Genomic DNA, 72089 nt, shown 5'->3' on the forward strand with positions numbered 1-72089 from the left:
TCCCATATCAACCAGAATTTTCAACACAGGAAGAAAAGAAAAGGATGTGCATAATCTCCAGACTGCCATCTACCCATATTTCAAGTTTGGCATTAAAATATTTTCACTACTTTTTGAGTTATCACTGGATCCAGGTTATGTGTAGAATTTGCCATATTTTCAGGCTATTTGTTACCATAGCAACCAGAATTTTCAACATAGGAAGAAAAGAAAAGGATGTGCATAATTTCCATACTGCCATCTATCCATATTTCAAGTTTCATAAAAATATTTTCAGTACTTTTTTGGTTAACACTGGATCCAGATTATGTGTAAAATTTGCCATATTTTCAGTCTATTTGTTGCCATAGCAACCAGAATTTTCAACATAGGAAGAAAAGAAAAAGACGTGCATAATCTCCATACTGCCATCTATCCATATATCAAGTTTCACAAAAATATTTTCAGTACTTTTTGCGTTATTGCGGGATCCAGTTTTGTGGATGGGCTGACGGACGGACAGACGGACGGACGGAGGGTAAACCTAAAGTCCCCTCCGGTAAACCGGTAGGGGACTAACAAGCACACAGAAAAGTTTCATGTAAAATATGACATCATCTTAATCATAAACTTTCTACCCTGTTACTAACAAAGTACAAGAAATCTCTGCATATTTTGGGAAGTTTTAGGGATTCTGTTTTCTCTATTTCTGGTAAATTCTGTCTAGTATGAAGGCAATTTCCATTGACATAATTTATTTGTTTTGCTGGATTTATAGGGACTCCACTGAGGTTTTTTGGCATGATGGGACTGAAAATATTTTTTCCAGATAAATGTACCATTTGATGAAGGTTTAGACCACTAATCTTTGTGAAAAATTTCAGATCATTCGCGCACTTCTTTTTAATATCCAGAATAATTATTCAAATTGTAAAAAAATTACCCAAAATGAAAAGCGCTTAAACGTTTTTCACTCAAATTAGGTTCAGAAAAGCATAAAAATACAATTTTCAATGTACACGCATTTCAAAGTATATTTCTTAACTATCTTTGCATATATTTCTGTTTAAAGAGCCTCAACTCATTTATGTAAGAAATTTGAATGTTATGTTTTTAGGCTTTTAAACCTCAGTGGAGTCCCCTTAAAGTGAAACTGTGATTCTAGCTTTACTGGTAGAGGAAAACCATGTATGACTCACCAAAGGACATAATCCTTGTCCAACAAATCATCAAAATCTATCAAGTGATATTTTTCTGTTTTTAGGTCTTGTAGCCATTTTGTTTGGCAAACCAAAATATTTGAGTGTTTGTTTTTTTCATTTAGTGGCCTTTAAAAAGGTGCCAATCAAATCAATATGAGCAAATTTGATAAAAGACTACCTATGAATGATACAGAAAAAGTTAGGTGATCATCTTTCAATTATTCCAGTAGAAGGTATTAAAAGGTTTTACTATTTTAGCTCTAGAGGCAACTAAAAGGGGCCAATCAAATAAATATCAGCAAATTTGATAAAGACTACATACAAAGTTTAGTGATCATCCATCAATTATTTCAGTAGAGGACGGTTGACCCCTAGAAGGGGCCAAATGAAATGATATGAGCAAATTGAAGTGTGACTGTCACAAGGGTGCTACAGACCAAATCTGAAGTAAATTTGCTGGCAGTTTCAGAGAAGCTGAATGATGACGCATGACAACGGACTACGGAGCATACCCCTTTGATACTAATAGCTCATCTTGAACCTTCGGTGCTATAGTGAGCTTACAAAAAAAACCTTACTGCATGGATGACATCAAAGAGAAAGTATTGTTACTTATTGTTTTTCAAGTCACACAAGTATCCAAATGTACTCTCGGATAAATAACGGTAGATATACAAATGACAAAGAAGTGATTCCCATATATTGTCACTTTACTACTTTGTAGCTTCTGTGCAGCTGGCAACACAAAAATTGTGAACAGGCCAAAATACCTTTTTATTTAAGGCCAAAACTCAGCCAAAAATCTTTCAACCTGAAAACAACTTTAAAATGTGCTAAAGTTAATGAGCTTTCAAGCAATCCTGTGAAGTTTCTTTGAAATTGGTTTAGATGAAATAAGAAGAGTAGTCTAGAAAAATGTATTAAACATGTTACTGATTAGTTTTGATGAGACTGCACCAGTTGTTTTAAAAGTGTTGTACAGATAAGTTTGGTGACACATCCGATATATGAAAGAAATTCAAATTTTATGTCTTTGGACCTCCTTTGAAGTTGCTTAAAGGTGGAAAGGTTATATTAAGGTGTTTGTAATTTTTGATATAGGAGCCATCTTGCTCTACGGAACTGAACCATATGTGCAATTTGAATAGAAATCAGACCAAATGTGGCAAAATGAATAGTTGTTTTGGCTTGTAGCTGTACATACCATATACATTCGGCAACATATGAATTTACAGTAAAGAAAAGGCTGTATCTAGGGTAAAACAAACTTACTTCTATGACTCAATTCATGTTCTTTAAGTCTCCGACCTGTTTTGGCAGAATAAGGGCATTCAGAACACTGGTATTTTCTCTCATTCATGTGTGTAAGTTTTATATGTCTTTTTAATCCACTCTTTGATACCAGGAATACACCACATACCTGACATTTATGTGAAACCTTGCAAGAACTTTGATGATCTTTAAAGTCTTCCAAAGTTAAGTCACTGTAACCTGTAATAGAAATACATTACTTAACGTTTATGAATAACATGTATTTGTTTTCAGTGACAAAACATTTATCAACAAGAGCCAAGGTCAAGGTCATATTTAAATTAATCATCATGTTAGTTTTGTCATAAATGCTCTTTTGTCTAAGAATGAATCAAATCTATATATAAATTTCAAATATATGACAATTTAAGCAAATTCCAATAATTTGACATTGACAGTCAATGCCAAATAAAGGTAATGGTATATCAGAATAATTTAACATCTTTGTCATATGTATTCTTTTGTTGAAGTATGCATACAATCTGTAAATAAACAACAAAATCATTTCAATTAAAGCAATTCAATAACTTGACCTTGACAGATCAATGTCAAAAAAGGTCAAGGTCATCTCAGAATATTTCAACATGTCAGTTTTGTATATTCTTTTGTTCCAGTCAGAATCAAATCTATAGAGTTTACATTACAGTCAAATTGGCCTTGCTCTTTCCTAGTTACAAGGAAACTCGGGACTTGATTCTACAATAAAATTAAGCAACCAGCTTTTTTGCCTGCTCTATAACAAAAAGACGCCACCCAGGTTTCAGACAATGATCATAAATGTAATAAGAAGTATATATGATAATCTATAAACTATTTTTCAGATTGTCGTTTGTTAGTTCTAAGTATGATGTTTTACTTTGTGTTATTTTGATGGTGTTCAGTTCATCATTTTGTGATACCAGCATTACCCTCTACCACTGCATTAACTGAAAATTTCACATCTTAAGCTGACTATGGTAAAATATTGAATTTAGTATTATCAGCAGATGCAAGAATCTAAGTTTTAAACATGAAGAATGGAAAGTAACAGAAAAAAGGTTAAATTTAATTTGCAATTGATCTTCAAGGTCATGTACCATAAAAAGTTTAAATTTCATTTAAAAGAATCTTCAGGTCTCAAAAAGAGAAATATACATTTACCAGCGTCACAATACAAATGTGCTTGACAAGGTCATTCTACTACTATTTGTAACAAACTTTTCATCACAGAACCTACATTTAAACCAAGTGTTGCCATGTTCTTTCCCAATATGTGACCATCTAGCGTCCAATGAACAATTTTGACTCCACAACTATAATTTGATCGATATTTATCTTAGGTTTCAAACAGAGAAAATAAAAATTACCCATTTTACAGTTGAAGCAATACTTGACAAGGTCAGTATGTACTGTTCTATAATGCTTCTTTCTAGTATCATTTGTAGCAAACTTCTCATCACAGAACCTACATTGAAACTGAGGGTTGCCGTGCTTCTTTCCAATATGTGACAATCTAGCTTCTGATGTGTACAGAATTATTCCACATATATCACACATATACTGGTTTTTTCCTGATACATGTCCAACAGAAAACTTATGCCTTAATAACACTAATTCAGAGTAACCCACATAAGAACATTTGTCACATTCCAGGACCTTATTCACATGTTTTTCAATATGTGCCTCAAAATAATCTTTTGCAGTAGATTTGAAATTGCCACATAATAAACATTTGAATAATTCTTCTGTTATATCAACATTACGATCTTTTCTTGCAAATGATTTGACAGTTTCTTTACTGTACTTATCCTGATGCTCTTCTAGTTGAATGTGAACCCATGGCTTTTTTTCCAAACGCTGATCGCTTTTATTGTCTTTTTTTGTCTTTTCTTTCTTTTGAATTTCATATTTTGCATTATCCCCTTGCTTTCTTCTTTTCTTACAATTTTTGGCAATTGAATTACCAATTTTTCTTTTCCTCTTTTCCATATCTTTATTGGAAATTTTACTATCAGTCAAGCAATCACCTTCAATTCCCAGTATGTAACTTTCATCTTCATCTGTTTCAGATCTGTCATCACATTCATTAATATTTTCAACTTTGTCAATTTTATCAGGAAAAAAATCAGGATCTTCTGCTTTCCTTTTATCAATTCTTTTAGTTTTACAATCATTTTTAAAATCCTCGCCTTCTGTCACTCCTATGTCCTTGGTAGAAATAGTCTTTCTTCCTACATATGTCTGTTTGTCCTCTATTGTAATCACATTTGTAGATACATTATCTTTACTGTTTTTCGCATGGTCATCTATCCACTCCAAGCTTGCATAATCAGGCCTGTAACCCCGTGACTGAACTCTTGAGCTCCTTCTTCTGTTTCCTAATTCGGCATTATCTTCAGTAGGGCCTTCAGTTATCTTGATCATTTTCTTTTCACCTTCAAGATAATTCATTATATCTTCAATGTCTGATTCCTCACTAACGCTTTCTTCTCCCTCACTAACACATTCTTCTTCCTCACTAACATATTCTTCTTCCTCACTAACACATTCTTCTTCCTCACTAACACATTCCTCTTTCACACTTTGACATGCTGTTGACACTTCTCTGCATGGTTCACTAAAAAAAGATATACGCCAAGAGTTTTACACAAAATTTACAAAGGAATTCGGAATTTCATCAACATTTATACCTATAACATTTCTTGCAAATACGAATTTACAGAAGCAGCTTCAACAGTATTAACTTTCATTTGGTTTAATGCTGCAGCACCATAATGATACTGTCATATGGCAACTTTCCAGCTATACTGGTAAAAAAAGACCTCAGGTGCCCCCTATACATGTACATTATTTCAGTCACAAACGGGCACCTAAGTAGAACCACTGATGTTCCATAAGCTAGCTGGATAGTTTCCTCACTTGAAGAATCCTAGAAGCTTTTTAGCATATTTCAATAAATACACGTTCTTTTATTTGTAGTTAAAACACATTAAGTAATATCATTATCTTAATAAGAGCATGGATAATGTAACAGGAAAATTTTATTTGAAAAATACAGGTGAAATAGTTATATGTCTTGAATATTGAGCAAAGAATTTTGAATGTTCAAAAAGGGATATGATTCATTCAAAATCCATACCAGAATTTTGAGTCTTGTAAAAAGCGTTCTGTTTACTATTGTTGGGAAAACATGAATAAAGTTAAAAAAACTATAATTCAGTAAAATTCAATTATAATTTCAAATAATATTTGAAGTTTCAAGCAAATATCTTTATTGGTTGATGAGATATGATGTTGTACAAGAAGTTGCATGAAAAACTTAAATCAATACCATTTATGATGCCCATGCCAGGAATGTAGAGGATAACCTAACATTTCTTCAAAAATCGAAGACCTTTAAAGTGCAGTCTTGTTCTGACCCTATGTTGTTTGCTTCACAAGTTCATTTTTGGATATAATATTCCTTAATAATTACATGACAAGTGAAATTAAACAAACTGTTCATAACAGTAACAATCATTCCATACCTGTTAATCTTGTCTGACTGATCTGGCATTATTTCTTGCTTCACTAGTGCCTCATTTAAAGTGTCAGGAATCTCATTCATAGAAGCATCTTCAACAACCAACTTATTCCTGAAGGCCTCAGTTACAGCAGCCTCATTCACAGGGGCAGGATTCTCACGAGCATAAGCATGTTCAACAAGGACTTTATTCTTAAATGCCTCAGTCACAAGAGCCTTATTCACAGAAACATCTTTAACAAGATACTTATTCCTGAAGGTGTTATTCACAGAAGCGCCATTTACAGGGGCATCTTCAATAATATAGTTGCATGTCTTTCTACAGTCCTCGGTTACAGAAGCCTTATCCACAGATGCATCTTTCACAACGTTCTTATTCCTGTCGGTCTCAGTAACAGGAGTCTCATTCCCAGAAGCACCTTCCACACGGATATTATTGCTGGAGGTGTTACTTACAGAAGCGTCATTCACAGGGGCATTTTCCACTAAATACTTACATGTACTCCTGAGGGCCTCAGTCATGGGAGCCTTATTATTCATAGACAAAGAGGTCTCATTAACAAAAGCCTCATCAACAGGAGCACTTTCAACATGATTTTTATGCATCGAAATCTCATTCACAGGTGCTTCAGCAACATCTGCTTCATTCTTCACAGCATCCATCACTTGGGTCTCATTTATGGGAGCCTGGTGAATCGCTTTAAAGGCATCACAAAGATTCTGTATGTATTCAGCTCTGTCATGCCTGAAGATTGTATTATAAATTGATAGTAAAATGTAAAAAATCAAATTTCTTCATGTAACTATGTAGTTAACAATTTTTTTCGTCACCAAGGCCACTTTTGAATCAGTACTTAGTGATACACCTGTACACGAAAACATAATTCAAGATTTTGAAGCACAGTACAGAGCGGATGGGTTCTGGGGCAAGGTGACTCTAGCCGTTAAATCAGAAGCAATGGAATGTTTATTATATTGATGCACTTTATAAAATACATGCTTAAATTGTTCAAATGTGACAGTTATTCTTATTTTAAAATTCTAATTACTAGTATTATTGAATATTTTTAAAAAAAACTGTTAGCAAGTTTCTGAATAATCAGTCTGCAAACAATTTCAAAAAGGCAAAATGGGAATAACAAAGATATTTTGCCAAAAAGAATGTTCCAGAATTGCATACAATTTTTAAACATTATCATGAACACAATGTTTTTCAGTAATCTGCTAACATTCAAAAATTAAACATAAGTTGTTTTGATACCATGCATTCATCAGCACATTTGCAAATTGACTGTTAGAATTAACTTGGAGTGAACATTTCATTTTTCTCCAGCGCGTCCATACATCAGTTTGAAGTGTAATTATCCTATAACTCTCAAGTTTTGGTATGTTTCTTCTCTTCCAATATCTGGAAATATGACCACCATACCTAATATGTTGATCAAGCTTATGTAAGCTGCAAAGAAAAAAATACATTTTTTTAGTATTTTGCTTTAAAATACTGTCTATTATAGAACCCAGCAAATACAAAAGTAGTACAGTATGAGACAGCATTTATTTCAGCCATGACATGGGTCCCAACTCCTTTAAAACCTCTCACAGATTTGGCAGACCTTCTACCACATGGCACATCACTATATATTAAACACTTGACTTCACAGCAAGGACAAGTGAAGCACCTTTCATTGCTATTAATATATATAAACTTCCTCCAGTTTGTCAAGTTAATCCTCAGATTTAGATTCTAAGGGACATAATTATATTTTATTTCACTCATTTCATATTTTTTTTCTCCTAGCTCTATGATGGGTACCATTGTTAGAGATATAATAAACTGATGAAGTTTTTTCTCCCCCTTTAAGTAAACATTCTGTTATTATCCAAAAATTAAGGGAATGGTCACTTCCCCTATCTGTGAAAAATGTCTTGATTAAAAACATGAAAGCCCAATTAGCTGCAGGCCTACCTTTTGATCAAAAGCCTAGCAAGGTCCTCATCTGATTTACAATATTTCTTAGATTTGATTTTCATCCACCTCCCTGTCATTGACCCTAGATTCACAAATTTTCTTTGCACTTTTGGCATAAAAAGACTTTTTCCTTGTCCTGGATATTTACCATCATCTTCTGAAGACTGGACAGATACCATCTGTGGGAAATAAAATATATCTAATTAATTGCAAATTACAGCAATATCCAGTTATCACCGATAACATTTGTGCAAAGATAATCTACAATCTAAAACAATTGTCTATCTTAGCTCTAGGCATAGCAGCTTCTAAGAAGATATTTAAAGATTTCATTATTTTTTAAACTTGAATTTTGGGAAAGGAAGACTATGTAAAATAAGTGACCCCAGGGGTGGGGCAAATCGACCACAAGGGGCATGACTTATATTAGTTCTAGCTTCCATAACTTTATATGTCACTTTTATTTTGAAGTTGTGCGACAGAACAGGTCTAGCAGTACTATAAAACCTGTTCGCTGAAGTATCTTTAGCTAGACTTATACGTTTTCAGTAGTGCAAGCATCAGAGCATGTCTACGTCACCACATTATTGTGAGATAGAATTAAGATAGATGTTTGTCAATAATAAAAGTTACAGAGAGTTGAGATGCGCAGACAAGAACTCATATACACGCATATTTTGTGACTTAATATCAAGTTATTGTGGTTTCTATATATACAGTTCTCAAAATATGCAAAGGGGTCCGACACACTTGGGTGTGTTCATATATAGTGTAATTAAGTTACACAAGCAATTTGACAAAAAAATATATGGACAAATATGTCTCTATATAAAATATTTGTCCATATATTTTTTGTCAAATTGCTTGTGTAAGTTAACTTAATTACACTATATATGAACACACCCAAGTGTGTCGGACCCCTTTGAAAATATGCGGTGTCACTGTGGTTTCGTTGATTATTGGCATTTCCATTCATTCCAGGTTTTATGATGAAAAACGAGTTATATACATACCACTTTATCCATCCAAGTTTACAGTTATTGATATAGACCTTGCTTTTCATGTATTAGAAATTAATATCGTCAAAAAATGGTTCTATACATAAAAATTCGAACTTGATTTCATTACTGGCAAATGGCGTCACAATTAATAAGGGGAGTAACTCAGATTGGTATGATTATGTGAGTGTTCATTGTGAATTTCCCTGGATATTTTTCATTATTATTTCTTAATTTTTATACAGTAGTGCTCATTGATTACTATTATTTATATACACACATGTGTACAAGTAAAATGGTTTCCTGCGGTGAACATTTTAATGATATAAAGATATTTCATTTAACTATTTTCAATATGATTTTTTTTTTTTTTGGGGGGGGGGGGGGATAAAAAAAAAACGTTTGTATCAGAAATATAGTTGACAATAATCGATCAATATAGAAGAAGGTCTTTGAAAATTGGTGACCGTTGAAGACCGGAGAAGTTAGAACATGAAACAATTAAATCTTTTTAAGAAAATGATTAAATAGGCCTTCAAATTTATGAATAATTCCGAGCAAAAAATAAATAAAGTAAACACACAAGTTTACGCAGAAAATATCTCTATTTATTATGGCAGATGCCACTACGAATATTTTAATTTTGTAGATTTTCAGTATAAACAATTTATGTTTGTAAAATTTGAGATAGATATTAAAGAAACATTGATAATTTTCAAACACATAAGTCACGTTTTTCCACCTTAAACGGTAAAATAATTATAGAAAATTAGAAATATCACGTAATAGTTTTTTTTTGTTCCCAAATAGGTATAATTCGGATTAATTCCCTACAGATAAATCCGTAACGTACCGGCAAACGGTATTTAGCTGGGTTTTCGAAAAGGTCAATTAACCAATCATATACGGTTTACAGATCACATGCTCCTCCATGTACCGAAACAGGTCACGTGCTCCTCCATGCCTCAAAAGTTAAACGCGTACCAATACCCTGCGGTCTCCAGACCGCAGGGAATAATCCACAAAAAATTCAGAGACATTTTCCAAGCTAGAAAGATATGAATAAAATATTCATATTGATATTTCTTGGCCAACCATCACGTCTTTAATGTTTCACAAAAGTCAAGAGGCTATATAGTGTTTGCTGCAACATTTGCATATTTTGATGCTGAATACCTTGAACAAACAATCTCCAATCTCAGTCTGACGGTTCAAACTTTAAGAAAGTTTAACATAAATATTTAGCAAGAGATAACCATAAAATGTTTTAATTTCCCTGTAGATCTACTTGCTCACTAAAGCCATGGAACGCCGTAGCATAGTTTTATATTAAACACGAGTCACTTTCCTCCACAAAATAGTATAATTTTATATTTTTCCTTTGTAGGAGACTCTATTTTGGTAAAAATATATATTTTTGTGTGTAAAGCTGATTACTAACGTTTACTTTTTGCATTTCTCAAAATCTTATTGACGATGTCTATGATAGGTGTATAACAGTTTGCAAATACAAAATGTACTACAAAAGTCAAATTAAATATTTCAAATGAGAACATTTACATAAAAGCATTAATATTTTTATTGATTGATACTGTTATTTCACCAATTGCCTCTTATAGTTTGCAAAATGATACGATGAAGTCATGGTATGATATTTACTATTTTTATGATAATACTTGCCATACTTGATAAAATTAATTTCATATTACTATGGCATGCAGTGATAATTTATAATTTTTTACGATGACATACATTTATGACGATTTATATATAATTTTACTGCCACTGATTATTTTGGAAAAAAAACAAAACCAAAAAACACTTGTATTATATGTTTGTATATATGTACTCACAGGCATTTGCCTTTTGTTCAATACAATTATTCATATGTTAACTACTTGCTATGTACATTGCTTTACTCTTTACATTTAGAGGGAATAGATTGCGTGTGTAAGTCAAGTTACAACTGGTACATTATTTAAGGAATATTATGACATCTGTGCGGAACCACCAGCATAAACTAGTGGTTATTTTTTTTAATAATATCTGTCATATTTTGCGGTTCGGATCGGAATATCCGTCCCGAAGTGACCCGCCCATTGGGCGGTAACGAGGCCTGCCGAGGGACGAATATTCCGATCCGAACCGCAAACATATGTCAGATATTCTTTCTTGCATATTCTACCATATTCCATTATATTTCAAATTCTTTATATTTATTTTCAATGAAAATTTATATCATTTCAACCGTAACTACTTTCATTCAACAGCGTATGAATTACAAAATTATTCATAACGGTAAAATGACGTCATCTTTATCGTGCCATTGTACAGCACGCGACCCATCTGGAACCCCCCATGCCAGATGAAATTTCCGGCATGGGTAAAACTAACGGAAACGCCAGTCCGATGTGCAAGAAAGCATCATTCTGCATTAGAAAGTCATCAAATTGTGTACAGCTCTCCTCTGGTAGAGGTAACATCATAAATTATTATGAAGACTGTTTGATCCATCATGTTCATGATGTTGCAGCCTGGCTCACCGCAAAATTGACTGTAACATGGTCATTAATAAATGTATTATCTTCATACTTTGACAAGACCTTCTGAAAGATTGGAGTGACCTTGGCCATTTAAGGACCTGGACTGTCAAGGTCAAATTACTGTATTTTGTACAAAATTGTCATAATTTCCATGCAGGGATTTGATTTCAACTTTGATAAAACAAGACTTTCTACCAAACAAACGATATTGAATAATTCAGATATGACCTTGACCTTTAATTGACCTTGAACAGCTCTATACAATGAAAATCACAACACAAGTTTCTAGACAACAAGCAGCTTTCATGTAATGGGATAACAAAGAAAGTGAATAATAAAAAACTAACAAGGGATAGAAATTTAAGTAACAACAGAAAACAAGAGCCACCGCCGGGCGGGGGCAACGCTCGACTTTTTACTTTTTCTAAACGCAAACATAGAAAGGTTTGAACATATATTAACGTTTCCTTTTTATAAATTTAGTTTGTCTGTCTTGTCACATTAGTTTTCTTTATATATTTTGTATATATATGAATAGAAACATTAAGCATATTTCTAAAAATAGCAACAGTACGCAATTTCTTAAAATAGCAACATGACGCAATTTCTCAATATAGAAAAAATGACGCAATTTTCTAAAAATACAAAAAATGACATAATTTCTAAAAATAAAAAGTGATGCAATTTCTAAAAATAGCAACAATGATGCAATTTCTAAAAATAGAAAAATTGACGCAATTTCTAAAAATAGAAAAAATGAAGCAATTTCTAAAAAAGAAAAAAATGACGCAATTTCTAGATATACTAAAATAGAAATTATGACGCAATATCTAAAAATAGAAATTATGACGCAATTTCTAAAAGTAGAAAAAATGACGCAATTTCTAAAAATAGCACCAATGACGCAATTTCTAAAAAATAGAAATTATGACGCAATTTCTAAAAATAGAAATTATGACGCAATTTCTAAAAAATGACGCAATTTCTAAAAATAGCACCAATGACGCAATTTCTAAAAAATAGAAAAAATGACGCAATTTCTAAAAATAGAAATTATGACGCAATTTCTAAAAAATAGAAAAAATGACGCAATTTCTAAAAATAGCACCAATGACGCAATTTCTAAAAAATAGAAAAAATGACGCAATTTCTAAAAATAGCACCAATGACGCAATTTCTAAAAATAGAAATTATGACGCAATTTCTAAAAATAGAAAAAATGACACAATTTCTAAAAATAGAAAAAATGACGCAATTTCTAAAATAGAAATTATGACGCAATTTCTAAAAATAGAAATTATGACGCAATTTCTAAAAATAGAAAAAATGACACAATCTCTAAAATTAGAAACAATGACGCATTTTCTAAAAATAGCAACAATGACGCAAATTCTAAAAATAGCACCAATGATGCAATTTTGTAAAAACAGAAATTATGACGCAATTTCTAAAAAATAGCAAAAATGATGCAATCTCTAAAAATACTAAAAAATAGAAATTATGACGCAATTTCTAAAAATAGAAAAAATGACGCAATATCTAAAAATAGCACCAATGACGCAATTTCTAAAAATAGAAATTACGACGCAATTTATAAAAATAGAAATTATGACACAGTTTCTAAAAATAGCACCAATGATGCAATTTCTAAAAATAGAAATTATGACGCAATTTCTAAAAATAGAAAAAATGATGCAATCTCTAAAAATACTAAAAATAGAAATTATGACGCAATTTCTAAAAATAGAAAAAATGACGCAATATCTAAAAATAGCACCAATGACGCAATTTCTAAAAATAGAAATTATGACACAATTTCTAAAAATAGAAAAATGATGCAATCTCTAAAAATACTAAAAATAGAAATTATGACGCAATATCTAAAAATAGAAAAAAATGATGCAATTTCTAAAAATAGAAATTATGATGCAATTTCTAAAAATAGAAAAAATGATGCAATCTCTAAAAATAGAAACAATGACGCATTTCTATAAAAAAAACCCAAAAAACAATGACCCAATTTCTCTAAATAGAAACAATGACGCAATTCTATAAATAGAAACAATGACGCAATTCTATAAATAGAAACAATGACACAATTTTAGTTATTGTTGTTGTTGTTGTAAATATATATATATAGACACACACACACCAATAAATATTTAAATATGGTCATTTACTGCACAAATCTGAGAAAATTCAGTAATTTAACCTTCAAGGTCAAGGTCATTTAAGAGCCCAAGCAAAGTTGGGTTTGATAAACAACAAGGTCTGGTCCTTAAGAATGTTCTCTAATAATATGAAGTTGATCCCTTCAATAATAGCAAAGTTACAGTCAGTGACCGCCAAAACAATGAAAATTTCAAATAATTTGACCTTCAAAGACAATGTCATTAATGTGTGAAGGTCAAGGTCTTCCGGTATATCTTTAACAGTAATCTTTGAAGATTATTATGTTCAAGTTTCAGGACAATCCATTCAAAAATAACAAACTTACAGCCAATAAAAGCCAAAAAAATGAAAATTTCAATAATTTGACTTCAAAGTCAAGGTCATTTATGAGTGAAGGTCAAGGTCTGGCTGGTTATTTTTAAGGGATATCCTTAAAGATTATTATGTTCAAGTTTGAAGACAATCCATTCAAAAATAACAAAGTTACAGCCAATAACAGCATGAACAAGCAAAAATTGGACTTTTAACCTTGAAGGTCAAGGTCATTTATGGATGAAGGTCAAGGTTAGTGTGGTCTACTGAAAGGTCTTGTCCCAAGGGTTGTTGTGGCCAAGTATGAAGACAATACACAAAGAAATAAAAAAGTTATGATCCAGGTACAAGTTTTCGGACGGCAACGGCAACGGCAATGGCAACGCCGACCTGACTGTAGCAATACCTCTATTTTTTTTTCAAAAAAAAAAGTCGAGCTAAAAATGATTTTTTTTTATCTTTTATTTTACATGAAAATATTTCTGTACATTTTCACATGGAGCTGTATTATTTATATTGTATGTATATCTCTGATCTTAAAACATCATGCTCAATAATCACCTTGTCATTCTGGCAAACATATTATCCCTAATTTATGTTCAAAACTTATTCATCAAGAAGCCTGTTGTACAAACTAAACACAAGTATGAACATAAACTATCGTCGCGTTTTTTGATTGAATTTCAGGATGATCTTTTTTGTCATGCATTTTTAAAGCTTTTTGGTTACGAAAAACAATATCACAATGTGAACATGCCACTGTGTTTTCCATTCCATGAACTTTGGCGTGTTCCTTTAGCTGAACATTCCATGCAGCTGCAAACTTGCATTGTGAACACTTATATGGCTTCTCCCCAGTATGTGTTCTCATGTGAGACTTTAGCTGGTATCTTTGAACACATGAAAATGTACATTTGTCACAAAAAAATTGATGATCACCTGCAAATAAATGAACAAATCAATAATGTGAACTTAAAATCACAAAATCATTACTGTTAAAGGGACTCCAGTGTGGTATTTTGACTAATGACTTGCATACAAAATTCCAAATCTTTTGCTCACTTTGTATTTCTGGAATAATCATTGTGACCGATATTAGTGGTACAAGAGTTGTCAGGACAAACTTAAATAAAGGCAATATGCACCATCAAACTTAATACTGATCATTCCTGCAAAGTTTGAGTAGTTTTTGAGGAGTAGTCTGGCCAAGTACATGTATGTGACCCTGCTGATTTATGGAAGAAATTCAAATTTTATGTTTTCAGGCTTTTGGACTTCCTTTGGACAGAGACATAGATAACATCTATGTCTCTGCTTTGGAGTTCCTTAAAGGTGGAGTGGTCATATTAAGGTTGTTTCTATTTTTAGGTCTAGGAGCCATCTTGTTTTGCAGACCAGAATTATGTGTGCAATTTGTATAGAAAACAGACTTTATAGGATGGCAAAATGAAAAATTGTTTTAACTTGCAGCAGTACACACCAAATACATTTGGCAAAATGTCATTAAAGTAAAGAAAAGCTGCAGGGTAAAATTAACTTACTTCTATGACTCAATTCATGTTGTCTAAGGCTTTTAGCCATTTTGGCAGAATAAGGGCATGTAGAACACTGGTATTTTCTCTCATTCATGTGTGTAAGTTTTATATGTCTGTTTAATCCACTCTTTGATGCCAGGAATACACCACAAACCTGGCATTGACGTGAAACCTTGCAAGAACTTTGGTGATCTTTAAATTCTTCCAAACTTAAGTGTCTGTAATCTGTAAAAGCAGATCAGTGCTATAAGTTAGTTAATAACATGAATATATATGTTTGCCTTGATAATACATGTATTAACAAGAGCCAAGGTTAAAACCACATTTGAATTAATCATCATATTAGTTTTGTCATAAATGCTCTTCTGTCAGAGAATAAATCAAATCCATAAATAAATAACAAAGTTATGACAAGTGAATTTCAATAATATGACCTTGGCAATAAAGGTCAAGGTTATATCAGAATAATTCAACATGTCAATTTTGTCATATGTGTTCTTTTGTCCATGTCAGTATCAAAGCTGTAAATAAATAACAATGTTATGACAATTTAAGCAAATTTCAATAATTTGACCTTGATGGTCCAAGTCAAATAACGACCAATGTCATATTTGAATGTTTCAACTAACAGGTTTTGTCATAATTGTTCTTTTGTCAAATCCATAGACAAAAACAAGGTAATGGCCAATTGTAGCAAAATTCACTAATTTCACCTAGTTCAACTAGAACTGCAACTATCATGGCGTGAATACCCCCGCATACCACTTTGTCAGAATCAACAGTGGCCATTTAAAGCTCAAGGACAACTTCCCTGCCAAATCTGAGGTTACTAAGCCAGTGCATTGCTAAGTTATGTATTCTACGTGCTTCAAATGTGAAAATGTCAAAAACAATACACTGCGGACAGGCATTCTTAAGCAATTGAGGGGAAAATATTTTTTTTGTCAAGGTCCCTGTGACCTTGACCTTTTACCCAGTGACCTCAAAATCAATAGGGGTCACCTTATGGTCATGATCAACATCCATGCCAAATACGAAGACTGTGGGTCAAAGGAATCTTAAGATAATGGGTGGACAATCTTTTTTAGTCAAGGCCCCTGTGACCTTGACCTTTGACCCAGTGACCTAAAAATCAATAGCGGTCACCTATTAATCATGACTAACCTCCATGCCAAATATGAAGACTGTGGGTCAAAGGAATCATACGTTATTGGGCAGACAAACTTTTTGAAGTCAAAGTCCCTGTGACCTTGACCTTTGACCTGGTGACCTCAAAGTCAATAGGGGTCATCTACTAATCATGACTAACCTCCATGCCAAACATGAAGACTGTGGGTCAAAGGAATCTTAAGTTATTGGGCGGACAAGCTTTTTGAAGTCAAGGCCCCTGTGATCTTGACCTTTGACCTGGTGACCTCAAAATCAATAGGGGTCATCTACTAATCATGACTAACCTCCATGCCAAATATGAAGACTGTAGGTCAAAGGAATCTTAAGTTATTGGGCGGACAAGCTTTTTGAAGTCAAGGCCCCTGTGACCTTGACCTTTGACCTGGTGACCTCAAAATCAATAGGGGTCATCTACTAATCATGACTAACCTCCATGCCAAATATGAAGACTGTAGGTCAAAGGAATCTTAAGTTATTGGGCGGACAAGCTTTTTGAAGTCAAGGTCCCTGTGACCTTGACCTTTGACCTGGTGACCTCAAAATCAATAGGGGTCATCTACTAATCATGACTAACCTCCATGCCAAATATGAAGACTGTGGGTCAAAGGAATCTTAAGTTATTGGTCGGACAAGAAAAAACCGACGGACGGCCGGACAGCCGGACGGACAAGCTGATTCCAGTATACCCCCCTTACAACTTTGTTGTGCTGGGGTATAATAAAGTCTTCTTCAAGTTATAGCCAATTACAGCAAAAAACTGTGAAATCACATTAATTGTTCAGGTCATTTACCAGCAAAAGATTAAATTTTATTCATGTTCACAGATGTTAAAGGAATCTTGGGTTTTCACAGAGAATATGAAAATTACCAGTTTCACAGTTGAAGCAATATTTGACGTGGTCAGAATGTACTGTTCTATGGTGCCAGTGTCTTCTACCATATGTAGCAAACTTCTCATCACAGAACCTACATTGAAACTGAGGGTCGCCATGCTCCTTTCCAATATGTGACAATCTAGCTTCTGATGTGTATAGAGCTAGTCCACATATTTCACACATAAACTTGTTTCTTCTTGTTACATGACCTACAGATAACTTATGCTTCAATAACACTGATTCAGAGTAACCAACATAAGAACATTTGTCACATTCCAAGACCTTATTCACATGTTTTTCAATATGTGCCTCAAAATAATCTTTTGCTGTAGACTTGAAATTGCCACATACTAAACACTTGAACAATTCTTCTGTTAAATCAACATTACGATCTTTTCTTGCAAATGATTTGACAATTTCTATACTGTATTTGTCCTGATGCTCTTCTAATTTTATGTGAACCCATGGCTTTTTCCTTTTCTTACAATTTTTATCAACTGAATTACTGATTTTTCTTTTTCTCTTATCCATATCTTTATTTGATGTCTTACTTTCAGTCAAGCAATCACCTTCATTCCCCAGTATGTAGCTTTCCTCTTCATCAGTTTCAGAACTATTATCACTTTCATTAAAATCTTTAACATTGTCAATATCATCAGGAAAAAAATCAAGATCTTTTACTGTTCTTTTACCAATTTTTTTACTTTTAAAATCATTTTGAAATTCATCATCTTCTGTCACTACAGTTTCAGTGAGAAAAGTAGACTTTCTTCTTACATTTTTCTGTATCTCCTCCATTGTAACCACATTTTTCTCATGGTTATCTATCCAATCCAAGGTTGCATAATTAGGCCTGTAACCCCGTGACTGAACTCTTGAGCTTCTCCTTCTGTTTCCTATATCTGCATTATCTTCAGTAGAAGTAGAATCTTCAGTTATCTTGATCATTTTCTTATCAGCTTTAAGGTAATTCATTATATCTTCAATTTCTGTGTCAGACTCTGATTCCTCACTAACACATTCTTCTTGCTCACTAACACATTCTTCTTTCACATTTGGACATGTAATTTCTGGCGACACTTCTCTACATGGTTCACTAAATATAATATAAGCTGAGAGTTTTACACAAAGTTTACAAGAAAATTTCATATCTGATTAACATTTATACTAAACAGCCGCCTATATGACTGAAATACTGTTGGGAAAAGGCGTAAAATGAAACAAACAAATACTAAACAGATTTTAAGGAAATATATCATAATTATTTTACAGAAGCAGCTACAGCATTGATTTGATGAATATTCATGTACTTTGTTTTAAATGTTAATATCAAATTAAATGATTACTGACAGCCTATATCTTTAATAAATATGTAATAATGATAAAAATATTAATCTCTTTAATATAAATGAGGCAGTACAAACATGTACTATATTCCTCATTAAAATAAGAGCTGTTCATAGGTCAGCATGTTTGACTATTATAAAAATAATAGCCTGGATAATTAACAGGAATATTTCATTTGAAACAAGGGGGTCATTGGCCCCAATGTGCTCACCTGAGGACAGACTGTTATTTGTGTGTGGTCTTGTCCAGACCCTATGTTGTTTGCTTTACAAATTCATTGGATGTGAAATTATATATAACTTACATCACAAGTCAAATTAAGTAAACTGTTCATTACATGAGAAGTCAAATTAATCAAACTGTTCATTACATGACAAGTCAAATTAAACAGTAACTATCATTCCGTACCTGCTAATCTTGTCTGATTGATCTGTCATTATTTCTTGCTTCACTAGGGCCTCTTTCAAAGGGTCAGGAATCTCATTCACAGAAGCATCTTCCACAAGAAACTTATTCCTAAAGGCCTCAGTCACAGGAGCCTCATTCACAGGCGCAGGAGCCTTTCTTGCATAAGCATCTTCAACAAGAGCCTTATTCACAGAAGCATTTCCAACAAGATACTTATTCCTGAAGGTGTTATTCCTAGAAGTGTCATTTACAGGGGCATCTTTCACAAGGTAATTATACCTTGAGGTGTTACTCACAGAAGCATGTTTCACAGGGGCATCTTCTACAAGATGATTACATGTTTTCCTAAAGCCCTCGGTTACAGAAGCCTTATCAACTGAAGCATCTTCCACAAGGTGCCTATTCATGGATGTCTCATTTATGAAAGCCTCATTAACATGGGAACTTTCCACAAGATTCAAATGCATTGAGGTCTCATTCAAAGGTGCTTCAGCCACACCAGCTTCCTTCTTCACAACCTCAATCACTTGGGTCTCATTTATTGGAGCCTGTTGACTAGCTTTATGGACATCACAAAGTTTCTGTATGTAGTCGGCTCTGTCATACCTGAAAATTGCATTATAAATTGATAGTAAATACAAAAAACAAAATATTATGTGTAACAATGCAATAAACTAGTTTTCTTGGTTCTAGCACCTCTTTGTAACTGTACAAAAACTTCAGTGATATACAGATACAGGAAGACAGTAGATTTTAAAATTTGGAAACAGTACAAAGTTGAGGGGCCGGTGGAAATGGGTAGGGGCGCAAGCATATAAGAAATTTTTAGACATAAAATATCTAAATCAGGAAGGGAAATTGTACTATTTTGGTGCATTATTATATAAATTGTTTAAATGTCCTTAAGACCAAATATTTCTAAAAATCAGTTTGTATTGGGGAAATATTAGAAATTACATAAAAAAGAATGTCCCTAGATGACAAATGTCTTAGGAATCTGCTAACATACAAACATTTAACATAAGTTTTATTGTTACCATGCATTGATCAACATATTTGCAAGTTGACTGTTAGAATTAACGTTAAGTGCACATTTCAGTTCTCTCCAAAGCGCCCATACATCATTTTGTAGCGTTATTATCCTATGACTCCCATGTTTTGGTATGATTCTTTTCTTCCAAAATCTGGAAATGTGACCTCCAAACCTACTTTGATGATCAAGCTTATACAAGCTGCAAAATATATGTAACATTTTTCTATTATTTTGCTTCTAATACTGTTTAAAGAACCAAGCAAAATCAAAAGAAGTTCAGTAATAGGCAGAAATTATTTCAACCCTTAAATTAACCTCTTACAGCTTTGGCAGGCCTTCTACTACAACACTATATAAAAGCTAGCTTCATAGCAAGGGCAAGTAAAGTACCTCTAATTGCTATTTATTTACATTAAACCTTCGGTTTATCAATTTTTTTTTAACTTATAGGACATCTGGATATGTAATTCTTTCACTCTCCTCCAGTCAAATGTTGGGTACCAATGTAAAAGGCATAAAATACTTATGCCCTGACTGTGATTGTAACACAGGACCACAAAACAGACTATCAGGTCACTAATAAAAGCTAGCTCCTGAACAAGAAAAGATAGTGTATGTGTGGTACAGTGGTTACACACTGACTATCTAAACTAGTAATCTAAAGGTCACAGCTTCTATTCCCAACCAACATGCAAAAGTAAATAACTTACAGGACAAAAAATTAAACTTAATCACCACACTGCCCTGTAGTATATTTCTGCCATGTACTTGTAGTTATGTGATACAGTCAACTTCTTTAATTTATGCATGCAAAATAATCAAACTGTTAAAGTAATAAGTCAAGAAGCTGAACATGAATCATAGAAAATTATTTTCACAATTAGTTGTACCTTTTGATCAAAAGTCGAGCGAGATCCTCATCTGATTGACAACATTTCTTTGATTTGATTTTTGCCCATCTCCCTGCCATTGAACCTAAATTCACAAATTTTCTTCGCACTTTTCGCATAAAAAAACATTTTCCTTTTCCAGGACTTTTACCATAATCTTGTGTAGATTGGTCAGGCATCTCCTGTGGGAAATTATTCTTATTAGTTACAAATTAATTAAATCATTATCCTGCCACATTGAAAATTCTTGTGCAAAGTTTAACAAAATCTACAAATTCATTATCACTGCTTGTAGAGTTTGAATACTGATGTTTGAATTTTAAACATATTTAAATGGAAATACCTTAGTGTATCTATCCTTTTTGGCAAACAGAAACTATAAGAAGCTCATATATGCAATCTTAATTCTTTTAATAATTTTGCTAGTCTACATTGTTAAATTGTATTGTGTTTTGAAAAAGTGATAGAAAACATTTTTATCAACTGTGTGACTAAGTTTGATAGGGTAATGTTTACCCAGCTGTAATTGTTTTCAATATCATTGAAGTGTCCAAATGCCTCGTGTTTAGAATGGCAGAGAACCAGCATATTCCTAAATGTCCTGACAATAGCCATGTTGGTTCTTACATTCAAAGGGAGACGCATTTAAATACAGCAAAGTCATGAACCATGTTTGAATTTGTCAGAAGATTTTGCAAAGATGTTTATTTTGCATATTGTGTTTTTTTTTATTGAAGATGAAGTGCAAAATTGACATGATATTTGAGAATAGCTGGTCATAGGAATGAGTGAAAATTTTGGAAATGGAAGAAAATGCAAGATGATTTTGAGGGTAGGAGCGAGGACTTTTTCCGAGCGATGGACTTTTTCCAGCTAACATTTTTATTTTGTGTGTATAATAGACATTGCAGTATAAATCGTTTTCCTAAACAAATTCAGTTTTATTGATACATATAATACATTTATGTGCTAGAACTGACAAATATACATCTTATCTGGATGTTACGCCTACGGAGTTTGAAGCTCCAGACCCCAGATGTCTGTGAAAATACTTCTTCTGTTTACAGTCTGAAGTCAACACTTTCTGTTTTAAAAATAATTCCATGACGATATATCAAAGATTTAAATTGTTGACATAGCTTTTGCGTTACCTTGATTGTGGATTAATATCTCACTGCCCTTACCGATTCTAAACCTTTTTTTTACTTGCAAATGGCGTAACATAAAATAAGGGGAGTAACTCAGTGATTTGGGCGAGATATAAAACCCGGCATCTCTGTATTGGAACTTGAAATTCTATCAAATAACCAATATTAATTATAATATCCAAATATACCCCCTATATACTATAAATAAACGTGTATGTCGGTCAAAAGCTATACATAGCTTATGTTTTGTAAAATGTTATATATGTATACCGACAATAAATAAATTTTGATTTGATTTGATTTGATTTGGGTATATTTTGCATATTATCATTAATAGTGATAGAATTTCAAGTTCCTGTGGTAAACTTTAACACGGCACACCTACTAGCTTTTTTATTATGGATCAATGTTAATAATTTTGATATAAAATGATAGATTACTTGATAAGCTTTCTAGGTGTGCCTTAGAAATTACAAGAGCTGTCCAAGATCGAAGTGTCCCAATTTGATAAAAGGAAAGTAGAAAAGAGGGCATAATTCTGATAATTTGTTAAGAAGTATTTTTTTTTAGTATTTCAAGTTTGAAGTGAATATCTGTGATGGGTTTTTTGAGAAAATTATGAAAATATTAAAAAATAAAAGGGAAATATCTGAGCAAGAATGCCCTTCATGGGTTATCTGTCTTTTAGAATTTAATGCATTATACTTTTATGGTGTATTTATAATACATTGTACATAACCCATATATTAATGCTTAGTGTAATCGTTAACGATTTTAAAGTAGTATGATGTAGATGTAGATAGATGTGTTAGTTTTCATGAAAAAATTTGTTCATTATATTTCAAGCTTTTGGGGTTTTAATATTGTACAATGATTTGCTGTACATGTATATTTACCAGAACCTGCTGATGAGACAAATACTCTCAGGAACACCTTCATATCCAGAATAAGATAAATGAAATATTCCTGGCAAACCTCACATCTTTGCTGTTTTACAAAAGGCAATAATAGGCTACTTTTTGCTGCTAAATTTGAATATTTCTATCCTGAAACAATTTTAGTCTTACAGTTCAAGGTTCAAGAAAGTTCAACCCCTTCAGCAAGGGTTGATGGTTTGAATCTCATTGACTTGAATGCTTACAACCACAGACACTTGGGGTGTGGAGCTTAAAGCCGCAAAAATCCCTGCCATGGTAGGGAGAATTTTGTAGGCGTGTTTATCAGATAAATCATGCAAAGGACACTGTACCTGTGCTAAATTTAGCTGATGTAAACAAACACTATAGCAGACGATAACATTTGTTATTACTGATCAGCAGCTCCCTTCCTATAGTAATATTTCAAGTTTCTACTGCCATGTGTATTTGTTTACAACCTGCAGTTCATGACCCCATTTTACTCCGCCCCGGGATTTTCAAATTTTTGAAAGTTAACTGATTTTTTTTTTCACAAAGTACATTTAAGTGAATCTTTTGTGATATTTTCTCTGCCATTTTATTTCAAATGTTGCAAAGAAGTTATACAAAAAGTTTTTAGGCAAAATACTTCTTGGTTATTTTACTATTTCAAAAAAGGGCTGTTAGATGTGAAGCATGTCAAAAATACCATGAAAATCTGCCCCAGCGCCATCTAGTGGCTTAAATAGTCAAGTTGCAGGTTTAAAACGCCTTTAAAATCCAAATGAAATGTATATTTGTCAATCCCAGCACATGTACAGATCATATATATAAAAAAAAAACTAATATAAGCTGTTTTGAAAAATTTTCATATTTCAACCTCTATAATAATATTGTAGAAGTTGAAATGTGAAATTTTTTCAAAACGGCTTATTTGGGATTGACAAATATACATTTTATTTGGATTTTAAAGGCGTTTTAAGCTCCACACCGTAAGTGTCTGTGCTTATTACAACAATTCCAATAAGTTCCAACTTTATTCAACAATTTAGATTACCATTAATTCAAATTTCATGGTAATCTTTTGTTGGTAGGCCTATTTTTATTTTCTTAAGCAATTATTAAGGTAGACCATGGGTAATGCATTACCTCCACTTTGAAGAGTATTCAAATAAACTAGTATCTTTGGTCAACTGCATTGAACTTGAGTGGCATGGGTTAAAACCCCAGAAGGGGCAACTTTTTTTTTTTTAACATTATTTATGTATCTCTCAGATCCCTAATGGAAGAAAAAAGTGTTTGATTTTAATTATATAATTATTGTAGGTATTTATTTGCTAAATAATCGATGCCAAATTTAATAGAAAATATGATACCAGATATTTTCAGAGTTTAATAAAAATAAAAACTACACGGTAAAAGTATTTTATATTTCACATGATCAACTAATATACTTTTAAGAAAATTTAAGCAAAATTTGGAAACGGTTCCTCATTGTGGTAAGTTTCAGGGATATTTTGAATAAGGCTTTTTATATAGGGAAGTTTAAAGTGGGTGGGGTAGGGTAACATTTTTATACATATTCAAAACATTTTGTTTAGAAGCAATCATTTTGCTCGTGTAATTTGTTACCTGAATGTTATTATTTGTTTCTTAACAATGAGCAATAGGAAAACATTTTTCATAATGATGATATTATAGATTATTTAGAGTTTCCTCATTTCTGAAAAAAAGCCCTTCTAATAGCAAAGTTTTAGTTCAGAAATATATCCATAACTCATAAACCACACGGTAAATTTTATTTAAATTTTGCATACAGGTGACCTTTAAGACATATAACTGTCCTATGTTGTCAATTTTACAGTTTCTTATAGTGTCCATTACCCATGGTCTACCTTAAACACATTGTTGCCTGATGATAGCCAAATAAGCAGTTGTATTGATGGATGATTAGGTAGTTTATACCTTGTAGCATATTGCAGTTACTGTGTTTTGTGACAGATGGACAGACAGATTATGGAGAAGGGATCTACAAATGTGTATAAGTCCAGCCTACTTCAAAATGAAAAATTATTTTATTTTAACAAGGCAAGATCTTTAATAAAATTTTTGCTGTGTAAAATGTAAACATTTTAGAGGGGGTGGATTAAAACTTAAGTTTAAACTGGTACATTATTTCAGGAATATTTAACATATGTGCAGAACCACGAACATTAAATAGTTAATTTTCTAGTAATATTCTTTATAAATTTCAACAAATTGAATATAGCTCTCAAAAAGAGGTAAGATCCCATTGAGAAAAAAGTTTGTCCTGTCCAGTCAAAGAAAATGTGCATCCGACATGACTTGATGTTTGTTTGATTGGGTTTTTCATCACATTGACACAGTATAGGTCATTTAGCGACATTCCAGCTTTACTGGTAGAGGAAGACCTCAGGTGCTCTTCCATGCATTATTTCAGACATGAACGGGCACCAGAGTAAAACCACCAACATTCCGTAAGCTAGCTAGATAGCTTCCTCACATGAAAGAATCTAAAGTCCCTGTTGGGATTCGAACCCACAGTGGTGAGGTGCAAGTGTTTTGAAGTAAACGACCTTAACTACTCAGCCACAGACGCCCCCCCCACCCCACCGACATGACTTGGAATGCAGTTACACTGCTCTGTATACGGAGTAACAAAGCCTGGCACATTTTCACCTTTACACTTTAACAGATTTAGAGCTTGACTTTCCCCAATATATTAATACATACATAGAATTTCTTATAGGTGGAGAGAATTTCTATTTACTCAGAGCTTTATATCATCAAGGTCCACTGATGAGTGCCAAACGCAAGAGTAAGAAAAATGTGCAGCCTGACCAAGACTCAAACCTGATGCTCTCAGAATACTATCCGCAGCTTTACTGATAGAGCTTATCCGCTGATTGACCAGCTCTATACTATGATGAAAATTTCAACAGAAGATTTTAAAGAGCAAGCATTTTTCTTGTCATTGGATATTTTAGGTTAATAAAGATATTGAAAAATGAAAAATTTTCATGACTTTTTTTTTCATGGAAAGTTAAAATATGAGAAATCTATTGTGTACAATTCCAATTTTTTTTTAAAACAATCAATTGAAAGATTCAAATAAAGACATAGAAAATGTGATTTTTTATTGTTTTATTTTACAAAAAAAAAACAGACCAACAAAGTTCTATACATACATATGTATTCATTTAGCTTGTATTGAAACCTCACGATCTTCATACATGGCATTTATGTTTTTTAAATCTTCTATTCTTCGCTCCACTTACTCAAAACTTACTCTATTATATTACCCTTTCATTTTTCCATCATTTAACATCGTAAGATATATTTTTCTACAAATATATCAGTACATAAAATATTCTTGTTCTTTGCATGAATCTTGCACATTGAATCTTTTTTTTTTAACACCATCATCAAACTAAACATTATAAAAGCATTACCCTACTAGTCACTGAATTTTGTTAGGGTTACTAAATGCCAATATCTGTTTACATTGCTAGTCATAAAAAAAATTACCACAGATCACTCTACATTCATTTTCCTGTAGAATCTTATCAAAGAACAATAATTTCCTATCTGTGTCATTTTTAACATATTTCTAAAGAATACTTTATCAACATCCTGCAATAAGAGTTTATGTTAGTGTGTGCCTCAAACAGAAACAGCCACAGTCTGTGCTTAGTGTTACAATCAATTTTAAATGTATCATCAGGTTGGGTCCTCAGGATTAAGGAAGAGACCACACATAGCTTCCATCAAGGCACGTTGACAGGCCATCTTAGCATCATAACCTCCAGCCTTATCTGAGTCAGAGGCCCCTCGTATATTTCTTATGTATCTAAAAAACAAAACATACTCTTATCATATGATACTTAAATGTTACAAATTATTACAATGACAATACAATAACAAACTAAAACTTGAGTTTTCTTATCTTCTCCCCACTCCCTTTAAATTAAGACAGAATAAAGGTGTATAGTTACAGACTAGAGATCAGCCTATCATATGCAGAATAATTGTTTTTATCTTGAAAGTAATCATAGTCATACTAACAATCCTATATTGAACTAATGATGATAATAAATTTCAATAAAAGAGAGTCACACATGTACATTATGAAATCATTGACAAAGCATGCTAAATATACCTGGTAGCAATGGTGTTTCATTACAGGGAACATTTTATTTTTGTCAACTTATATCATATTTAACATCAATTTTCTTTAAGTATCTTTGATTCTTTTATTTAAACAAACAAAGAGGTACATAAACATCATGATTAGAATTTTTTTTAAATAAAATGGTACATCTTGTCAGTTATATAGCTATAAATCATTTTATGATAAAAAGAAAACAGTACAAAAACAATGAAATACTGCACAAAGTATGTGACTAAGATGGTCAATCTTTATTTGTACACTTTTATTATTAGTTCCCTCACCTAAAGTCTAAGAACTGAGAGTATTTTTCTTGCAAATTGTTAAACGACACTCACCTTCAACATATTTAAAGACATACTACATGTAGTATTACTTCCCTTTTTAATTTAAAATATTAATACAGCAATTATAAAGTCTATATTTACACACCCCTTTTCCAACACATCATCTTCTGAGGGCGCTGAAGGTCCAAGTATTTCCAGTTCACATGGGGTATACACAAAGGCTTCTCCAACTTCTGCAGGTACAGGGATACCACTTGCACTCTTACTAAACCCCTGTGATAAAACATTAAATAAACATATAAATAAGTTGTTAAGTTTACATCCCTTAGTTTTCTTTTGACCAGTAACTCCTACAACGACTCCCGATGAACTTCGCTCGATAATGTTTTAGCTATCAAAGATTATATTACAGAAATAACTATAAAGTGCACACCAGATGATTAAACCTTGGGTGAAAAGACTCTATAAATAATTGCTGACTTATAAACAAAGCTTAAAACAAGAAGCTAACTCACTAACTACATATATTTCCGTACCAATTTATGATAGCTTGAACTATGAACTAAGCATAAAAAAGAAGCTAAATTACTAACTATACATTTAGCCTTAGATTATTAAATTAATAGCCTTAGATTATTAAATTTAACCACTGCCTGTAAAATTACCATCAGCTTACAATTTGTATTAAAGTTAAAGCAAATTTAGCTTCATATCAATAAGCCAAGCACTCATGTTACAGTTCAGAGTGAGGATTATGTAAAAAATCTTCTTTTGTTGTTAGGCTTAACGTCGCATCAACACAGTTCAGGCCATATGGTGACTTCTAGCTTCATTGGTGGAGGAAGACCTCCTGTGCACCTCTGTACATTATTTCAGGCACAAATGGGCAGCCAAGTAGAACCAACGATGTTCCGTAAGCTAGCTGGAAAGCTTTCTCACATGATCACATGTAGAATCTGATGACACTGGCCCAGCTGGAACCTACAGCAATGAGAGGCAAGTGGTTTGAAGTCAATGACCTTAACCACTCAGCAACGGACACCCCATAAAAAGAACTAAGTAAAATTTAAGTAATCAAACAGCAAGTAAAATAACAAACTATAAAGTCAGCTACAGATTATTACATTAAAGTTCTGTCTACAAATATAGCTTTAAATGATATACTGAATTACGGTACTTACAAATCTAGCACCAGATGAAAATGCTGAAGCCGTTGATTTCTCTGTTTCAACTGCCATCTCTTGTACATTGTTTGCATTGTGACCTGCTAGAATGGCTGAAGCTGGTAGATCAGAAAACATCTGAAATATATATTGCTTTGATTGTTGACACATGCTTTGCATAACACAGCATTCTTGAAGTCTTATACTGCTGAATCTATCCATGCAACCAGTGCAAACCAAGATCAGCCTGTATATCCTTATACATGCTCAAGTTAGTACATATTCTTAAAATTGTCCCTAAAGAATAATTCATGGTCATGCCAAGAGAGAAAGGTGGGCTGATTGCTAAGCCTAATCCATTTATGATATTTCAATTTAGTATGTTATGGGTTCAAACATAATACTTTTGCAAGTAAAAGTAAGAACTCCTGAAAAACTAGTATAAATTTGACAGGCGCTGGTCACATTTAGGATAGGTTGCTCAACAATTGCAAAATATAGTGGAATAATAATTGGATGGAGGTGGTTGCTGTGGAAGGGTTGCTAAATACATATACATATCTAGATTTTCTTACCTGATCTCTTTATTACCACATCACTTAATTATAATTTAAGATGAAATTATGTCATTTAGGTCTGACTGTCATAGACACATTCACATAGGTAAGAGAAAAGCACAATTTTAGAGAAAGGCATATAATTTTAAAGGAAAAAAAAACCAAAACATTTATATTTCATTCTGTACTTTTTGTCGTTCCGATCAATAATGGTTAATAAACATTTTAAAAGATTCCAAGATAAAACACATACCAATTCATCAATAAGAGCTTCTTTATTCTTCTTCTTTTTGTTTTTCTCTTTCACTTCCTCCATAATATCTAATTCATGTCTTAGTTTAGATTCTTTCTCTTCTTCTGCTATCAGCATTTCCAAATATTCCTCATCTTTGCTCTAAAAAAATAATATATTCTAAAATAAAATATTACGTATATCACATTAGACCATTAAAGTATGTATGGATGCTATTTAACTGTATTGTATGGGCCAGGGGGCAAGTTATCTCTGATGCCTGTATCTAAATGTCGCATGGAAGCAAGCAATCTGTGTAGGCATCTGTTGTACGGATGCAATGTATTTGTGTTGTATGGAGGTAAGGTATCTGTGTTGAGTGGCATTCCAGTATATGAGCTGTATGGTGAAAAAGGGTATTTGTGTTGTATAGAAGAAAGATATCTGTGGTGTGAGGATGTAAGGTTCTGTGGTGTAATGAGGTAAGGTATCTGTGTTGTGTAAAACAGTTTCTGTGTTGTTTAGAGACATGTTATTTGAAGTGTGTATTTTTGTTGTATGGAAATAAAGAAACTGTTTGAAATGAAGTAAGATATCTGTGTTGTAAAGTAAGATATCTGTGTTGTATGGATGTATGTAAGTTTTGTGTTGTATATGAAATGAATGGAAGAAATGTATCTAATTTTTTCTTTTTGTTTTATGTTCCATATTATTTATTTCCCTCATCAATAGCTATATTTTGATCGAGGGCATCCTACTCTATACGGTACAATGAATATATACACAACATATGAATTATAATAACAAAACATACATGTACATGTATTGCAGGTGATTTATGACCAATCCACAATTCTATAATTACACATATTACATATAATAACATATGTCACATATAAGTCAGTCAACACAGAACTTCATACAAATGTATATTTACTTACAAGTTTTGATCTATTTTTCTGTATAATATCCTTGTTTTCCTTCCTGTATTGTTCTACCATCTTTTTTGTACTTTCAACATCAATATTGTTCACAAAGTTATAAACTGTGAAAAAAAATAACAATAAACATTACAATTTTACAGATTTAATAACTAACTGAACCCGTCTTTTTGATATATTTAAAATGATTATTTGGAAAAACAAACTGTACCCTTTTTGTATATATAAAATGATTATTTGGAAAAAAAATATAAAATCCTTACAAAAGACATGAATGCAATAAAATATTAAACAAAACCACACATTCAAATAATGAAGTGTTATCTTTTATTCTAAACTCTTACCATGTTAAATAATCATATCATAAATGAACTTTTCCTGCTTTCAATCTGGGCAAAATCATTCATCATATTTGGGGTACTTTTTATGATATGTTCTGATTGAATAGTGAACAATGAAGACCATGATCAGATGGCACAGATGTACAGGCTGATCTTGACCTGCCATGGTCGCACAGGTGGGATCAGTCGACTTCAACAGGTTTAAGGTTAAATGACATGTGACTCAAAAATTAAGTTCCAACTGATAACTTTCACACTGATAATTTTAAATACATGTACTGCATTTGTCATGCTTTGAATTTGTAAATGTTCATTGTTAATTCAAGGTATTTCTTTACTCTCTGGCTAAGATTTCCAATATGGTCTACACTTACAGCTAATACTTAAACCTGCATTTTCTTCTAGAGATCTAAGTTTATCATACATTACCTGTATGCAAGACTTGTATATATTGAAGAATATAGTAACTTACTTATAGTTTCAAGTTGTTCTAAATAGTCATTATATTCTCGTAGCGTAGCAAAATCCTCTTCTTTCTTGTTAAAACTGAAATATTCAGGGTAAAAATATATTGATACAACCCTCTTTTGTGTACAGTAGGTAAAATTTAATTGATAATTTCATAAATTTCTTCATAATTATTCCAAAATTGAACAAACAAAAAATATTTTTTATTTGTTTAGTAAATTTTTAACTTGTCTTAATTTTACACATTTTTTTTGCAACTACATGTATATGGCATGATGATCATTTTTGATAAACTTTTAAGATAAAAAATTACTTCAACCTACAAAATTAATGATGTTATTCAAGCATTAATGGGCTGGAATGATAATATTTCCATTAGTTAAGAAAACTAGAACTGCCACTATCATGGCGTGAATACCCCCGCATACCACTTTGTCAGAATCAACAGTGGCCATTTAGAGCTCAAGGACAACCTCCCTGCCAAATCTGAGGTTACTAAGCCAGTGCATTGCTAAGTTATGTATTCTACATGATTCAAATGTGAAAATGTCAAAATCAATACACTGCGGACAGGCATTCTTTAGCAATTGAGAAGAAAAGCTTTTTTTGTCAAGGTCCCTGTGACCTTGACCTTTGATCCAGTGACCTCAAAATCAAAAGGGGTCATCTACTAATCATGACTAACCTCCATTCCAAATATGAAGACTGTGGGTCAAAGGCATCTAAAGTTATTGGGCAGACAAGCTTTTTATAGTCAAGGCCCCTGTGACCATGACCTTTGACCTGGTGACCTCAAAGTCAATAGGGGTCATCTACTAATCATGACTAACCTCCATGCCAAATATGAAGACTGTGGGTCAAAGGAATCTTAAGTTATTGGGCGGACAAGCTTTTTGAAGTCAAGGCCCCTGTGACCTTGACCTTTGACCTGGTAACCTCAAAGTCAATAGGGGTCATCTACTAATCCTGATAAACTTCCATGCCAAATATGAAGACTGTGGGTCAAAGCAATCTTAAGTTATTGGACGGACAAGCTTTTGAAGTCAAGGCCCTTGTGACCTTGACCTTTGACCTGGTGACCTCAAAATCAATAGGGGTCATCTACTAATCATGACTACCCTCCATGCCAAATATGAAGACTGTAGGTCATAGGAATCTTAAGTTATTGGGCGGACAAGCTTTTTGAAGTCAAGGCCCATGTGACCTTGACCTTTGACCTGGTGACCTCAAAATCGATAGGGGTCATCTACTAATCATGACTACCCTCCATGCCAAATATGAAGACTGTAGGACAAAGGAATCTTATGTAATTGGACGGACAATTTTTTTGAAGTCATAGCCCCTGTGACCTTGACCTTTGACCTGGTGACCTCAAAATCGATAGGGGTCATCTACTAATCATGACTAACCTCCATGCCAAATATGAAGAGTGTAGGTCAAAGGAATCTTAAGTTATTGGGCAGACAAGCTTTTTGAAGTCAAGGCCCCTGTGACCTTGACCTTTGACCTTGTGACCTCAAAATCAATAGGGGTCATCTACTAATCATGACTAACCTCCATGCCAAATATGAAGACTAAAGGTCAAAGGAATCTTAAGTTATTGGGCGGACAAGAAAAAACCGACGGATGGACGGACGGCCGGACGGACGGACAACCTGATTCCAGTATACCCCCCTTACAACTTTGTTGTGCGGGGGTATAATGAATCTAAATCAAATAAAACCAGAGATGTATGTCAACACAGTCAAACATGAGTAAGCTACATGAACATGTAGCTCCCCTATTCCTTAGATACAATGTGAATTGTATTTAAGCAACCTATCAAATTATAATCATAATCTTATTAGGTACAATAAATCCTTATTACTCTTTCATAATCTTTTTCCTGATGTCAACTTCTTTTTCAACAAAAGCATCTTCAAATAATTGCAATCGGAAGTTATTTCTTCTAAGAGAAGTACCACATTCTGGACAAGTGCCTGAACCTTTAATAAACAGGAGGTCTACACAACTTTCACATCTGAAGAAAAATCCAACAAAGAAAACATTAACAGATTATACATATATGACTATGTATTAAAGTGTTAGATAAATACACATACACTTTTTTTCAAGTTAAACAAAAATCCTTTTATGCATGAGAAAGTTACAGCTCAGACAAAACCAAAAGGAGCATGATGGACCTTTATCTCTCAAAAGAATATAATTATGGCCATAAAACGAGTATGTTAAAAGGCCCATTAGTCCCCTAGAAATGCTAAATTTTTATTTCTCTATAATTAATTTTTGCAAATATGCTAAAATTAGATGAAATAATGATTAAATGGAACCTGATCAAGACCAATAAACAACATAAACATACATCAAACAAAATGGCCGAAATCGACCAAATTCAAGGGCCAATTTATCTTGTGCAAAGGATTGTGGATCTGACCAGGAAAATATTCTATTTTTAGAGCTTCTTATCCCTCTGTTTTAATAAGTCTCTGCTCATTTTCTTTACTGAACATTTTATGAATGTTTAGTTAAACTTTTTTAAATTTAAAAATAAATAATGGTTAATTCTATCTATTAATGATACATGTAGCTTCTTCAAATAATAATAATAATGTCATCCTAGATATATTCCGTACTATTTGATTATGGGCCAAATAAATCTTATAATACATTCTCCGTATATAGTACCTGTAGGATTGTGATTTATAGAACTGTAGTTGATTCAGTGCAAAGCAAATCAAGATATATATAGATTATAGATATCAGAAGACAAATATCAATGATACACCAAAATATTAATAATTTCTTACTTATTAATTACTTGTCTGTAATTCTTTTTCATACCTGTTTATATGCTTATGATCTTTTCATGCATATGTCTTGTTTATAAATGTCAATTGCATGATTATTGCTGAATATTCTTTTGTATCACTGTTATGAAATATGCTTCTGCATGTTTTGGGTGAATTTTCATAATTTCTAGACATTCAATTTCAATTATTTAATCAAAATTTATCGATTTTCTAAAATGTGTTTTGATTTTTGATCAAAAGAAAAAACAAAAATATCATCAAATTCAATATCATTTCTATCATGCTAGATTCTGAGTTATTTTGTTCCGGGTCAGAATCTTGCTTCTATGTAGAGGAGAGATATTGCACATTCACAAATTAGCACAATACATGTACCTTAGAATGTTACCTGACTTACCATAGCATAATTAATTGGACTATGCAAATGTCCAGCTTTAAGGGTTCAAATCATGGTGATTTCTGTGCAAGTCGGTCAAAATTTGTATAAAATCTTTTGAAAATTTATAAAAAGAGTAGTTCTGCTATAGTTTTCAACAACGAATAGTTTAAATGACAACTAATTATTTCTTTAAGATACATATACATATTCAACAGACTGAAAAATGACTTATCCGAATTTATGTACACTACACAAAATAAATATTATGATATTTACAAAGAATGCCCGCATACGTTGACCATCAACTTTAACGAAGGATTTCTGTATTTTGTAGTTTTGCATCTTGGACAGCCTTGGTCATCCATCATTTGATAACAAAGGATGAATTCGCAATTTCAATCAGCTGCTAATTTTTTGTGTAAAAAATCCAATGGACTAATAAAGCACGCAAAGATCTAAAACGCGCTACGTCTCCGTGAGGGGGGAGATAGATGCGCGACAATTTTGATAGAAAAAAAAACACAAAACGTCCACTAATTTTTATTTATTTTTTGACCGTATACTTATAGTAATTATTTACCTATATCTAATTGATAACAAATTTTTCAGAGAAAAAAAAACCCAAAACGTCCACTATTTTTTTTTACCGTATACTTATAGCAATTATTTCCTTTAAAATATATCTCCGTATGCATTAAACGAGACTTACCTGGAAGTTGAAGTTCAATTATTATTCTACTGCTACTGGACCACAGGGTTTAATGAGATGAACATATGATATTATCAGATAACCAAGCAGACTTTCAGAGCATAAATAATCATGCAAAATGCGACAATGGCTTATTAATATGGGGGGGGGGGTAACGGGGTGGGCATTAAACGGTTAACCCTGTGGTCCAGTAGCAGTAGAATAATAATTGAACTTCACCTTCCAGGTAAGTCTCGTTTAATTTATTAATTCTACTGCACTGGACCACCTAGGGTTAATGAGATTTTAGAGACCATGCTCGCATTTTTATAAGCCGTTAAAAATTCATAACCAAGTACAATGATTACGCATTCAATCTTTCAAAACTGAAAATATAATGTACAAAATAAGGTATGCAATAACCATGTACATAAATGGTGCAAAAATAACAAGCGTTATAACAGTACGTACATTATTCCCTATGTTTTCTGTACAGAACACATGAAAACAACGCTTATTAGTCTTATACATGATTTGACCCCTGTAACATTTGCTGCAATGTTACATTGCATAGATCTAATTGATATTGCATATATACAGAAAATCGCAAACAAGTTTGACACATAAAAATTATTTCACATGTAGTGATAAACTAAATTACTAAAGCAATTCAAGCTTTTCATGGAAATAAAAGAAAGCGGATCAATCATAAATCAACCTTAAATATAATCAACATTTAATGCTGCATTAACATCCGCAGAAGCACGAGGACGCATTTCTGTTTCATTTACATAATAGAGAACATAAAATCATTTTTACTGATTGAGTAGGAAGCTTATAAAAGGTCTTTTTAGAAAACCCGCCGCATTTAAAACCCAAGCCCGCAGGGCGAGGTATCAAATTCCGGGGGCTTCTACAAATGTTAAAGCACGAAAAAAGTGCATTGAATTAGCGATATTCTTGCATAAAATTATACGTCTGATTCGGTGATTACGCTTTCCGTTAAAGAAACCGGTTTCGTCATGCTTTTCGCGTGCGTGTGCGATGAAACTACCGGGTCGTCATTGCATAAAGCTGCCTTTACATTTTGCCCCGAGTCACTCATAGACAGGGTATTGCAAAATGTGCAGCAACGGCACGTGCTCGTGTGGTTTTATCCGTTAATCAATGCGTGCTGTTTGTTTCTTAGTTAATGTTACTTATGTATACCTGTAAGCCCTTTTTTCTGCAAGAATGTTTATGAAGGCACGAAAAGGTGTCGTCAATACTTTAAGGCTAATATAAAGACAGCATGCAATATTCTTTTTTCCCTTTTTTTTTGTCACTTACTTGTTCTATGAGTAAATAAAATAGCTTTCAATTTGACATTGTCATAATGATGTCCATTTTTTGTGTGTACTTTTGATTCCAAAGATATCTTCTTGCGTGTATGCATATGTACCGGGTAACAAGCGCTTATGACATGTTATAGTTAATTTACACGAGATTTGTAAGAATACTTATACTCGCAATACTTTAATGCTAAGGCTGACCCTGATACAACACATATATAGGAGTAGAAATTTCACGTGCTATATTCAAAAATAAACATTGTTAAACGAGGAATGTCATTAAAAGTGTACAGTACACGTATACGATTTGTCCGTTTCTGCACATGTGTCCTGGGAAGACATATCCCACAGATACATTAAATTGCAAATATTTCATTGTCCAAAAGTTTGACAAGACATTGTGTAACCGCTAAATTAATCCTTTTTGTATTTTATGGTAATGATATATAAAGATTATTAAATTAATATTGGATTGAATTCCGTTTTATACTAAAATTATGTTTGAAAAATAAAATAAAAAGTTGGACACCGTCAGAAACATTTTTTTGTTCGTGCTGTAAAGATTCCGTTTTTTATTTTTATTAAGTAAGAATTATTCTTAAATTTATTATGGTTCATTTTGCGAAAATTAATTTTTAAAAAATGAATAAAGATATGAAGTACGGCGTTTTATTTTTCATACCACTTTCCGAGTGCGTTTTCCAGGGGCTAAATAACATTTGAACTGTTTTATAAACTCCATACGTTTATTCATTTTCTTGAAATTACACTCTCTAAAATATCAGTAAAAATGATAATTTTGAAATGTTCCCTATGACATTTACTGCATGTTTTCCGATAGAGGGCGGATTAAATGACGTCGCTATCACGTGGTTTCTGCTTCCTGTAAAGTGAAAACAAACAGCACGACTTTCCAATTTCTATTTGGTTTGTACAGTTTACCGTCAGAATTATTATAGATTCACAAGTAATTTATATCTAGTAATCGCCTAGCTTATCCAAACTTCAATGGGAAGTTATGCGGTCTATTTTAGGAAATGGTTTGGTGTATATTTTGCTGCTAAAGAACATGTTAGTTTTATGATATTCATGAATGAAGGTGGGTGGGGTATTTGTTTGCCGTGATCGTTGCACGCATACGATTGTAATGGTAGAGGTTTTGCTTTATTTTCAATTTGATGCAGTGAAGATGACATAAACATGAAGATTTGACATTCAAATGTATGCTGTTTGTGGCATAAAGTGTTATCATTATTCCCAACCCCAAAAAATGTTTGTCACTGAGTGAATTAAGTGTTACCAAGAATGAATAATAACAGAAGATCAGTGCTAGAATGAACATGTGTCCGAAAATATATCAGAGTCCAATTCCGGTCTGCATCAGTTGACACATTTTTCCCAAAATCGAGTGGCTAAGGCATTTTCACAATTAAGTGAGAAAAATCACTGATCACAATTTTGTAAATTTTTTCAATTGATGTTATTAAACTGCAACCCAACGCTCTTTTTTTCTCGAAGTCTCGAGATGACAAAGATCAATATTTCTTTACTGTAGCCAACAAGGCGATTAATCTCTCAAAAGTAAACATAAGAAGACAATTGCTGTTTCTTGATTAAAATCCTCGCTTAAAGTCATAAAATAACATATAGATGCATTTTCGAGTTCCAAATAATTTTGAAAAGTGCCGTACGACTAGCCAATACAATGTGTCCTGGCTAGCCGTACGTGACTCAGATACGACTAGGTCATACGTGACACACATACGGCTAGAACTTTTAGCTAGCCGTATGGGCCTGTACGGCTAGCCACTTCCTTATTCATACATGGTGGTAACCAGAGGTAACAACAATAGCATCCACGCATCTTTTTTTCTCATTACAACCCAATGCAGGACCACAACCCTCTAGGGTTAGTCACGACAGGTTTACCAATAATCCCTGGTACTGAGGATGACTTTACCTTGACCTGCCATGTGCCTTATCCATGCATTCCTCGGGAGGGATATGGAAAAGTCCCAACAAATTCAGTGACTGTAAGTTGTATACTCCATTCCTATGACACAACAGTTCTAGAATAGATAAGAAATGAATACTTTTATTTCCTATCAAGGTCAGAGTTCTGAAATTTAGATTTTTTTCCACTTGCCCATAGACACTAATTGAACAAAAATTTTTACTTGTCTGTAACTTTATGTAAAATTTAAAATTTAAAAAATGTAAAATATGTAAAATTTGACAAAAGTTAATGAGAGGTAATAGAGTCCTTTTAATGAAAAATTGGGACAGATTTATATATAAATCCTATATAAGGACCTGATGTTGTATCAACAGTTTCTTGTTTGTGTATTTAGGACATTACAGATTGGTTTGTGGCCTGTGGCCTAATGCAAATCGGTCCTGCCATTGTATTGCAAGATTTTCAAACTTAACATTTAATCTGAAAGTAATAATTTGTTAAATTTCAGTATCAGAAACTTATTAAGACTATCTATATCAGATTTGTTTGCTATTTGTAGCAGAAAAATGTGTTATGTATAAAGATTGCAGTCTATTTTAAAATAATTTAGTTAAATGAAAATTAGAGTACATCCTGAATATTCAAAATAGATTTGATATCAAATGGTCACAATTTTGACTCAATTGTCATTAAACTTGGTCAGGATGCTTGTCTAGATAATTGCTTGGATGAGTTTGAACTTTGGTCATTTTGGATTAAAAACCAGGTCACAGGAGTTAAAAATAGAACAATCTTGTTAACACTCTAGTGGCTACTGTTTTGATCAAAATATCCTGAAAATTGATTAGAAAGTTTGTTATGGTGATTTCTAGGTCATGTACGAATATCGGTCACATGGGGTCAAAAACTAGGTCACACTGCTCAAATATGAAAAAAACCTTGTAAACACTCTAAAGGTCACATTTTTGACTCAACTGTCATGAAACTTGGTTAGGATGCTTGTCTAGGTAATTGCTTGGATGAGTTTGGAGGGTCAGGTGAGCGATCTAGGGCCATCTTGGTCCTCTTGTTTGTGTTTTTCTGCAATTGTGCAATTGTGATTAAGAAATTTTCTAAGTGAAAAATAAGATCTTTTTTTTTTCAAACTGTTTTTACTGTCATACAATATTTTTTGAACCATTGGATAGTCAGGAGGCATATACATGTACATCAAAATGGTATAACACTGAGATGCAAATTACTTTGCAAAATAACTGTTGAGAGTTACAATTCATATATGGGTAACAAGCCATTTGCTGAGCACATTACCATATAAATTATAAAAGGAAAAACTACTAATTTGAGGTTATTATGTTCCAGCTGGCTGCATAGTGCTCTGGCCATTTATGGCTGACAATTGTTGCCCTATAAATTGATGTTTTTTGTTTGACAGCTGGCAAAAACTTCAGTCTTGTATCAAATATCTGTACTGAAATAAAGATAGGTTGCCTTCTTGATGCTTTTATCTTTTTTTCAAGCAGTGACAGCTGTGGTTTTGATAATGGTGTGAGCTAGTTTTAATTTGTTTGTGATTCGGTTAGATAAATGTAGTTAGTGTTTTCTGGCATGTTATCAGATAGTGTTCTAATTGGGAGATTTCTTTACAGTGTGCAACAATTTGGCTTGTAGATAAAATAACAGAGTTATAATCAGTGATTTGTCTTGTGTAGAACAATCTTTTCCTGTATGTTACTGGAAGTTAATGCATTATACATGTAACAGTAAATTGTGAACTTTTATTGAGGTATTTTCTATATTAGTTTTGGTTTTTAAACAATTTGTGCATCAGTTATTTAATTTATTTTGCACTTTGCTTATTATTGAATTTTATTACCAGTAATTGGTTATTTTTGTCTCATGGGTGGTACAGTCTGTACAGTTAAATTTAGCAAGAAGGCTTGAAATTTTTTTAGTAAATGAATGTTTCACACCTGATTGACCTTGGAAGTGCACATATGCATGATAAAAATTTTAATATAAAAGAAATTTTCTGGTGGTGTGAAAATTATGTTTTGGATATTTATTGCTGAATTGTTAAACTGTGTTGTTAATGTGAAGGGAGAAAAGTATATCATAAATAATGACCATTCTTTGCCTTCCCCAGGTCAAATGATTGTGACTGACGTTTGTATGTATACAGTATTTTTTTTTACATGATTCAAAGTCTTCTTAAGGACAAGGTAATAATTATTATAACATGCATTGTTATATTAATCATACAAAAAAAATAACCCAAGTATTTCTTTGAATACAAAGATCCTTCTTTTTTTTGTGTGGGTTGTAAGATTTTACTTTTGTTTTAAGTTAGATATGCTACACCTTTTTTAAATACGAAGAAATGTTTTCATATGACAAGTTATACAGAATAATTGATCTAAAATCAACTAAAAGGCATTATAAAATAGCAATTTTTATCGCCAGGCAAAAAAAGATTTTATCTTAAAGGAAATCAGTGACCTGGATCAAATGATTAAATCAGGTTTATAATTAGTCATCTGAGGTTTCCGCTATACTGTAGCTTGCTGGTGGTGTAGTGTATATGTTTATATGACATATATATCAACAGGTATTTGAGTTTTGAGATGATTTATTCACCACAGGTGATTTATTTCTATATCGGACAAGATAGTGGAATAGCACAAGAGTGTGGGTATAAAGGATAAAGATTATCTTATATTGTGATCCCCTCGGATTTATTGTTGTAGTGGTTTTATTCATACAGGTTTGAAAACTTTTTTTTTTATTGAAGAAAAGAACCATATTGTTAAAAAATTTATCTGTGTAAAAATATGTTTGAGGTTTATCTATCAGTTCAGTTGGATAAAAAAAAAGATTGATAATTGATGGACAACTTGCATGTCATGACTGATATCTGGGTTTTTCTGATATACATGTATGTTATCATAAACATGTAGTCTGTCAATTTAACTTTAAAGCACTGTGTGCAGATATATACCCGGTATACCGTAAGTGAATGTATGACATATTGTATATTTATAAATCAGTAATTATATGAATGAATGGGAAATGTTAAAATAGATGTTTTGACCATAGTAAAAGAGTTCGGCTTACAGACCTTCAACTTCTATGCATGACACCACAGGTTATCGGCGTGGGACCAAGCCCTACCCCTAAGGTACCACCCCCCAGGACCCACTATACTACCCAAATATACTTCAATACATTCAAAATACATGTCAATACAAAATCAAACAATTCTATCAAAAAATATAATACTGATACTATATAGTATCAGTATTATATTTTTTGATACCTTAGGGGTAGGGCTTGGTCCCACGCCGATAACCTGTGCATGACACATGCCTGTTCCTGTCAAGTTTAAATACATTATGTATATTTTGGGATATATTAATATTGGCATTTCTTATTTGACTAGTTTATATTGGGGAGACTGGTTTTTATTGTGAAAAGAAATTTGCCGTGACTGGCAGGTTCAGTACATTTCATTGTTACTGCTCATTTATATTGTGTACCTTTTCATTGCAGGACTATTTTCTTTGCTACCACTTTAGAAGTCATTTAATATTTATGTATTTTGTTCATATATACCAGCCTTGATAAATTGGCATTTTACCATAGCGGAATGTTAAACTGTCCTATTTAATACCAGTATGTCATTGAATAATTTAAACTTACTCATCCCAGCTGTAACATACAAATATTTGAAGTTCTAGGTCAAAATTCTATTTCAAAGATAAGTCTGCAAATTGATAGTTTATACAGTACTGGTATTATTGTGAAATATAGAAGGGATATCACATTTTAAAGTTGTGGGTGTTGGTTTTGAGCCGTTGAGTAATGGTATTATTTTAACAATGTTGTAATCAACGTTAATTATTTTCAGGGCCTTTTTCCTCTTATTAGGAAATAGTCAAAATACATGTGTTTTGAGGTGCCAAAGCTAGATTCTGAGATATTCTTGTTCTGGGTCAGAATCCCGCAGTAGAGGGGAGATGCATTGTATTGCCCATACTTATAAATAACACAATATCTGATCGCATAGTACAATTAGTTGGACTATTTAGCAAAGGGCTTAGATTGAGAATAGATAATGTGGCATTTTGGAAATTAGAGAAATTTTAATAAAGTTGACAAACTATCTAATACATATTTTTTACACCATGTATGTTTTTGTTTATGACATCATATAACTTGATACCTTTTGTAAGAAACAAGTCAATATAGTTAATTATTTGGCCCATGGTGATTAAAGTGAAAATGCTTCTATTTTTGGTAATTAGACAAATTGTTGCAAAGATGTGCTTGTCGTCTTGACATAAATTTTTAAAGATTTTGGTAGCATAATTATTTATTCTTCTTTATGTGTGTATCAGTACATCACTGCTGATTGATTTTGTGTTCTTAATTTATTGATGTTGATTTAAATGCATGCATTCATGTACACAAGCTTCATTTAAATGCAGATCAAATCAATTCCACAGTATGCATTGTCAGTATTCAAATTTTATTGATGAACGGAAAACTCTTCTTCATGGACAAAGTAGTCTCTCTGGAAGATTTGGATGTATTAATTTTCAACCATTGACCTTATGAAGAGTGGAAAGAGAAAAAAACTTTTATAAAAATTCAAATGTCACTTGAGTGTAAAAATGATAATAGAAAAGCTGCAGTTGCTCAGTGTTCATTCCCGTGACAGTTTTAATTGAAAACCTGAATGATTTTGTAGGGAAACTAAGAATTGTTAATTACTATGTTTCTTGTATTACAAGTACCAGCATGCAAGGTACTGCAGCTGTGACAACAGGCATTGATATGACTCATACAGCAGTTTTGCATGTTAAAGGGCTTCTCCTGTCTTGAAGGAATTTATTTGTCAATGCTCTGTGCATTATTGTTGTCATCTCTGTATTATATTACAAATTAGGAAGTTCACTTCCATCTTGGTTTAGAGTGAATTTGATAATAACTGGTTAGTCATTAGATGATATTGTATGATGAAATGTGATAAAGATCTTTAACATGCCGTTTTTTATGTGTTATGAAAGTTTATATGGTTTACACGCCACATTCCATGTCGAGACAACATCCTAGCTTAAGGCTTTGATCTGACTCCATTAGCTAATTAGCCATTGTTATCAAGGGCCGGTATCAAGGCTTGCTGGAGTCGCTTGTGTTCTTTTTAATTATCGTTTGCTGTATATACGTATGTCATTATTAGCCTTGCAGCTAATTAAGTATGGTTGTCATGCACTGTGATTGGTCAGCACATGTACTGGTCACTCTTGGTGTCCATCTCTGTCAACTGGACATGTATAATCTATCATACATGTCCAGTTTGAAACCTCATTAGTCGATTTAATGTAGGATTTCCTTCAATTACTCATTGTTGATGATTATGTTGCCTCATTTAAAGAATGTTAAATTGTGTATTGATTTTGAATCCCCTTTTAATTTTCTTCATATTGAATGACATTTAATACTAAGTGATGTTCTTTTTAGTTAGGAAAATTGAAATTTGAAGACACTTGCAGTGTCTTGAAAGGCAGCTCAAAATGACTCATTTTTAGTTTTAAACCATTTGATTGTTGTTAGATTGGCACAATATGAAAACCTTTAGATCTGATAAAAAGTTTATCTTTATCGCAATATTTTATTGCTGTACTAGGCGAATTGGGGTGAACTTGAGGGCTATGGACTATTTAATTGTGAGGGACGCATTTACTATTCTGTAACATTATAATGATAGCTGTTCAATGGATTTTATGTTGTCATATTGGATTTTATGTTTGAAAGGAATGTAGATTATTTTGACTTTATAGCACCTCTTAATAATGTAATACTAGACAAGGTCGCCAATATCTTGAGTCACTGACGATTAGAGATAAATGATCAAAATTTTGACACAATCCTTAAATTCTTACACCTTCATATTATATGCTAACAGCAAATATTGTCATATTTGTATAAGAAATAGTTTTTCATTACACGTTTATGCTTGCTGTGATCAGGGAAATTGAAGTTTTATAAATTTCAGCTATTCATTGAGAAAGTTGTTAGTTTTGTATATTTAGTACAGCTTTTCAATGTTTTGCTAAAATCTATTTCTAGAGTTTTCAATTTGTTTGTCTTTGGATTAAGAAAGTTTGCTCTTTAAGTGGATTAAAAGTTGAAATTATATACAAAAATAATATTGTTATAGTAATTTTGATAGCATTTTGTATATATATGTTATGTACCGTAGTAACTTGTATTTGACCACCAAAACATCTCAGTTATTTGAAGAATTAGGGAGAATTATTTTGTCACTATCTTTATGGTATAATAAAGTGAATATTGTGTTTAATGATAAGTATGTCATTTATGAAGATAACCCAATATTTTAGTTGATGTGGCAGCCAGTATACAGTCATACTTACATTTCTCAGTATCACACTGCTTTATAGCAATTTAATCATTTGGTTAAGCTATAGCTATTATATGGAGATTGCCCTGAATTTGTGCTGTTTACCCTGAGCTTGCTGAGATCTGCCGGTACTTTCGGTGCTGTATGCATGGTTGGCACTGTTCGAAGTCAGTACATATTTTTATCTTTTCCCTCAAAGTGATGAATGTTTTTTCCAGTTTGAAGTTCTAAGATGGACAAGACCATTTAAGATATTAAAGGTTACCAGTAATTTAAAAAGCAATTTTTATACCAGACATAACAATGTATTAATATTTGTGTTGAATTTATTGCTTGTATTTTTTTCCTTTTCAATATTTTTTTTTGCAGTTTGTGATAACGATCATATTCATATTAACTCTTTACCTGCATTATCATTTTTGTCAAAATGGAAAACTTAGTTACGGAGGTATTTCATAGCTATGTTTATGTTTTCTCTGTAAACTGTATACAATAAAGCAGGCTATAATATTGAAGAAGCCTAATTGCAAACCAAGTTTATTCATTACAGTTTGGTATTGAAGCTGCTAAAAGTCCAAGATCGATCTGGAGAAGCTATTGTGTGACACTTGAAATAAATTTTCCAAAGTAATTAAATCCTGAACTTGCAATTTCCCAAAGAGAAAATGAATCGGTGCAGACAAAAAAAACGGGAGAAAATTTATGAGAATACTCTGGAATGTTGCAGTCAAATGAATACGCAGATAAATTAAATGGATTGTTTGAAGTTATGCAGATTGTCTGATACAAATAAAAAAATGAAGCTAGAATATTTCCGTCATGCTTAAGTATAGATAAGGACCGTAGATTGTTTTCTTGTTGAAGACCAAGTGGAATAATATGCGATGGTAACTGTCTGTTTGTTTGTGGTGGGAAACAGATAATGGTTCTTGGAATTTTATCTTGGCAGTGTAGTAATGGAATCAGCAGGAACAGGAAACTTAACTTCTGGCTATATTGATAATAAAAATTGCTTTTTTATGATGGATAAGTTTCTGGTGTAGAATCTTGTTGATCAATGGCTTTAATAAGAAAGTGTAAAGTCAGTGACTCTCAGAAATGTTTTTTGATGGCGTCAGATAGTAAAATTGACATGTGACTTACAGATAAGATTTTAGGGAAGTGAAAGTGGTTGTCTATGATAAAAGATCATTTTGTGACAAAAAATACCATTCAGAAACTGTATGTGTAAAGTTTGGCGTTGGTTTATTTTGTTTTTCATATTTATCAATTTTAAATTCCAAATATCTTGGAATGATACACAATACTGGCTTACTCACGAGAAAGTCAGAAATCTAGTTATCTCTATCAGGGACATGCTTAACATGCTAGATACAGAGCTATAAATGCCAAACTTATATCTCTGTTGTTTAGAAATACTGATAACAGATGTAATGATTCCTGGTCATCATATTCATAAAGTTATTAATTTGATAAGAGCTGTTTGTTTTTACTGTGTATGAGCCTGCAAACAAAGAACGCTGATCTTTGTCACCCTGAGGCTTGTACAAAAACCTATAGATTTCTATCTCTTAGATCCTGCTTAAATCAATGGTAACTTAAGTAATGAAAATCAGGTATTTTTACTACTCTGACAACAGCTGTAGTTGTGAATTGGATATTATTGACCAAAATGTTTTGACCAAAACGTTTCGGGAATATCTTTATTTTACCGGCAACAAGTTTTGGAATTAATGCTTGTTTTAAAAATTGGAAAAAATTGATTGTGTTTTTTTAAATTTCTATGTTGTTTTTTTTTGTCTGGTAGTGCTATTTTTTACTTATGATTTATGAACAGTTTATTTCTGTTATTGCAGTGTTGGCAGACATATTGAATAATATATAAAGAAGATATTTTACAGAATATATTTGAATAAGTTAGTTTCCAGATTATGTGTTTCTGTCTTCCAGTTTTTACAAAGCATGAATCATTTTCTTATGTTTTCATATTTTATTTCCAGGTAAACAAGGGGTTTTGAAGATGGCGTGAGAGAACGATAAAAAAAAGCAACCCAAGAGCTACCTCTTTTTTCCATGTTTTGCCTTGATCATTTGAAACCCATATAACAAATATAACAGGGAAGAATTTTAATGTGGAGAAAACATGTTTTACAATGAACACCAGACTTGATATCATAGCTGTGTTCTATTATCATTATTATTATAAAGCTTCTGAGATGAAACAGATTGTGCCTTAAAGCCCTTGTGTGAACCTGATTGTGTCCATATGCAGGAGTGTGCATCGGAGCAATTTGATCTGCCTACCCAGACAACAGATAAACAAACCTAGCTTTGTTCACACAGCTGTAAAAATTATTTGAAATATTTTAATACACTAGAGGAAAATGTTAATATATATTTTAATCATCTGATTATTTGAAGGAAAATATTTACCATTTTCGAATTTCCTTGTCTTGGATTACCAAATTAGGTGCCAGCTTCCTGGAATAAATGTCAAAAGTAGATGAAAATGTGCAGAATATAAGAAATAACATGCCTCAGAAGAAATTTTATTGGTATTGAGGAAGATTGATGATCATGTTTTTTATGTTTTAAGCTCTTATGATAAATTGAGATGAACAAACTTGAATGGGAGTATTTTAGTGAATTTTTTATTGGTTTTGAAGAGAGGCTGCATCTTTGAAGTGTACATCTGTTATTCTATCAGTACAGATCAGCAGAATCCTATAAAGTTCCTGGATTTATTCTTAAGTTTGTGAAGTTTTTAGTGAAGTTGAAACTGTGTTTATTTTCAATTCTTACTACTCTTTATGAAACAAAACGGAAACCATACAGTTCAGATAAAGAAAGGCTAGTGTTTAAGTTAATGAAGTTGTCACATTGAACTTTATTGCTTGTTATTTTGGTAAGTTAATCTCTATCCTTTTGAATGTGAAAAAGTTAATTTCCTTTTATGAGTTGTGTAGCGTGTCAAATGATTGGATTGGAGTGTTATTATGTCGGAGGAATTAATCCCGCCATTTACTGGCCCTATGTCAAAAGAGACGGCTCAGTATAGGGCAAAACAAGCAGTGGAATATTATCATAAGCAGTTAAAAGGGCAGGCTAAGCCAGAATTACCGAAAAGACAAAATCGTGAAAGGGAGGAAAATGTAAATGATCATCGTGATAAAGTGAATGGATATCGCGTTCAATATGAGCATAACAAACATGTAAATGTTGATGGTCGCCACAGTGCACAAACACATTATGATCCACCACCAGAGCGATTTGTGCGTGGTGGCCAGCGTGCGACTGTACATGGAACAAATTCTGGCCGACAGTGGCAACAAAAATATAGCAATAATCATGTAGAAGTCCAAAACAAAAGTAACAATGCAAGAAATGTTGTACACCATGAGCATCGATCAGGTTCTAAAAAGAGATACAGTAGAGGGTTGCATCGCAGTAATAGCAACCTAGAAGAAAGTATGGATAACATAAATTTTGAAAATTTAGACACTTCAATGTCTTCTCGTAGAGAGTATGGAAGTACTTCATCATTAGATATGATGAATGCAAGCACAAGTAGTGATAGTTTCTTCCAGATGTTAGAAAATTTAAGACCTGAAAACACAGATCAGAGGAGCCCGGCTCCTTCAAAATTTAAGGAAGTTTTGAGAGGTTCTAAAGTGGAGGAGAAAAATAATAATGTATTTTTACGAAATTTAGAAACTATTGCCAATGGCTCTGTAATACATAACCGTCCTATGTCCGATGAGGTTGATGAAGGCGGTCAAAGTCCAAGAACTAAAGCAAAGTTTAAACAAAAGGATAGAAAATTAAGGTCTAAATCTATAACACCAGATGTTGGTCCTGGTGTTTGGAAACGTTTTAGGGGTAAAAATGAGACAGAAACAGGTATAAAATCTAGTGACTCAGTGCCTGATATTGAAGTTAAAGGGGATGACCGATTCCGGCGGAAAGCATTTGTTCATTATGATAGTCAAAGCATTGGATTTGATGTTAACAAAGTATTAAAATCTAAACCTTCATCCATTACTTTTTCAAACATATCAACTGGGGCCTCAGCTGCATCTGGTACGCGTGAAAGTTACGCTGGTGAAGCTGATGACCCAGATATCATTGCTAATACCGATGATGGTGACGGTCGGAGCAATGACCTTGTTCATTCATGTTCTTTTTTTCGCAATGAAATCGGTGGTGAGGAGGAGAGAATAATTGGATTAACACAAAGTACTGCCAATAAACTTGTGCAAAATGTGAAAGAAAAGGTTAAGAATCGAAGTGCAATATCAATGAATCGTTCGCCAGAATGTTGTGGAGTGACTATACTTGACTGTTCCCCAACTTCTGTCGGACATATCCTTCCACCTCACATCAAATACAAATGTCATGTCATAGAATATGTAGATACAGGTGCCTACTACTACAGACACTTCTTTAATAGTCAAGGTGAGCTTATGTTTAGTATTTTCAATACTTTATTAGTGCTTTTATACAGAACTTATGATCTTACATGTTAAAGATAATTGGACTGGGGCACTCTTTATAGAAACATACATAAAAGAAATGTTCTGATCTATATCATATATAGTAATAATTATACCACAAATACTGCAATTACATAATGAAGGTAATGTTTAGGTCAGTAAAAAGTGTAAAAAGAAATTATTTTTACATTTGTACTTAATAAAAGCGGGGAAAAATCTGTTACTGTAAAGTTAAACAAAAGCATCTTCATATTAATATTTTTGATGTTGTAGGTCCTTTGATGATATATTATATTATGTATATTTATAGTGCAAATTAATGACAACTTTGATGAATGTAATTTATGTGTATTATTTGACTCAACACAAACAGTATTCCCATTATAAAGGTGTTGAAGCCCGATATAATTAAAGATCACTTAAGTTATAGTAGTCTTGATATAAATTAACATTTTAGTATAACAGGAAAATCTTGTATAAAATGTAAACTTGTATATGATACAAGTAACAATATGGTAAATAGACCACACCTTAGTTAAACATGATCACTTAGTACTTTTAGTACTATTGTATGAAGGGTTTTCTATTCCATCTGAAGTGTAACAGATGTGCTTACTTAAAACAACCAATTTGGCCAGGGGTAAAGGGGGGGGGGGTATTTAAATCTTCAGGCTAAAAAGACAGTTTTAACAGCATTTAACTGATGATATGGATTGTCAATCTGTTAATAATGAAAACCCTGTGTACATGGAGTTAAATGAACATGTACCCTTGTCCGTAGGTTGAATTTAACGAAAAGAGGATCTTGAGAGAGGTATTGAATTTACTATGGTTGTATTGTATAACTTAACATTTGAACTTACATGTTTCATACATGAAATCTAACCTGAAATAATGTTATTTAAAAAAAAGTACCTGAAATATTATGTAGGTCTATTTTCTGTAGATTAAGCATTTTCAGATTCTTTCATGTGACAAACCTATCCAGGTTCCAGCTAGCTAAAATCATACAAATGTAATTACTTTGGAATTATGTGAGGATGCAAATAGAACTGGGGTTTAAATGGCAGATCAGTATAAAATTTTCCTTTCCACTTATGGTCCTAAAGATTTGCTGATCTTGTATTTGAAATCAGATTAAAGACATTAAGCTTTGAAATCTAGGATAAATTGTATTAGGGAGATCACAGCATAGTTGCATAAATCCTTTGTTAGATCTACACACTTAAATCTTATGTATGCTTGTTTACATTTGTGATTTGATTTGATGTGTGGCATTTTAACATTTACAATAAGCCTTTCCTACAGAATAACATTTTATATTCTTAATTTAACATTGATAACTGAAGTAATAGGAAGTGTTACTGTAAAATGAAGTGAAAGTAAATGGTTATATTTCAATCAAGAAAATAATGAGAAAGAATTAGTCGGTACCCCCAGGGTGGTTTTGTCTGTTTTCATTGTATTGAAATTGAAAACTGTAATTGTTAGTGGAAAGTCTTGTTGAAAGTTAACAATTGCAGCGATTAGAAAAATTAAACAGTTGTAAATAGACCAGTCAGTCCAAGGTTCTGATAGTGATTGAAGTAATTATTACTACTTTTAAAACTTTAAATGAACAAACTGTATTTAAATAAGATAGATGAGAATACTATTATGGTCATAAATGTTTCAACAACTCTCTAAAAAGTCCTTTGTGCCCCAGTAATTTTGAATCTCTTGTGTAGAAGTATTTGTAATCTTCATGTGTAATAATGCCAAGGAAGGTTTGTGATTTCTACCAAAATGAACATACATACATGCAGTATACAAAAGTCATGTCAGAATGTTTGAAATAATATATGGTTACAGTAGGGCATCAGACTGGAAAAAAAGTTTCCAATATGACATACTGATGTTCGTAAACAATGCAAATAGTGCAGTCACTGACATATATATATATCCATAACAGCTTTTTGTAGCCAAAATAAAATTAATAAAAAAGTAAAACATTACTAGCATAATTCAATTTAATAGTTGGGTTAGTAAAATTTCATTTGTCAATAAAAGAAGGTAGTTGCACAGAATACATTACAATGTATAACATGTTTGTTTCACCACTTTTAATCATTTACATTTGAATCAATTAGACCACCAAGAAATTTTGTGTTTGAAGAAGGAAAATATACATGTTATTGTATAATTAACAGCTTAGAAAGTTCTGGTTTTCAATGTATCAGTGAGTCTCCAACAGAAAGAGTTTTAACTTTTTTTATAGAATGACCCTCTGATTCATTAAATCTGGAACCTTTTCAATGATAATCTGCTTACCATCAGGATATAGACAAAGGTGGCAAATTTGAAGTAATTATTGGTCTATTTATTGCTTTTGAGAATTTCCATACAGGAAGGATTTGGCTTTGTTTCCTGTTCCACCCAGCCGCACAGTATGACCTGTCAGGAGTGTTTGAAATAAATATATACCTGCATCATTTCATTATTACTGAACAATATATCACACTGAGAGGTTTTATAGCTCCCACTGACAGATAAAGATACTTCCCATTTCATTTTACCATAGTTAATGTATAACTTATAGCTAGAAAATGCTCTTAAAACAGACATATTTCTGTCCACACTTCCCTGTTTTAAAATTCTTTCTGAACAATTTCTACTTCACTTAGACTTGTACTCAAGAGAGATACATGTACATGTTATAGCCTTAATTGACTTTTGTCTCTTACATAGGTCCTAGGGGTCGGGCCAATGTTTAATTATAAGTTTATAACATGTTTTCCAATCCAGTCTGAATTTCTTGTTCTGAAGTGTTTGTAAAATTAATGTTGTTTTATGTACAATTTATTTAATAAATAAAGTTTAAACTTAATTATTGATTAATTAGTTGAATGTGATGCTGATTGTAAGTCCATGAAGCCTACGACCACATCATGTTTGTGTTACTGAAAATACAAGCCCATTTCACCCATTCAGTTTTTCAAAATTTTCTTATTGAACAGTCAAACGAAGGAGATACAGAATAAAAGAATTGAAAAAAAAAATGTTTTAATAATATTAGCAAAAATCAATTTATGAATGTCTGTAGATAATTGTTGTAAATTCTTATTGAACAAACACTGTTAATTATTGAAATTTGACTGATGTCCAGTCCATTAATAATATTTCATATTTCTTTCAATAAAATAAATGCTTACAGATTATTAGTATGTTTCTTGTTTACCTAGGTTGTTTTTGTCCTGCAGATATTTAAAATTTGATACGATATTTGTTTACATCCTCATTACTTTTACCAAGACAAATACCATATAATGTTAAGTGTCTGCATTTGATTCCAGACATGCATAATTGTAATTGATCATTTCATTTTATTGATTGTGTCATACTTTACAAGCATGTCATGCTGTTGTGAACAGTGTATAACAGGAATTCCTACTTTTGATTTATTTTAATAACAGTCTTTGGTTACAATGTACCTGATGTCTTATCGGATAATGAAGATTATGATTCAGTAAATAAGCCTCGAACTTTAGATTCTTTCCTGTTTTAGAAAAGAGCCCATATAGAAAGAATATAGAGGATATTGAATGAGTGTAAGTTCAATACTGAATTTATTGCACGAGTTGAATAAATTATATTATGCGAGCCTCTGGCGAGCATAATATTATTTTATTCAACGAGTGCAATAAATTCAGTAATGAACTTACACGAATTTAATATTCTATTTATCACATACCCAAAATAAAGACCGTTTAAAGTGAAAAAAGAGTCATTTTTCATTGACGCGCCTATAGTATAACGCTAACATTTAGCGCGTCTTTACACTATGTTTGTATAACGCTAATGACGTCACGTCAAAATATATGCACGGCCGTGCAATACCATTTTTACGGAGTCGCAAAATCGGCACGGGTGTGTGATAAAAAATTAATATTTCATACTGGGAGCATTAACTATAAGACATTTATGCACTGAAGTCTTTGTGTATAGTCTTTGTGTATAGGGGATTGATCCTCCTCTTGCATAAATAAAGGTTTTAAAACACAGCCACTGCTGTTAGCTTCTTGAATGGAAGTTGAAATAAATACTGAATTGTCTCTAGCTGCCACAAGTATTATGACTGGCCAGTCTTCACTTCAAGGTCATGCAACAGTTTTAAATATTGCGAGAGGAGTCTGAACTGTTCCAAATTTATAGACAGGATTGAGAAAGTCCATCACACAAAATCAACTTGGTTATGGTAAACTACATAAGTTTTGAATATCAATGATTTTAGTAACATATGCAACTATCTTTTTTGAAATATGGAAGCTTGAGGTTGTCCTATCAATTTGTCGGCTTATGTCTGAAATTATTCATTAAAGAGAAAAAAAAGATTTTCTTCTGCTTCAAAGACTTGTCTGTTTAAGTTCTGGCCAAATGATATTAAATTAAAAGTATTTGTAACAATTTGTTGAAACCTCGTGCATATCTTCTCTATTAAAATTGTTGGTTTACATTTTTTTTGTATGTCTAAGACTCTTAACTCGAGCTTAGCATCATGCATCAATATTATGTGATCATAGAAAATTCCTGCATGATTGTTGCATTTAATGATTTATATCAAGCTGGACACATGGACACTGTCTATCTTGCAACTCAAGATTGCAGCTGATGCAAATAGATACTAAACAGTAGATTTAAGGTCATAAACCTGAAATTTACTATCTGTGATGTGTCCTTTATTTACTTCCATTCTGAGATACTGGGCTATTATCTACTTTTAATGTGTGATTTACAGTAAGCACACTGCTGAGGTCACTCACTAATGGCAATAACTGATTGTCACAACTTGTCACAGCAGGTCCATTATCTAAAGTGAATAAGTTTGTTTTTATCTCTTTAATTGATGTATCTGTAACATTGGTGTGGTCTTAACATGGTTTTTGTTATCCCCGCAACCTTGTTTAGAAAACATGTCAGCTGTTTATTTGTTCAGTTTACCCCTTGCTGTAAAATGATTGAAATAGCTAACAAATTACATAACAAATACTTGGCAAAGTAAGGAAGAGAAATACTCTTTGTTATTGGAGATAAAACATAGACACACCTTACATGTTGCCTTTTGACATTTTGTCTTATCAATAGTTTTCTAGCTTAAATATTGACAGGTTCTTGGCAAAATAGTGAGTTCACAAGGGATGCCTAAACTATGTGATAACATACAACAATATTGTGAGAAAATACAATTTACTGGTAGGAAAATACATATTTTTCATAACAAAGATACAACAGGCAGAGATCTGCCAAGAATTTGAAAGTACTGGGCCCTGGGCCCACTTGGTCTGAAAATGATGGGCCATTTTTACCAAAGTATGGGCCTTGGGAAAATAAATAAACATTGACCAAAATAACTGTTAAAAAGTTTGTAGATAATTGAATTTCCCTGGTAATTAAACTTAAATCATATTTTATGACAAGTATTAAATACACTTATAATTCAGTACTTAACCAATAATTAAAAATTATGCCTACATGGTAACTTTCAAACTAATAGTAATTGCAGGCAAACTATTTTTTTAAATGGCTGCTCAAAAATTTGATATGCAAATTAATTCACATAATTGCTGGTTCTTACTTGTAATGTCTTATATTGTGCATTATCCATTTAATTGTTCCTACTTAGCAGCAAATGTCCCTTACCACTGTATATTGACGAATTTTATTGCCCCTTGTATGCCTCTGTGTAGACAGCATACATCAAAGACATTTGCCGACAGACCTTTTGATCATGAAAAAAGTCATGCACAATGTTTCTCTGATTGGTTAATCACCCTGTCAAATATTCTGATGAGGAAATATACATCTTTTTTTACACTTCATCAGCCAAAACTTGTGTGAACTTGAGTGACCTTAGGGTTGATCAAATTGAACACCTGTCAGATTATACTGTAACTTACAGCATTTCTTAAAATAGCAACACTTTTTTTTCAGTTACCGATAATCATTTTAAATATTAAGTACAGTAGTTGTATAATTTGTTTGTTTGTTTTATTGGATTAAATTTACGGTAGTAGAAATGAGTATCTGTGTGGGAAAGGGATTATGAGAAAAATTGCGGTAAGTAGATAACATGGACAAAAGCTATAGGGGAATGGATAAACTCAAGAATATGAGTAATTACAGCAGCATGGGTAACATGTTGCTTTTGGTACCAGTTTTGACTGGATGACTAAATAACCCAGCAGACAGTTTTGTTTTCTTATAAGTCTGGCACAGATTTTAGATGCGCCCATGGCCCTTTGCTGCCGATTTTCCTGCGCCATTCTCATTTTTTTAGCGCCAATGGCGCAAAATCGCGTCCTCGGCAGATCTCTGAACAGGGATTCTTACTTCAAAGTCCCTTATCAATGTTGTTAGAGCTGGAATTGTTTTTTGCTAGCTTTGGTTTCAAAACATATGAGGTCCAAAAGTTAATAATTTTCACTAAAGGAAAGTTGGATACATCCAGCTGAAGTAGAGAATGTATCATTACCTCTATTGTATGAGTTACAATAGGCATGGTTTTGGAGAGTTATATAATCTGAAAAAGGATTTGAAAAAGTCGAATTTTACTTGAAACCTTGAAATATACATTATACCTTATTAATGTCAATAATGATGTCAATTTTAGTCCTGCACACTCAAAAAATGAGCCAATGTTTTAGCAACCTTCTGTCTTAAGGCTTCTACACTGCTGGACCAATGAGATGGGGATTTTTTGGGAGATAAGTCATAACTATATTCAGCTGGTAGTGGAAGAGGCACATGCTACTTCAAAACTTATAAGATAAAAATTGAGTTTCATTTTTGTTGAGTTAGTCATTACTTCACTAAGTTTTAACAAACACTAAAATCTCCAACTTCAGAAAAATGTTGAAGCTGTACCAAATTGTAATGTGATACTGAAATAAAAGCTGTTATATGATTCATTTGACATGGTCCATTTACAAAAAGTGTTCAATTAAACCTATGTAAAAAAATCATTCAAGATATTTATGAGCTTTTGTATAATGAACAGTTTAAAGCTTGAGGCATATGCTTTGCTAAACCCAACTGACATGTAACTAAGATTCAGAAAATTTAATGACAAAAATGTATTCAAATTATATTTACACTTTATTTACTTTCACTTTGATGTTACTGTATGAGATATTGATCTTTTGCCATAAACATGACATAAATCAGTAGATTACCACTGTGGTAACAAGCTTACAGCCTGATTATAATGATATAATAAAAAAGAAAATAAAGTAATCTGACCCTTTCATCTTTCATTGTTCTCTCTACTCTGACCCTGCAGATGTTTTTGTTCAGACTTTGTTGTTAGGTCAAGATCGCAATTAACTGATAGGGTTACTTTGCACCAATATTGATAGGTCAAAGTGCACCAGTTATTTTATCAAGATATAATGATATCAGATAGTTACGATGCTTCTCAAAATGTCATTGATACACTAAATTTTAATTGATAAATATTTAAAGGGACTGCACTGAGGTTTTTAGGCATGACAGACTGGGGAAAAAAAAACTCCGAGATTTGTAGACCATTGGATTTGGTCTGAACCAATAATTGCAAAATTCATATTTTGAGATCATTCCCCCACCTCTTTATTTCCACCAGTATCATTGTATATTCATGTTTATTGTGCAAAATAACCCCAAAAATGGATTTTTCTCACTCATATTTGGGTAAGAATCTCGCAAAAATCAAATTGTTAGTGTATTTCTTTATTTTTTTCCATTTTAAGTGTTTTGCTAGATGTAAAAATTCCAAATTTTATATTTTTGGGCTTCTTTACCTAAATTGAGTTCCTTTAATTGCTAAGGAACATACATGTACTTTATTAATTAGTTTGTAAAGTAATGGTGTTCACTTGATCTGACCTGATATTTTGGTACTTCAGTTATAAATTTGTAAAATGAGGACCACCAATAGTATTAGAATTTAGACCTACATGTACTACAATGACTTTTAATCTATAGGGCATGGTTTATTAAATGTATGATTGACATGCCTGTGCACAGGGACCACCTGTTACAGCTGTCAAGAAGTGGATGTGTTTAAATCTTGTAATTAAAATATTGTATGGAGTGAATTAGCCTCACAGATAGGCCTATCTATAAACCTCTCAGAGCTAGCTGCTTTATAAGCAAAGACCACCAACATTTCCATTACAGCAATTATCCTACCATGAAACATAAGTAAAACCCAAAACAAACAATGAAAGGATGATGTTGTAAAGTTAGATCAACTATTGTTATGAATGTAAGAAATTGGAGAGACTTGGTCTGTAATTGAAGGTAATTTGATTATATGTATTGTATGTTTTCAGACCATCAGAATTACTTTGGTGTAGACGACAATCTTGGTCCATTAGCTGTCAGTATAAAACGTGAAAAGCTAGAAGAGCGAGAGAATCATCTTGGTAAATGCGAGGCCGGGCTCTATCAATACAGAGTTATTCTACGAACAAGCGAGGTGTGTATTTAAGTACATTTTGTATAATAATATGCATAAAGACAATTGTTATTGCACTGAATGTTTAAGACAATGACACATGTCTGTTCATTGGTCTTTGATGAGACAATTAGACAAAGATACATGACATTGTAGTCCATTGATACAAATTACTGAAACGAATGAATTTTGTAGGGTTATGCTGCTTCTTCAGGGAATACTGTGTTTGATCTTTTTGTGCCAATCGACTGTAAAAAACAAGTTCCGTTCTTGTTATGTTAAATGATAAGACCAGGACACCCTTCACATGTCCCTTTAGTATAAGTCATGCATATCCAGTCAGTAACTGTACTTTGATATTGAAGGAAAAGGTGCCCTGCTATTCTGTTTGATACTTAAAACCTTAAAATTAAGTCTGTTATACAACTTCATCAGGGTTTGGCTTGAGCAGATATTTAACTCGAATTAAGAGTGTAGGTTTTTTTTAGCCAACTTCTAGTTTATCTAAACAATCAAAACAAAAATGCTGAAACATGAAGAATTTAATCATGATACAAATTTGTTGAAAAAAAAAAAACCTACCTTGAAATTTAGAAAAAAGTGTTTGCTTGTTGAAACAAGGCATCCTGTAAATGCATCAGAAACGTCTGTAAGTTATTTATAGCCAATATAGCACATGTGCTTGTCAATTAATGGGGAAAACGAGCATGTAATTAACAAAACACATGCAGGAAGTGCAGTTTGTTCACTGCTAATCGCTAATTTGTGCATTACTTGTTACAAGGCTAGACAAATTGTTAGTCATTGAGGCAATTTGGCGATGTTATCTTATTTTTGTATGTGGAAATAATAGGCAAATGAGGCTTATTTCAAATCTGAATTGATATAATCAGTATTTTATAGGAAACCTGAGCATTTTATAGAAATATAACTTAAAATGCAATGTGAATGATGAAAATTCAGAAACATTTATAAAAGAGAGCAAAAAACATGTAATACAAAAAGCAAAAGGAGACAGTAGGTATTTAAACTATGCCATTCATGTCTGATTTAGTGGTGACAAAGGTCGCCCCCCTAGAGAAATCAAGTGCCTTGTTAACTGACCGAGACAGTTTAATATAAAAGCCAGGATATGGTATAAAAAGGCCATATGGCCAAGGACGAAATTAATGACTTTTACAATGTAATTAAGTGGGTATGATAAAATGGTCCACCATTAAAGGAATGTGTTCTGTTTATGGTACACCAGGGGGTTTTGTTCAGTGTTAGGTTAGGAAAAAATTTCATTAATCATACATGATTGCCTCCCTCAATGCTTGATCAACTCATTTGCAAGTGAAAATTTAAAAGTTCAGTATCTGGTCATGAATTGGTGAAAGATTTGCTCTCTTGATTTGAATTTTACATTTTAAAAGTGATTTTATTATAATCCTCTCATTGCTGATATGAATAATAGAATATACTTGTTATGATTCAAATTTTTAAACCACATATTTTTAATGTTTGGATTTAAGATAGGTTGAATAGTTTAAACAATATAGAGCCTGGCCAGACTGCATTAAATTGCTGTATACTAGAGATTTTCTTTAAGATAAAATATTTTACTTTTTACAAGGAAAGGAGAGAAAAACTAATTTAAGTATCTGAGCTGATTTGAAATTAGGCAACTTGTTTATTAAATAATGCAATGTATTCTAGGTCTAAGTTTAAATATGACACTCCGGCAGGCTAGTTCAGTTTTTATGATCTCACCAGCAATTTATGTCAGCAATGAAACGCTAAATGTGAGATAACATTCTTTATTGGAGGTTATTTTAAAGCCTGATGACATTCTATTTATAGACATACATATGTCTATCGTGCAATTAATATACTTAATGAACAAAGTAAGAGATGAACAAAGGAAGAGATGCGGATAATTAAAAGCCTTAAAGGCATAACTTTTAGTAATTAATCTATTATGCATAGAGCTTCTTGATTTCTGAAACTTAACATTTTTATCTTTTCATTAGGAAAAAAAACAAACAAAAAAAACCCCCTCCTTTTGCTTGTTTATTGCCTTGCCTTACAAAGTTTGTGATACTTTCTTGAAGTTATTGTCTTGGTGTGCTGGCTGCAACTGATTTTTTCTACCCATGTGACCAGTGCAGACCATGATAAGCTGGCAAGTGTGTGTCGTTAATACTAAAATTGCTGTCATTTACTATTCTTTGAAATTAAAGGTATAGGTATCTGATAATAGACTTACTCTGGAATTAAGAATATTTTTGGTTTTCCCAGCTAATCCAGGGGATACAAACAAACTTTTGCAATTACAGCTTTCGTAAATAAGTACAAAAGGTTGACTAACCTATTGTGAACTACAGAGCACCATATAGTTACAACAGTAAAAGATTATTTGGACCAGGGGATAAGCCTGGTAAAACCTGTATTTGCCAAGTTCTAGGTACAACTATTGACAATGAAAGTATTATGCAATATTGTTCATACAAGTTCTTTCTTTGCTTTAGAAATTTAATAACTGTTTCTTTATTTCTGCAGCTGACCACTTTACGAGGAGCAGTTTTAGAAGATGCTATTCCAGCTTCAGGACGCCTCAGCAGCTCGCGTGGTGTACCAGTCAAAGACCTGCTTGAGTTTCTGGTACCCGAGGTTCAAGCCTCATGTCTACGTCAAGCTACTGCTGGCCAGAAAACCTGTGATCAGATAATGAAAGTTGATGAACAAAGAGTGAGTGGTCATTTGTTTAAAGTTTTGATGATGACATGTTTTTAATTAAACACTTATGTATGTATTGATAATGTAATGAGTTTTCAAGGCAACTCAATAGTTATTCTGTAAGTTCATTGAGTTTAAGATTGTTGGACTGAGCCCTGTTTATTATTAACAACTTGAAATGATCTTGCTTGCCTGCTGAGTCAGTGTCAGAATTGTATATCAATTCATCCCTGAACATTACCCTGCCTTCCTTGCATTTCAATAGGTGACAATGTTATTAACTGACTAGCATTGGCATTTGTACTCTGCATGATAATCTGCATTGTTTTATGATATTCATGGCATCGGTGCATATTCCCTTTGCCTATTTTCTCAAAATAAACATTAATAAGGAGGTTAATGTTTTAAACCTGTTAAGATCATAAATTTGCACACATTTTATGTCTCTTAACATGTTGTAAACGAATTTAGCAACCGCAATTTGTTAAAACACCTTCAGGCTTAATGCTACATGTTCATGTCACATGTATAGATGCACATTAATTTGACAAGTGTTCTCCATGTCATTTAAAAAGGGAATAACAATATTATATACATCTTAACTACTTTTAGAACTAAGTTGCATTGAGGATAAGTACCTCTTATTGCTAATTCATGCTTTTTTGTATTGACCAAACAGTATGATACAGTCATATATGTCATGTAAAATATAGTGTATTCAAGACACTATAATCTTGAGATGTCCCCCACTTTTCATATTCAACTCAATATGGCTAAAAGATTTATCTCCCTTTGAATTAACTTTCAATATAAATTTTTCTGCTTTCAGATTTTCAGCACTTATAAAGTGGGCATTTTATATTGCAAGGCAGGTCAAACAACTGAAGAAGAAATGTATAATAATGGTAAGTAACAGAATGTGTGTAATTCATGCAACAAAATAGGGTATTTCAATATATTTGTTGTATAAATCACTTTGAAAGACTCTATTTGAAATCCTAATGAATAAACCAATTTGCTCATATTCTAAAGAATTCCAATAGGTTCTTTACAGTTGACTGAAGAAGATATATCTTTCCTTCATTAATTAAAGACTTTAAATTATATGGACTTTTCAAGTATAAGTTATCATTTTAAATTTACATCTTACCTTGTTAATTTTAAGTAATGGTCTATCTTTGGCTTTTATGTGGTACTACTTACTGATCTTTGTTAGTTTGACAGGTATTGATTTAAATTAAAAAGTCAGTATAGAGCCTGGTATGATTGCATAGATTGTACAGCGATAAATGCATACAAGTTAAGTTAAACCATCACTTACATTACTTTTAATCTCATTTATTGTATATATTGTGTTTTATAGAACATTCAAGTCCAGCATTTGAAGAATTTCTACATTGTATTGGTGATAAGGTTAGATTAAAAGGTTTTGAGAAATACAGAGCTCAGCTTGACAATAAAAGTAAGTTGTTTAATATTTCATCCTTTGAAAAGAAAAAAAGATTAAACAAAATTGCAGTAACCTGGAATAACACAGTCAATATACAAAGTAAAATCTGTTGGTAAAAAAAAATATGTGTCCAATCCTGTTTTATTGGTACCAAGGTCAACAAAAATATTTTATATGTTATATTAGTCACAGAAATGCTATGAAACTATTTGATTTAGTTGAATTAGTTAAGTTCGGTTAAATTAGAAGCTTATTTTATCCGAGTATTGTATTTTATATTTGAAAGATTTACACTTGAAGTTGTTACTTGTCTTTCGTTTGTCTTTGTAACTTAAAGCCCAAAACAATTTTTATTAATACCTGATCCTTTAATCTTACACGTAGAGCTTTTTTATGTAATGATTATCTATATTTGGATCTTGTAATATTTCAGCGGATTCCACGGGTACTCATTCTATTTATACTACATTCAACAACTCAGAAATCATGTTCCATGTATCCACCATGCTTCCACATACACCTAAAAATCATCAACAGGTATGTTCATTTATAAACATAAATAAAATCATATTCATCTTATAAAATTGTTTTTCGAAATGTTGATGTACTAGTTTAAAGATAAAAGATCTCCAAAAAGATTCCATTCAGAAATAGTATTGCGCAGGTTTATAATTACATTGTAGTGGATTTGTTTAAAGCAGCCTTCATCTTTTATTTTTTTGTTGGAAAAACAGTTCTGTGTTGTTTCAAACTTAGTATTTCAATAATTTTATCTTTGTAAAGTGCATCATATCACTGTTAAGCCTTATTCAAAAAATCCCAAGAGCTATTAATATGGCGCCAGTAATGTTCATTTCTAAAAATAGAAGATGGGGAAACAAATTGTCTGCTTTACTAATTACCTAATTTACATATAGAGAGTAGAGCAGTAGATTAGAGTTATCGAGGGGTTTCTTTATTGTTTTATGTATTTTATTGATGGCAAATTTCATTTTCCACTATAATTCTTTTGATTTGAAATTTTATGGAACAATTTATCTAAAAATAACATATTAAACCTTTAGAAAAGCTGATGGTCGCTTTAACCTGAACAGAAGTTATTCAAATGAACATAGAGTTGTGTGTATCATCTCCTAAATAATATATGTTATTATATTACAGTTATTACGCAAGCGTCACATTGGTAATGATATTGTAACAATAGTATTTCAAGAGCCAGGTGCTCCACCCTTCACACCAAAGTCAGTGCGGTCACAGTTTCAACATGTGTTCATCATTGTACGAGCCCATAATCCATGTACAGATAAAACTACATACAGGTAACAACGTCTTCCTTCATGTTATATAATACTAGATTCTCACTGACTTTGAAATGGATATATATCATATCATTTTCTTTATGTCACACACAAAGACAGTAGTTTTATATGATGATATTGTGAACAGAAATAGTACTTTCTTCCAAGATTGTGGAAATATTTCCGATCAGTTATGAATAATGCTCAGGTAAGAAAAAACTGAAAAAGTTTTTCTTTTGTATGGATAAATCTCTTAAGCATTTACAATACACTGTTAAGTAACTTATAGCATTAACTTAAACTACATAAATATGTAAAAAAAGTGAAAAGTGATTTTCTCTTTATTACCTCCCTTTCTTTAGTTGTCTTTTTGTTGTTGAGTAAACGCATTATTTACAGTTTGTTTTCTATACATTGAAGGCTTCGAATAAAGCAATTAAGCAATTCAAATATTCTTTTTCTACTGTTCAGCATAAATATAATAATTGAATTGTATTAATTTTCATTGCGTGTACATACCCATCATTGTATGTTTTAATATTTCAGTATTGCAGTCAGCAGATCAAAAGATGTGCCACCATTTGGTCCCACTATCCCAGAGAATGCTAAATTTTACAAGTCAAGAGAATTTGCTGAATTTCTTCTTGCTAAAGGTGAAAAATTAAGACACATTGAATAACAAATATGATAAAACAAAATTTAAACAATAATCTTAAATGTTCCTGTGTGAGATTTTGGTGTGAGGTTTGTTTAAATTATACCATGCATGATTGTTCCAAATATTGTATTCTTTTACAACTTGAAGAAAAATATAAAAGAGTATACTTTAAGAAGATAGACAAATTTGGCTCACAATTGAATTTTTGATATACAGCACTTACTTACAATTCATGGAAATCATTTAAAAAATCAAAATATTCAAAATAGCACTTACTGTATGTTAGTCATGCAGTAGAAATATGGTAATAGATACTGCAAAATGAGCCATTATTGGCACATAACATGTAAATTATTACTTGAATCTTGAATGGTATTACTGTTCTTTAAATCTAAGTACATTTTACTCAAGCTGGATTTTCTTGAAGTATTTTGGCTTATCTGGAGGCATGCAGCTTCAACAGTAAAAAAAAAAGGATCACTTTTCACTGACATGCTCGTAGTGTAAGGCAAACATTTAGCATGTCTTTATTCTACAGTATGTCTGTATGATGCAAATGATATCACGTCAGAATATGTGCACAGCAGTGCAATATCATTATTATGTAGTCATAAAAGTGTTACAGGTATGTGGTAAATGATATAACTCAGTCTGCTGTTTGGAAAACTTAAATAATACAAGATTTACATTAACTTTGCATTGCACATTTTTACCAAAGTGTTTCTATATAAATATATGAATGGTGTTAATATTGATGGTGTTATATTGTTTTCAGTTATTAATGGTGAGAATGCAGCCCATCATTCAGAGAAGTTTGCTGCTATGGCATTACGTACAAGACAAGAATACCTCAAAGATTTAGCTACTAACTATGTTACCAGTAACTCCCTCGAATCTGCTTCCAAACTAAGTATGTTGTACAACCCTTAATCTTGAATCGGTTGAAACAATGTTTTATTAAATATGAATATTCATATATATTTTGAAATGATGTCAGTGCCTTTTTATACTCCCACCACAAAATGTGGGGGGGGGGGGGGCTATAATGTATTCGCTTTGTCACGTAGTCGCCTCCGTGGTCGAGGGGTTAGAGTCAATGACTTCTAATCCAGTTACCTCTGGCGTGGGTTTGATCCCCGGGAGATGCTTTGGTAGTTTAGCGCGGAGGGAGGTAGTCAAGTACTGGTGTAACTCTCCAGGAACGATGGTTAGGAAACTACCCGCCTATATGACTGAAATACTGTTGGAAAAAGGCGTATATAAAACAAACAAACAAAAGCTTTGTCACATTGGTCGGTCCGTCCGTCTCCATTTTCGTGTCCGCTCTATAGATCCTATACCTATTGAAGAATTTTCTTCAAACTTGGCTCAAATGTTCACCTCAACAAGGGGATGTGCAGAACCCATGTTGCCCATGTGTCAGGTCAAGGTCACAATTGAAGGTCAAATATTAAGCACAATCAAATATTACACAGTATGTTGTGTCCGCTCTGTAAGTCCTTCACTAATTGAAAGATTTTCTTCAATCTTTGCTCAAATGTTCACCTCAACAAGGGGATGTGCAGAACCCATGTCACCCTTTTGCCAGCTGAAGGTCAAAGAAGGTCAAAAATTGACTTAGAAAATATTCTTAAATTTTAACATGTATTTGAATATTTCTGAAACTAGAAAAGGTATTTGCTTGAAACTTAAAATATATATGAAGTGTCACAATAAAGATATGCTGGTCAAGTTTCATAACTCTGTATTGCATTTTGTCAAAGTTATGCCCCTTTTTAAGTCTTTAAATTTACATACAATCAATACTTACTAGACAATATGCCGTGTCCGCTCTATAAATTCTATTTTTATGGAAGAATTTTCTTCAAACTACTCAAACATTTACCTCAACAAGGTTATGTGCAGAATCCATGTCACCTTTGTGCCGGGTAAAGGTCAAGGTCACACTTGAAGGTCAAAAATTGGCTAAAAAAAATGTTCTTAAATTTTAACATGTACTTGAATATTTCTGCAACTAGCACAGGTATTTGCTTGAAACTTAAAAGATATATGAGGTGTCACAAATAAGATATGCAGGTCAAGTTTTATAACTCTGTATTGCATTTTGACAAAGTTATGCCTTTTTTTAAGTCTTAAAATTTACATACAATCAATACTAGACAATATGCCGTGTCCGCTCTATAAATTATTTACTAATGGAAGGATTTTCTTCAAACTTGACTCAAATGTTCACCCCAACTGGGCAATGTGCAGAAGCCATCTTATCCTTGTGCCAGCTTAAGGTAAAGGCCACACTTGAAGGTCAAAAATTGACTTATAAAATGTTTAGTACATTGGGAAAATGAAAGGTTATTTGTAACTCTGTTTCGAACATGATTTGATAATATATATTTATACTATTACCTGTACAATTAGTCTTTTTTCACCAGAGATAATTTCTTTTTATGTATTTGTGCCACTAAAGTGTTTCCCTTAACCACCTTTCCAAGTCGTCTTCTGTCAAGGACATTGGTGGGGGTATGAATCGCATTCAGCGATAGTTCTAGTTAAGAAACTGTCATGAAAATTCCATATGAGAAAACCAACTACTAGAATAAAATTACACTTATCCCCTAAGTTTTCATGTTATTATAATGTTATGTTGATATCGTGTTATGTTATGACATATTAAATTATTAAATGATTGTTTCATAAACAGGTAAATTTGTGAGTGGTAAGAAGAAAGAGAAGAACAGAGGAAAACTGATACCAGATAACTTTGCTCTTGGTGCTATTGTCTGGCATGTTGAGGTAAGAACTAGATTTTTATCATTGAATAATCATTCGATTTTTCTTTAAAAGTTGTTTGATACCTATATCAAAATATGACTTACTGTGTGTAAACGTTGTGAAGTATTTTTGTTCGCAAACGTAGAGAACTTGATTGATAGTTGTATAAAAAGTTGTCATTGTTTTATATACAGTTTATGAATTTCAAACAGTTATGTTAATGTTAGTTGATTAGAACATTTTGTAAAGTCATTAGGTAACTTTTAGAACTTCAGTACTGGTAAGTGAGGAATACTTGTGCATGAGAAATGCAATGGAAAATAACTACAGTTTCATTATTTGTCCATTTCCTTCAATTATAAATATTTTTGTACTAATTAGTTTGGTTCAGTGTGTTAATTTTGGTTGGGCTTATAAAGGTCCTATAGTAAATTTCCAGGTTTTCTGGGAGAGGAAGCTACAAATTCCCCTTGTTCATCAGAATCAGTCATTTGTGTAGAACCATCAACCTTGCATAAATAGCTGCCTCAGATAGAATAACCTGAATATAAAATCACTGCACTGATGGGAAGGTAATTTGAAGTCTGTGACTTTGACCTCCTGACCATACAACCCCTTATATAACACGGTATCTTTCTCATATGTATATGCAAGTGCATGAAGAAATTAGAACACTGTAAGATTGTATATTTCACATTTTAGGTAGAGGATAGTGGTAGAAGTACACCATGTTATCTCGGTATAGCAGCAGAAACTATAGTTGTAGTAGAAGAGGCTGGTAGAGATGTGATATTTACCACACACTGTGGATCTGTGATAGGCTGGACCTCACAATCTCTCAGGTATAGTTTTCAAACTCTTCATTTTACAAATTAATTTTTAAGTTTTTATAGAGAATATGAATATGCTGATATAACTTTGTATGTCGTAGGTTCCTTGTATAGGACAATGAATTTGATTTGCTTTGTCCCTACTGTGAACAATACTACAATTTCTTCCAACAAGACATGAATTACTAAACTGTTTTGTATTGAAATTACTTAAGTATAAAGGTACTTCATATCAAAAATTAACTGGCAACCATCAGCTGAATTATTTTATGGAAATTACATAAAGCATAAAACTTAAAATTTGCTTGTGTCTGCGGTGAACACATTATTATAATAGTTTAATTGCACTATCAATATGTTGTTGTTTCAGTTTGAAGCTATATTACCAGCAAGGGGAATGTTTAGCATTGAAACCAGTGAGTGGAGATATGGAGGAACTACAGGAGATTGTCATTCGTCTTAGGGCAGTCACCTTTGGTTGTGAGGTACTTGTCATTTCTCTGTTCATTTTCCTCTAAATTAACACAAATAATTAATCATTTTGTTCCATTACAAACTATAATTATATTGGAAAAATAAATTTGCTTATGTTGTTAATAAGGGCAAAATAAAGGCTATATTGATTATGGAGAAAGGTGGCACAGGAATAAATTCACTGGCATGAAAAATGTACAAGTCTTTTAGTATTTAGTTTAAACATATTTTATTTCTCAGAATATATGTACATGTTATAATTCACAATATACAGAGAGCAATTCAAATATTCTTAAAAAACAGGATTAGAATGAAAGACAGCATGTCTTATGAAATTCTTCTCCTTTTAGTATTTCCTTAATAAAGAAGTTCTACTTGGATAAAAAGCCTTAATACTTAGTATATTTGAAATCTATAACACAAGGTGAAAAACACTGAAATAAGATTATGTTTTAAAGTGATTAATAGTTTGTTCAATAGACGATCATTTTAAATCATATAGCCCACTGCTTTAGGTTCGAATCCTGTCAAAAACTTCATAGGAAGCTATCCAGCTAACTGAGGTTGGGTTGTTTTGTTATATACTCACACACACCACACACACCTGAACTAATTCACAGAGGGACACTTAAGGTCATTCTCCATCAGCAAATCTTGAAAGTCACAGTCTTGATAAGATCAGAAATTCAATGAAGAAAAACAAATGTATAATGATTATTATGTTCAATGAACATATACCATATGCTGGATATGTTTTCAGACGGAAGAACTTAGTTTGAAGAGAAATGGTCTCGGACAACTTGGGTTTCATATACAAGCTGAGGGCATTGTCACGGATGTAGAAAATTATGGGTTTGCCTATGGGGCTGGTTTACGGAAAGGAAGCCGATTGGTGGAGATATGCAAGGTTGCCACGGTTACGCTGACACATGATGAGATGGTAGATCTGCTGCGCACATCCGCTACAGTTAAAGTTGTTGTGATACCTCCATTAAAGGACGGGGGCCCGAGGTAAATTATACACTATGTCCTCCTGTATACTAATTAGTTTTCTTCTTTCATTAAAAAGCTATAGTCAAGATGATCATAATGATTCCATTTGAGTTGAGTGCATGGCTCAATTGTATGAGTTACTATTGACGAAAAGTATATTAATCTACCATTTTAACAGGTAGAAAATTCTCATATTGGCTGAGTGAAAATTATATGAAAATGAACAAAATATTATCGGATTTTGAAACATTGAGTCATGCATTGAAAAACACTATTGCTAAATAATTTTTGAATTGCTAGAATAGTTATGAAATATTTTAACCTGAAACAGCTTTGAAAATGTCATGTGTATATCTTTATAAATTTTCTTCAAATTATATTTAATATAACCTTTAATTATTTATGAATTAAAAAGTATGACAGATCTTTTTTCCTTTTATATTTCATATAATAAGCATGCTGAACTGCTGAAATTCTTGCTTAGCAATGAAAAATACTTTCTCATCTTATGCCATGCACTAAATTGGTTCAAAATCAAGTTCAAATAACACATGTTTTTCAATATTGTCGTTTGCATGATAATATTTTAGATATAGAATATTTTTGGCTAAAAGTTTTACATAGTTTTTACTCATACAAGGAAGATGGTGTCCTTACTTGAAATAAGTTTGAAATATTACATTGACTTGCACAGTTAAACTGGTGTACTAGTATATAATTAGAGGGCCAAATACTCCTGTATTATAGAGCCAGACCAGCCTGCACAGTTTTACTGTTTTGAAAGACTATATAGACTGTTGACTGACCAATTTTAGTATATTGTAAGGGTATTGCAATTCCCAGAGCCAGCAATAGACAATTCTGAATTTTAAGCTGGGCAAGGCTTTCTATACAAATAAAGCAGTGGAATGGTTAAAAGTAATTACTCACCAAAACTTGGTTACCAAGTGGGTTTAAGATAATGAGATATAATTCTGATGTTTTCTTTTTATTGAATCTCGAAATTAATATACCTACAGTAAAATTCTGCCAAACTGTGTAAGTCAATGTGATTCTAATGATATTCATGTCTTTAAATATTGATCTATCTTTAATTGAAGTCTTTAAAGAAATTGATGAAATAAAAACGAGTTCGGATTTATAGGCTTAAAAGTTAAAAATACCATCAGTAATTCATCATGCTTAATGTTTAGATGCTCATTCAGTATAGCACATCATCATTTCTTTCCTCATGTCACTTCATAATAGATTTATATAGCTGCTAAATACCATTTATTCAGTCATTGATTTTTACAGCAAAGTGCAATATTTTATATAATAATACAGCCAACTTGGTTGTAGATTTAATTTATACAATGACCGACCAGCTTGGCTATCCACCTCTGTAGTTCATCTAATATTATGGCCAGCTTGGCTGTCCACTTTTCTGTACTTCATCTAATATCAATGTACTTCATCAATGTCCACTTCTATATTTCATCTAATATTATAGCCAGCTTGGCTGTCAACCTCCATATTTCATCTAATCTTACAGTCCACCTCCATATTTCATCTAATATTACAGCCAGCTTTGGCTGTCCACCTCTATATTTCATCTAACGCTACAGCCAGCTTGGTTATCCACCTTAATACTTTTTCTTATATAACAGTCAAGCTTGGCTTCTATTTTTCATCTAACATGACAGCCAGCTTCTATAAACAAAAAAGAACAGAAAAAAATTGCAACTGGCCTAACTGTGCATATCTCAAAATAAGAATAACAACATAATCAGCTTTAAACTTGTTATCAAATATTACAGTCAGAGATCTTTGCTCTAAAGTCTTAATCACACATCCCACGAGTGTTTTTGTTACCCAGTTTGAAGTGATGCACTTTCACACAGCAGGCTTTGACATTTGTTCCATTTTAGTATTCTTTCTATTGCTTTAAAGCAAAATCAAAGGGAAATCTTAATTTAGAATTGGAAAATTACTGATTAAGTATTATAGATATCTTATATCAAGGGTTTGTGGTGTTCCTTACTTTTTAAAGCTGGCAGATCAGTGAAGCACTACATAATTTTAGGTGTTAAGATATTCAGAGACTTTGAAAAAAAGTAAACATCTTTGAATGATATATAATAAGTTTATCACATTTATCCAAATTTAGAGAAATGGCAAGTTTAAGTGAGAACAGTGGGCATACTTTACAACAAAAAACAGTTAGAAAAAAGGAAAGTTTGTTTTTGTGAGAGGGGGAAACTCATGAAAGAGAGATGGGTGTGTGTTTTTTTGTAAACATTATGAAACAAAATAAAGTAAAGGGAGTGTTATAGTTTGTTAAGGTTACAAGGGTAAGGGACAAATGTTGATATGTTATACTGAGAGCATTTTGCATGCCAGGATACTAAACAGTTTCACTTCTCTCAGTACAGTGCATACCCCATGTATGTTACTGTCCTGATATGTATGTTACAGTGTAGATCATATAGAAGTGAGACTGTTGTTATTGTTGTCATAGTAACAAGACATGTTAATATAAGGTGTATCTAGATGTAACAGTGTAAAAATTGCATTTGGCAGGGGTGTGGTAAACTTACATGCTAACCATCACTATTCCTCATTCCCCGCCTTGAATGCTGTCATACAAGCTGAATATTCCCATCACCAGAGGCAGGCACGATCCTCAAGCAGCTCTAGTGAACCCATGCTCTCACCTATGACACCATTGACTCCAGTATCACCGCTAGAATTGCCGCCTAGAGAAGTGTTCCAGCTGAATGCTGCCCTTCCTAGTGCAAAGAAGGAAGTTCATTATCAGAGAGAATACAAAGAGACAAAAACATCCCACCACCGCCACCACAGGGAGCCACCGGAATTAACGCAACAAGTTTCTA

At 32.5% G+C, this 72089-nt stretch overlaps 4 protein-coding genes across 5 annotated transcripts in view; 1 reads left to right on the forward strand and 3 right to left on the reverse strand.

Annotated features, from left to right (window-relative positions):
* Nucleotides 1-2418: 2418 nt before the first annotated feature.
* LOC132716349 (zinc finger protein 37-like) lies at nucleotides 2419-8161 on the reverse strand. 2 transcript variants are annotated; one of them, XM_060699608.1, is made up of 5 exons: nucleotides 7961-8161; nucleotides 7256-7402; nucleotides 5999-6739; nucleotides 3839-5088; nucleotides 2419-2672 (listed from the first exon to the last, which is right to left on the reverse strand). In XM_060699608.1, the coding sequence occupies exons 1-5, from the start codon at nucleotides 8140-8142 to the stop codon at nucleotides 2434-2436; spliced, it is 2559 nt and encodes an 852-aa protein (XP_060555591.1). In that variant the 5' UTR covers nucleotides 8143-8161; the 3' UTR covers nucleotides 2419-2433. The 2 variants fall into 2 exon arrangements, with proteins under 2 accessions (XP_060555591.1, XP_060555590.1); XM_060699607.1 differs by having other exon boundaries at nucleotides 7256-7450.
* A 6275-nt stretch (nucleotides 8162-14436) lies between these two features.
* On the reverse strand, nucleotides 14437-22470 carry LOC132716350 (zinc finger protein 782-like). The gene is made up of 7 exons (XM_060699609.1): nucleotides 22398-22470; nucleotides 21247-21428; nucleotides 20361-20555; nucleotides 19324-19929; nucleotides 17562-18664; nucleotides 15530-15748; nucleotides 14437-14927 (listed from the first exon to the last, which is right to left on the reverse strand). Exons 2-7 carry the CDS (start codon nucleotides 21423-21425, stop codon nucleotides 14623-14625), a joined length of 2607 nt encoding a protein of 868 aa, XP_060555592.1. The 5' UTR covers nucleotides 21426-21428; nucleotides 22398-22470; the 3' UTR covers nucleotides 14437-14622.
* A 4004-nt stretch (nucleotides 22471-26474) lies between these two features.
* On the reverse strand, nucleotides 26475-35112 carry LOC132716351 (CDK-activating kinase assembly factor MAT1-like). The gene is made up of 8 exons (XM_060699610.1): nucleotides 34934-35112; nucleotides 33336-33488; nucleotides 31473-31546; nucleotides 30660-30763; nucleotides 29740-29880; nucleotides 28948-29067; nucleotides 27912-28039; nucleotides 26475-27161 (listed from the first exon to the last, which is right to left on the reverse strand). Exons 1-8 carry the CDS (start codon nucleotides 35023-35025, stop codon nucleotides 27032-27034), a joined length of 942 nt encoding a protein of 313 aa, XP_060555593.1. The 5' UTR covers nucleotides 35026-35112; the 3' UTR covers nucleotides 26475-27031.
* A 6138-nt stretch (nucleotides 35113-41250) lies between these two features.
* Nucleotides 41251-72089, forward strand: part of LOC132716352 (signal-induced proliferation-associated 1-like protein 2) — a gene marked incomplete at its 3' end in the record, with an annotated part of 40913 nt that continues 10074 nt past the window's right edge. The window contains exons 1-15 of the mRNA XM_060699611.1: nucleotides 41251-41394; nucleotides 47058-49512; nucleotides 57899-58044; nucleotides 60565-60753; nucleotides 61571-61646; nucleotides 62105-62203; nucleotides 62625-62728; nucleotides 63353-63510; nucleotides 64036-64142; nucleotides 64923-65057; nucleotides 66846-66937; nucleotides 67619-67758; nucleotides 68117-68231; nucleotides 68981-69231; nucleotides 71776-72089. The exon at nucleotides 71776-72089 is cut by the window's right edge and continues 262 nt beyond it. Of these exons, the coding sequence (XP_060555594.1) occupies nucleotides 48054-49512; nucleotides 57899-58044; nucleotides 60565-60753; nucleotides 61571-61646; nucleotides 62105-62203; nucleotides 62625-62728; nucleotides 63353-63510; nucleotides 64036-64142; nucleotides 64923-65057; nucleotides 66846-66937; nucleotides 67619-67758; nucleotides 68117-68231; nucleotides 68981-69231; nucleotides 71776-72089 (3385 nt within the window). The remainder of the gene's footprint in view (nucleotides 41395-47057; nucleotides 49513-57898; nucleotides 58045-60564; nucleotides 60754-61570; nucleotides 61647-62104; nucleotides 62204-62624; nucleotides 62729-63352; nucleotides 63511-64035; nucleotides 64143-64922; nucleotides 65058-66845; nucleotides 66938-67618; nucleotides 67759-68116; nucleotides 68232-68980; nucleotides 69232-71775) is intronic.

This window comes from Ruditapes philippinarum, unplaced genomic scaffold (genome assembly GCF_026571515.1).
Source record: "Ruditapes philippinarum isolate M1 unplaced genomic scaffold, ASM2657151v2 ctg8335_1_1_1_1, whole genome shotgun sequence".
In the NCBI taxonomy this organism is placed as follows: domain Eukaryota; kingdom Metazoa; phylum Mollusca; class Bivalvia; order Venerida; family Veneridae; genus Ruditapes; species Ruditapes philippinarum.

Coding starts and splice junctions, on each gene's coding strand:
- LOC132716349 (XM_060699607.1), bottom strand. CDS start 8,142: ATGGTATCTGTCCAGTCTTCAGAAGATGATGGTAAATATCCAGGACAA. Junction 7,451..7,960: donor GCTAGGCTTTTGATCAAAAG/GTAGGCCTGCAG, acceptor TTTTCTTTGCAG/CTTACATAAGCTTGATCAAC. Junction 2,673..3,838: donor TTGCTTCAACTGTAAAATGG/GTAATTTTTATT, acceptor TTTCTATTACAG/GTTACAGTGACTTAACTTTG.
- LOC132716350 (XM_060699609.1), bottom strand. CDS start 21,425: ATGCCTGACCAATCTACACAAGATTATGGTAAAAGTCCTGGAAAAGGA. Junction 20,556..21,246: donor GCTCGACTTTTGATCAAAAG/GTACAACTAATT, acceptor TATATTTTGCAG/CTTGTATAAGCTTGATCATC. Junction 18,665..19,323: donor CAATCAGACAAGATTAGCAG/GTACGGAATGAT, acceptor TATTATATTTAG/TGAACCATGTAGAGAAGTGT.
- LOC132716351 (XM_060699610.1), bottom strand. CDS start 35,025: ATGATGGATGACCAAGGCTGTCCAAGATGCAAAACTACAAAATACAGA. Junction 33,489..34,933: donor AACGTATGCGGGCATTCTTT/GTAAATATCATA, acceptor ATTTTTCTTCAG/ATGTGAAAGTTGTGTAGACC. Junction 31,547..33,335: donor AGGAAAAAGATTATGAAAGA/GTAATAAGGATT, acceptor TGAATATTTCAG/TTTTAACAAGAAAGAAGAGG.